This window comes from Procambarus clarkii, chromosome 5, assembly GCF_040958095.1.
Source record: "Procambarus clarkii isolate CNS0578487 chromosome 5, FALCON_Pclarkii_2.0, whole genome shotgun sequence".
Taxonomy (NCBI): Eukaryota; Metazoa; Arthropoda; class Malacostraca; order Decapoda; family Cambaridae; genus Procambarus; species Procambarus clarkii.
In genome coordinates this window covers 31,873,197-31,945,285 of record NC_091154.1, presented here as the reverse complement: position 1 = coordinate 31,945,285, position 72,089 = coordinate 31,873,197, and the positions used below count along the sequence as shown (strand labels likewise).

Sequence of the window (72,089 nt, the reverse complement as noted above, 5' to 3'; positions counted from 1 at the left end):
CATGGGACCTCTATTCCTCCAAGCGTCAGAGGTATACAAAGCCATCATGTGATTTCCACCAGGCTCAGCAGAGGGGATACACTGGAGTAAGACCTCAGCACCTCAAGGAGATGGTAAACCCAGTTCTCGGAGTTGCCGTGACACTACTGTCAGAGGTCACGAAGTTTGTCAACGACTGCCTCTCTGGGCTGATCCCAGATACAATTAAACCCTTCTTCTTCGGGGCATCCCTTTGTGCCCTTAAGAAGAAGGATGGTGGAGTCAGACCCATTGCCGCGGGTAACACACTTTGGCGCCTTGTTGCTAGGGCAGCTGTCAGAAACATCCTCACGGAAGCTGCAACGATGCTTCGACCCCATCAACTAAGTTTCGGATTCCCCCATGGCTGTGAAGCAGCAGCTCATGCAGCGCGAGCCTATATTAATCACCTCCCAGAAAATAAGGCATTAATTAAATTAGACTTTAAACATGTTTTCGACCAGGTAAAAAGGGATGTGGTACTGGAAGCAGTTCGAACAAACTTTTCTTGTCTACTTCCCTTCGTTTCAGCAGGATACAGTAGGGAATCGACGCTGTTGTTTCATTGGTTGATACATCTGGTTCCTGGACGATGGCGCTCTGGCAAGGACACAGGAATCCCTTCTAAAGGATGGTAAAATCTAATTGGATAGGAGTTAGGACTCACCCTAATCCATTAAAGTGCGAAATCATCTCATCTAACCAACCAATCATAGATACAGTAAAAACCGTTTTGCCAGAAGCCCCAGTGATCGCTCCCACCAACAGTGTGGTGCTGCTAGGGGCACCTCTGGGCTCGAGTGCCATTGAGGGTAATCCTCGAAGAAAAGCTGAACGACCTCAGAAGGATGGAGTAAAAAATAGGAGCTTTCGATGCCCACGATACTTTCTACCTCCTCACAAGTGGCCTGGCTCTGCCCAGACTTATATAATTCCTAAGGTGTGCTCTCTCCTTCGACAGTCCAAAATTAACAGAATTAACTCACACCTAAAATCAATAACCATGAAAGTGTTAAACCTCTCCCTAAAAGATGACCAATGGGACCAAGCAATGCTCCCAGTTGGACTTCGGTTCAACTGGGTCGGCGTTTGATCCCCTGATGGTTCAAGCGGTTGGGAACTGTTCTTTCACTCCAGTAATATATTTCGTCCGTGGTAAATAGTCATAGTGACTTAGAGCTTTCTCCTCATAAGAACGTTTATCCTAACATAGAAACGCGGAATCTAACACCTATCACGTCTACATTCGAATTTTATCTCCTCTAAACTTGTCTAAACTACCTTATAATTTCTCTAATGAAAGTGGTGTGTTGCTCAGTCCCCGGAGATACGCCAGGGTTACTGTGTTCAAGGAAGAATGATGTTGACTTCTCTCACTAGGGAAGGCCGGGGTATTACCTCTCGCAGGCATCGAGAATTCTGTCTCAGTTAACCCAACCTATCTCCTTGATTTTAGTCAGTGAAATAAAGATGCTTGTGTGTGTAACCATGTCCCAGACTGACGCTTGCGGCCGTCGTGTGCTGCGTGTATGTACTAACACATGGCACTTTTTGGTCTACTCTATTTTAAAAGTAGACTAGTGGGGGGTTAGAAAAACAGAGATGACAGAGAGAGGGAGATTAGGAGAGAAGGGGACGGGAAGAGGAGAGGGGGAAAAAGGAGAGAGAGAGAGACCCGGACACAGCCGGCTCTCTCGCCCCCCCCCCCTACCCACCTTAGAAAGACTGGGGGGAACATAAACTGGGTTCTATCGCCCACACTACCAGTCTGGACTCAAAGCATATATTGCTTAGCGTCACAGTTATAACTCATTTGCAAAACACAGGTACACATACGCTCACTCAGGCTATCACTCACAGGTTGACAGCCTCACTCAGGCTATCACTCACAGGTTGACAGCCTCACTCAGGCTATCACTCACAGGTTGACAGCCTCACTCATGCTATCACTCACAGGTTGACAGCCTCACTCATGCTATCACTCACAGGTTGACAGCCTCACTCAGGCTATCAACACTGAGGAACCAGACACCCACGAAAAGACAGTTTCCCCGGAATCACTGAAGTGGGAGGACAGAAAGTGCGGGAGGCCAGGAGCTACAACCACCTAAACAACAACAAAATACCTAGACAAAAACATCACAAGACCAGAGTTTGTATAAACATCCTCCAAATGAGAGGATATTTGTCCGTTAAAACGTGCCAAACACTTGGAATTAAGTTCACGGTAATGGGAGACAACAAGCCCTCTCAAACAGACTGGGTGCCTTCAGAACCCTTCCACTGCCGCCCACGGTGCGCGGACTGGGAGGCATGCATGAGTATTGGGAGCACGATAATATATTGCAACAAATGCACAAACAAAAGTATCTAACAAATTTAGCTGACATATTTGAAGATCCGAGTCACAGTTAACACTCGATGAACTTCGTTAGTCTAAGCGGGTGTATCTTAAAAGCGCTACGTCTAACGAGGGGACAATTCTCTGACGGTTTCTGGGGCCTCTGGCGGTGTCTGGGGGTCTCTGGCGGTGTTTGGGGGTCTCTGGCGGTGTCTGGAGGTCTCTGGCGGTGTGTGGGGGCCTCTGGCGGTGTCTGGGGGTCTCTGGCGGTGTTTGGGGGTCTCTGGCGGTGTCTGGAGGTCTCTGGCGGTGTCTGGGGGCCTCTGGCGGTGTCTGGGGGTCTCTGGCGGTGTTTGGGGGTCTCTGGCGGTGTCTGGAGGTCTCTGGCGGTGTTTGGAGGTCTCTGGCGGTGTCTGGGGGTCTCTGGCGGTGTGTGGGGGTCTCTGGTGGTGTGTGGGGGTCTCTGGCGGTGTGTGGGGGTCTCTGGCGGTGTCTGGGGGTCTCTGGCGGTGTCTGGGGGTCTCTGGCGGTGTTTGGGGGTCTCTGGCGGTGTCTGGGGGTCTCTGATGGTGTCTGGGGGTCTCTGGCGGTGTCTGGGGGTCTCTGGCGGTGTTTGGGGGTCTCTGGCGGTGTCTGGGGGTCTCTGATGGTGTCTGGGGGTCTCTGGCGGTGTTTGGGGGTCTCTGGCGGTGTCTGGGGGTCTCTGATGGTGTCTGGGGGTCTCTGGCGGTGTTTGGGGGTCTCTGGCGGTGTCTGGGGGTCTCTGGCGGTGTCTGGGGGTCTCTGGCGGTGTCTGGGGGTCTCTGGCGGTGTTTGGGGGTCTCTGGCGGTGTCTGGGGGTCTCTGATGGTGTCTGGGGGTCTCTGGCGGTGTTTGGGGGTCTCTGGCGGTGTCTGGGGGTCTCTGGTGGTGTCTGGGGGTCTCTGGCGGTGTTTGGGGGTCTCTGGCGGTGTCTGGGGGTCTCTGGCGGTGTCTGGGGGTCTCTGGCGGTGTCTGGGGGAGGGAGGGGGGAAGTCTCAGACCATCACAGACACAACAACCATCATCGGGCCACATCCGATGTGGATCTTCTGACGTGTGAACACACGTCAGAAGAAACTGGCCAGAAACCTGTCCTCCTACACAGAACGTCGCTTTTCGTTCGTAGGCGTTACACAAGGCCAAAAATTGTCGTTCTAGAAAATGGAAGCGGCTGGCGAAAGTGACGTACTGTCCCGTTTTCTGTTTTGGGTCCTCTGGCAGGTTAGGAGAAGACACTTTAAATTGACCGTTTTCTTGACTTTGGAAAACCTTAGGAGGACGGGCTTGTTACAGTGTTTGAATCATTATGAATATATCTATAATTCCTTTTGTCTAAGACAGGAAGCCTGAGTATATATGCACTTCAGGATTTTATCCCCCCCCCCCATGGACGAACTATCTTGAGGTTATCTTGAGATGATTTCGGGGCTTTAGTGTCCCCGCGGCCCGGTCCTCGACCAGGCCTCCACCCCAAGGAAGCAGCCCGTGACAGCTGACTAACACCCAGGTACCTATTTTACTGCTTGGTAACAGGGGCATAGGGTGAAAGAAACTCTGCCCATTGTTTCTCGCCGGCGCCCGGGATCGAACCCGGGACCAAAGGATCACAAGCCCAGTGTGCTGTCCGCTCGGCCGACCGGCTCCCAAACGAAACTACCCCACAACAGCGCCCTAACTCATGGGGGTCAAGATTTACTCCAAGGTGAACGGAGGCATTGGATGAAAGGAAACATGCCTAAACATTTTTGTCCCGCCCGGGAAGCTAACTCGGAATCCCTCCCCCCCGAGTGTGAGGCGAGAACGAAGCCTACTTGTAACACCAGACCCCTAGTATTATCTCTTAGGAGCCCTGTATTGCCGCAGCACCCTACTTGCCCCGCTCTTGTGCCAGGTAAGGTACGGGCTCACCATAGTCCGTGCTACTTGGAACTGTTCCGAGTAGCTGAATCTATAACAACAACAACAAACATTGCCGCAGCACCACAGCCTCGGGGCACAGCGGCGCGGGCAGACGCTGTTGGGCACAGGCAAATCTCAACTCTCAAATCTCAAATCTCAACTCAACAATCCTGCCCGAAACGCTTTGCGTAATAGTGGCTTTAGGCATTGTATGTACTAGCTCTATCTATAAAGCCAACAAACTTTGTAAAATCTCTTTATGTATGTACCTTTGCCTAAATAAAAATTATTATTGCCTAAATAAAAATTATTATTATTATTATAACTCGTTTTAGGTGCGTTTGTTTTGTTTCCGTTTTCCATGAAGTTGTCCGGAGACTGGGTGGCGGGACTCGGCCCACCGCCAGCGACCTTCACCGCTGCTTTCCCCAGTGTGCGCCCACTGGAGCCCCCTCACTCAGGCGTGGTCTGGTCCCCCCTCCTGTTTCCTGCAGGAGGTGCAGGAAACAGGCCGCTGGTGCTGCACCCAGCACAGCTTGTGCAGCTTGTAGACCTTACACAGCTTGTACAACGTCTACAGCTTACTCTCAACTTCCCCATCCATTTGTCAAGTGAATATCGCGCTTTTAAGCAGTATTTTTATTCCATAAAATACAATCGATTTTTTTTTAATGATTTTAATATATAAGAAAGGGAGTATCACCTCTGGCTGGAAGAAGGGGGACCCATAGCCTCGGAGGGTCCCAACGATTTTTCTTTAATATATATTCCTAGTTTGGAATGATGTTAACTTTCAAATATTTCGTAAGGAAGTGCTACGATATCTAGGCAGTAGCTAAGATATCGTAGCTAAGTCCTAACGCTAAGATGATCGTGTGATTCTGAGAGTCGTTCCCGGAATTATCGCTTGCTTCGTTAGTCTCATTGACGTGGCGCTAACTATAGCATGCTATGAGGTATATTGTTACACAATCAAGCCACAATAACGTGACATCAACGGCGCGCGTCTGAGAGGACCCGGGACGCTGGTTCGATGCCCGTCGCTGCTCCACAGACATTACCTCTGCGTTGGTTCCGGGGTTGGAGGTCCCCCGCGGCCCGGTCTCAACCAGTACTTACTAATCATTATTTTCTTTCGTTTCATACTGTTACATATCGTATGGTACAATGTCAGAAAATGTCCTGTAGCCCAGTACTCTACTTAGGGGTGGACGGTAGAGCGACGGTCTCGCTTCATGCAGGTCGGCGTTCAATCCCCGACCGTCCAAGTGGTTGGACACCATTCATTTTCTCTGTCCAATCCCAAATCCTTATCCTGAACCAACTTATCCAAGTGATATATAGTCGTAATGGCTTGGCGCTTTCTCCTGATAATTCCTAATTCCAGCACTCTACATCCTCGGCTCACAACCGAGGGACGCAGTTCGATCCTCAGGCAAGACAGAAACGACTGACAGACGCTTTCTTTCATATGATGCCTCTGTTCACCCATCGCTGTTCAATTGTTGAGGGTTACATCCTGGAGAAGGTCAATAGCTATCTTAGGGCCTTAGGTGGACCTTGATAAGTCTAAATACAGACTTCTTGTCCCTGAAAATAAAAATTAATACCAATAGGTTGAGAGCAACTTTTTTTTTTTTTTGCAGGGATATTCCTGCGCGGGTCCTAAGCCTCTGGCTGGCCCACTAAGTGTTGCTTGTTTCTGTTTTACTTGGGCGGAGTATGAGTATTTATGACTCGTATGGTCGCTGACAGCAACAGTGACTTTGACTGCTGCCACACTGACCTCTCTCCAGCTAATTACCCAAAATAGCACCATTTCGTTCGAGGTAGTTATCTCACGGTGTCAATTTTCACTCAAATTCACCCACAAACTCCTGCGAGAGTGAAATACTTTCACTCAGCGGCATAAACTTGAGTGATATACAGAGCCTCCGCATTCAAGAGCAGATCAAGAGGAATCAAATTATTGTCTCAAGCTGACGAAAACTTTCTTAAAGGTCGCACTCAAGCGTGTAGCGTACAATCCTCAGCTTGATCTCCTGCTTGACGTACGACTAACTGACATGTCTCAGGGCCTTCAACACTGACATGTCTCAGTGCCTTCAACACTGACATGTCTCAGTGCCTTCAACACTGACATGTCTCAGTGCCTTCAACACTGACATGTCTCAGTGCCTTCAACACTGACATGTCTCAGTGCCTTCATTTTGATGACTGTTGCCGCTGGATACCGTTACGAAGGCTTGCTACCATAGTCACGTACTGACACCCTTACTGTGTGTGTGTGGATCAGCTGTGTCCAGTCAGAGGCGCGGGCAAAGGTATATGTTTATTTAGCCCAGTAGGTCTCCAAGTCTCAGACCATGCTGCGCTCCTCTCTTACCAGCGACCCGTATACTTCCCATCATATTTATAGTGGGGGATATCGTCCCCTCACACTTGTTTCCGTACGATGCGTTAATATCGCACTTTTTGTTTTGAAACGCCCCGGGCCTCTGCACAGAGACAAGTTTCTTCTCAAAATTTTGTCAGAAATAAACGCTATTTATTCGTGTTTACTTTATGTCACAGATCTAGAAAGATTTAACAATAATTTACTGCATTATTTCAGGCAACAAAACTACATTAAACTATAAAAAAAAAACATTTCTTTTAACCTGAGAAAGATGTGCAGTCCGCAACAGCCGAAGAATTTAACGGGAATCAATGGTTGGTAACAATTTTACAAACTAGTGATTAATTAGATGTTAACCTAACCTTGTTCCATGTGTGTATGTGTCAAAAACCTCTCTCCCAAGCTCGGAGTAAGAGTATGGGGGACCCGTGACCTGTTGCTCCCCACACACAGACGTCTCCCAAGTGGAGCAACTGGCCAGAAAAGTCCCACCCACCTTAGAAAACACACCAACTTGGCGTCCACACCCACTTTAGAAAACACAAACACCTTAGAAAACGGAATGGGGAAACTGGAGATTGGTGACACCGTTTTCATTGTTACCTGTCATTGGGTTCAGTGCAGCGTACAGTAGTTGCCTAAACCTGTAGTTTATGGCTCTAAAACTTCCATGCTTCCTAAACAGGAACTTTGGGTGTTAAAGTTGCATAGTTCATGGAACTTGGTACGAGTTTGTTAGTACTAATACTCACTAATTGGTGATCGTAACCTAAGCTGCTACGTTCACCGCTAACTTTCTTTACATTCAGAACTAGGTTTGGTTAGGATAGGCTGAAGAATGGTTTGGTTAGGATAGGCTGAAGAATGGTTTGGTTAGGATAGGTTGTATAGACTGGGTCAGAGGGGGTCAGAACAGGTTAAGTTATGTATGGTCAGGAAAGGTTCAGGTATGAAAGATTAATTCAGAATAGGCTAAGTTGGGTCAGGACAAGTTAAACTTGTCCAGAATACACTGACCATGCTATACTGTTGCGTTATCCTGTATCTTGAGAGTCCACCATCCCCATGTTGATCCTCCATCAAATTTAGATGTACTCGGAAAGTACATATACGATATGCTCTTTGGTTTAGACAGTACATCTACGACTTGTCCCCCTGCTTTAGACAGTACATCTACGACCTGTCCCCCTGCTTTAGACAGTACATCTACAACCTGTCCCCCTGCTTTAGACAGTACATCTACAACCTGTCCCCCTGCTTTAGACAGTACATCTACGACCTGTCCCCCTGCTTTAGACAGTACATCTACGACCTGTCCCCCTGCTTTAGACAGTACATCTACGACCTGTCCCCCTGCTTTAGACAGTACATCTACGACCTGTCTCCCTGCTTTAGACAGTACATCTACGACTTATCCCCCTGCTTTAGACAGTACATCTACGACCTGTCCCCTGCTTTAGACAGTACATCTACGACTTGTCCCCCTGCTTTAGACAGTACATCTACGACCTGTCCCCTGCTTTAGACAGTACATCTACGACCTGTCCCCCTGCTTTAGACAGTACATTTACGACTTATCCCCCTGCTTTAGACAGTACATCTACGACCTGTCTCCCTGCTTTAGACAGTACATCTACGACCTGTCCCCCTGCTTTAGACAGTACATCTACAACCTGTCCCCCTGCTTTAGACAGTACATCTACGACCTGTCCCCCTGCTTTAGACAGTACATCTACGACCTGTCTCCCTACTTTGGACAGTACATCTACGACCTGACCCCCCTGCTTTAGACAGTACATCTACAACCTGTCCCCCTGCCTTAGACAGTACATCTACAACCTGTCCCCCTGCCTTAGACAGTACATCTACAACCTGTCCCCTTTTATGAAACGATCCTCACAGGAAATCTCTTGTCCAAAGTGATCTGACGTGAAAACAATTGAGGGCACAATTGATATACAAGAACGGTACACGAGACATAACAAAGCAGACGCCTAATACACACTCTACTCTTGAGCAGCCTAACGCAGCGTGACCGGGGGATCCAGGAACGATATTTGGTTTGGGAAACTGACTGAGAAACTCAAGCGAGCGTAGTGTCGGGGAGACTCAGTTCGTACTAACGTTACTGCTGGAGCGTAGCATATGATTCACAAGTATGTATCCTTGGCGCAGGCGGCAAGGCTGCCGACTTGTAAACCTGTAGTTGATTCAATAAGCAATGTTAACTATATTCGTCGACCTGCAGTTGACGCAATAGGTAAAGTAACTATATTCGTCGACCTGCAGTTGACGCAATAGGTAAAGTTACTAAATTCGTCGACCTGCAGTTGATGCAATAGGTAAAGTAACTAAATTCGTCGACCTGCAGTTGACGCAATGGGTAAAGTTACTAAATTCGTCGACCTGCAGTTGACGCAATGGGTAAAGTAACTAAATTCGTCGACCTGCAGTTGACGCAATGGGTAAAGTAACTAAATTCGTCGACCTGCAGTTGACGCAATAGGTAAAGTAACTATATTCGTCGACCTGCAGTTGACGCAATGGGTAAAGTAACTATATTCGTCGACCTGCAGTTGACGCAATAGGTAAAGTTACTAAATTCGTCGACCTGCAGTTGACGCAATAGGTAAAGTAACTAAATTCGTCGACCTGCAGTTGACGCAATAGGTAAAGTAACTAAATTCGTCGACCTGCAGTTGACGCAATAGGTAAAGTAACTATATTCGTCGACCTGCAGTTGACGCAATGGGTAAAGTTACTAAATTCGTCGACCTGCAGTTGACGCAATGGGTAAAGTTACTAAATTCGTCGACCTGTAGTTGACGCAAGAAACAAGGTTACTACACACGTCAGCCTGTAGTTGACGCAACCTGTAGTTGACGCAAGAGACACGGTTACGACACACGTCGACCTGTAGTTGACGCAAGTTGAATGATTCCTCATTCGAATCACAATGACTCCAAAAAAAAATCTACCACTAACGGGCTATTCATGCCCGTGCCACCTCTTGGGTGGCTTAATCTTCATCTATCAATCAATCACCTCATTCAACCTGTATTTAGTGAAAGAAGCAAGATTACCACACTCGACCTGTAGTTAACGCAATATTACCCAAATAATCGCCTTATGGCTGAATTTGTATTGGCGAAAATGCAAGTATGAGTCAATGAGTCGATAACTGCTGGTTACAACTGTTTGGTAATTTCCCTGCTGCGGGAAGCACACGTATTATTTGTATCTTAGTTTGGGACTTAGCAAAATCACCAGGATGTCATTGGCTATTTCCAGCTCTTTCCAAATTGCCAAATTACAAAAAATGCGCAAATCATGTTAATCTGCTGGTTATATATATATATATATATATATATATATATATATATATATATATATATATATATATATATATATATATATATATATATATATATATATATATATATAACTGAATTTGCATACATGTATCTTGTGGTTCTTCTTATCATTAACTCGAAGAGCGTCTCTAGAATCCGCATTCTACCCTAAAATATAGCTGCAGGTCAGTATTGAAATAGCTCTGGTAGAGTTTCGGTAGAAATCTGTCAATCATAATAGCTTTCTTGATCACGAAGGTGGAAATACCGGTGCTGAGGATCTGCGCTCCGTCTCCTTCACACTCCCAATATTGGCTCCAAGTCGTACTGTCGTTGTTGTTGTTGTTTAAGATTCAGCTACTGGGACCAAAACGTTCCAAGTAGCACGGGCTATGGTGAGCCCGTAGTGGACTTACCTGGCACAGGAGCGGTGCTGTAGGGTCGTACTGTCTCCTCCTCCCGTCTTATTCACGAACATGTGTAACACATCTGAAGGTCGGTGGGTAAGAGGTCGTTCAGCCTTGATTCTAAAATTCGTCTCTATTTGGGGAGGTAGAAGGATGGGATGGATGGAGAGAGGGAGAAAGGCTGGGACGAAGGATAGGTAATGGAGGAAAGGAGGCAGGACAACTTTTCTATAGCTTCCTTTATTTTTCTTTTCTTTATCTCTCCGTCCCTCCATTTACTATCTTCGGTCGTTTCCTTATTTTTCTCTTCTGTTTCCATGAGATGGAACTCAAACGTGGTTCTGTTCCATGACATGAAGCCTCGGAGGCGTTTAATTGCCGTAAGATGAAGCCTCAAAGTGATTCAGTGTTCACGAGAGGAAAACTCAAAGAGTGGTTCTAGTGTAATCTGATTTTTGTTGCATTCACGACCGGTGAGTCTCGGGAGTCGTGAGGTCCCGTCGTGTTATCATGAAGAACGGTTCCCTGTTTTTGTCGCGTGAGGGTGTTGAGGGCGTCTGTCTGCTGGCTGACTCACGCCCTCACAGTTGTATTTGTTCTCTCCTCACCCATCCTCACCGCCACAGGAATAATTAGGCACCTTTTTACGGTTGGGATCGAGCGGTGGATAGGGAAGGGTCGACCGGGCACTGTTCCTTAACTATTCTCCTTTATTCACTAAGGAGTAATTGGATATCTGCTTGTAAATCGCTTGGTAGGTCGTGTTCCAGCGAAAATTAGCAGAGTAACGCTTAATTATCAGTTTCGAGATGAGAAAGTGCTAAGCCTACTAAAAGGAGTCAACTGCTTCGTTGGCGAATTTTGTTCGAACCACAAGCGCTGTAAATGCTTCACCCACGTACTACAAATACAAATAATCGCCAACAGAACCTAAACACCTAACCTAACCAATGCGTAAATATTCCCAGTATGCTAATATGGAACAATATTAATTTATATTTGAAAAAATCCTATTTTGAATGAACAGTATGTTAAAATTGATGAATGCCTACTTGGGGTCGACCGCTGGATGGAATGGACATAGACTGAGACATAGACAGTGACAGCCAAGATATCACAAATCCTCTGAGAAGGAGACAGCAGATAGGGATATCCTTGGAAGTTATACGATTCACATAACAACAATATACTTAACATACTACCTACACTCAACGTTAAGGAACTGACCTTGAATTATCTCCTGTACTCCAAGCTGAAGGTCTGCTTGTTCAAGCTTGGCAAAAGCATTACGCAGCTGGCACGCCCTCCTTGAACTGGAATCATCAATTAGGCTACGTAACAGTGAATATATATATCCAACAGTGCCTATTCAGTTGCCATAAGAAGCTTGTATGTTGAGCCCCCTGGACGGGTAAGAGGACCACTATCAACGGTGTTGCGGTCTCCTGGTAGAATGGTGTTGAGGCTTCCTGGATGAATGTGTTGCGCTGGAACACGACTGAGATGTGCAGGTGGCTGCTGATCCCTTTCTTTACTTTATCCCTATAGAGGACGTGCATCCCTCTCCCTAGACTCCCAATCCCACTCCAGTTCTAACCATTCCTTCCCTCCCACCACAGACGGGAATCCCTTTCCCTCCGCCAGGAGTCGAGGACGACCTCCCTCGCTCCCCTCCCAGCCCAGCGTGGACTAATTTTGTCTTCGTAAAGCAACAAAAACACCCTCCTGGGGACACAAACACCCGCGATCGCGTGACAAAAACAGGTATCCGGGGGACAAGAAGACACCTGGGGCGGGTATCCACGCTCCAGAAACACATATGGCCGCTCTCTGGAGTGATCACTGGGTCCCCCAGGACCCCCTTGCTCTAGGTGTATACAGGCGCCTCAAGAACACTTAGGATCCTGTATATAAGTAATAAGTAAGTCAGGAAATTACTGATTATTATAACCCCAAATATTACTTGATATACACAGCGGAGGCACGAAGGTAGGCTTAGCGGCAGCGTTCAACCACGAGGACACAAGCATCAACCACGAGGACACAAGCATCAACCACGAGGACACAAGCATCAACCACGAGGACACAAGCATCAACCACGAGGACACAAGCATCAACCACGAGGACACAAGCATCAACCACGAGGACACAAGCATCAATTACGAGGACACAAGCATCAACCACGAGGACACAGGCATCAACCACGAGGACACAAGCATCAACCACGAGGACACAAGCATCAACCACGAGGACACAAGCATCAACCACGAGGACACAAGCATCAACCACGAGGACACAAGCATCAACCACGAGGACACAAGCATCAACCACGAGGACACAAGCAACAACCACGAGGACACAAGCATCAACCACGAGGACACAAGCACCAACCACGAGGACACAAGCATCAACCACGAGGACACAAGCATCAACCACGAGGACACAAGCATCAACCACGAGGACACAAGCATCAACCACGAGGACACAAGCATCAACCACGAGGACACAAGCATCAACCACGAGGACACAAGCATCAACCACGAGGACACAAGCATCAACCACGAGGACACAAGCATCAACCACGAGGACACAAGCATCAACCACGAGGACACAAGCATCAACCACGAGGACACAAGCATCAACCACGAGGACACAAGCATCAACCACGAGGACACAAGCATCAACCACGAGGACACAAGCATCAACCACGAGGACACAAGCATCAACCACGAGGACACAAGCATCAACCACGAGGACACAAGCATCAACCACGAGGACACAAGCATCAACCACGAGGACACAAGCATCAACCACGAGGACACAAGCATCAACCACGAGGACACAAGCATCAACCACGAGGACACAGGCATCAACCACGAGGACACAAGCATCAACCACGAGGACACAGGCATCAACCACGAGGACACAAGCATCAACCACGAGGACACAAGCAACAACCACGAGGACACAAGCATCAACCACGAGGACACAAGCATCAACCACGAGGACACAGGCACTAACCACGAGGACACAAGCATCAACCACGAGGACACAAGCATCAACCACGAGGACACAAGCATCAACCACGAGGACACAGGCACTAACCACGAGGACACAAGCATCAACCACGAGGACACAGGCACTAACCACGAGGACACAAGCATCAACCACGAGGACACAAGCATCAACCACGAGGACACAAGCATCAACCACGAGGACACAAGCATCAACCACGAGGACACAAGCATCAACCACGAGGACACAAGCAACAACCACGAGGACACAAGCATCAACCACGAGGACACAAGCATCAACCACGAGGACACAAGCATCAACCACGAGGACACAGGCACCAACCACGAGGACACAAGCATCAACCACGAGGACACAGGCATCAACCACGAGGACACAAGCATCAACCACGAGGACACAGGCATCAACCACGAGGACACAAGCATCAACCACGAGGACACAGGCATCAACCACGAGGACACAAGCAACAACCACGAGGACACAAGCATCAACCACGAGGACACAGGCACCAACCACGAGGACACAGGCACCAACCACGAGGACACAGGCACCAACCACGAGGACACAGGCATCAACCACGAGGACACAAGCAACAACCACGAGGACACAAGCACCAACCACGAGGACACAAGCATCAACCACGAGGACACAGGCACCAACCACGAGGACACAGGCATCAACCACGAGGACACAAGCATCAACCACGAGGACACAAGCATCAACCACGAGGACACAGGCATCAACCACGAGGACACAGGCATCAACCACGAGGACACAAGCATCAACCACGAGGACACAAGCACCAACAAGCAGACACTCTTACCCTTTACTGCATCTCCCTGGCAGTAAGTACATCACGTACCTTACAGTCATCAACTTTAGAGGGGTCTGTGTGTGTACTTTTAGCCTGGCCAATACGACTTTGCAATTAGTGATGACCTTGGGAGTGGGGTCAAGAGGTCAACCCGTCCTCGACTAGTCTGGTCAATACGTTCTCTTCACCTGGCAAATGTTGTCTAGGAGTACAGTAACATGTAGAAGGGAGGCTACCGTAAACACTGTGGAGTAACATGGTTTACTCTTAAATTTAAATTAAATTAATACCAATAGCAATTCCTCCGAGTTTCTGAATGAGACATAATACAATATTTTCATATATACAGGATATCCATTTTAGTACTGGGTGAGTACCGTGACCGTGCCTGTGTATGCAGGAGGTCAGTGTTCACGCTCACCCTAGAATTGGAGCCCTTAATGATCACCTAATGATCTTAACGATCATTTATATTCATGGCATATCTCCTGACATGTGATCTGACACTAATAACAGTTATAAATATTACAATGATGTCATGGACTCGATGCCTCAAAAGACATGATGGTTTCTCATACCTTCAATAATATACAAGATGGCTACCAGGAGGTCACATGTGTCTCACTTATGATAAGTTTTAAGTGAACAAATCCACAAGGGCCGTGACGAGGGTTCGAACCTACGTCTGAGAGCATCCCAGACGCTGCCTTAATCGACTGAGCTACGATAAGGCAGCGTCTGGGATCCTCTCGGACGTAGGTTCGAATCCTCGTCATGGCCCTTGTGGATTTGTTCATTTGATGCATCACGCTATTGTGATTTCTATGTGTAAGTTTTAAGCCTCTGCCTAAGTCCTGACGCCCGACGCCGGCTTAGCCTGCTGCGCTCACGACCTTGCTTCACCAAGAAAATGTTTCCTACGTCACTTGCCTGTGACGGAAATAGAAGAACTGTGACGGCTTCGGTAGACCCGTGTCGAACCCCTGCTCTCTGTCCTCCCCAGGGTTGCCTCTCCTGGTTTGTGTGGCCATGATTGCCTCTCAACTAGCTTCTATGTTGCCATGGTTCTCTGCTGGGCTAATTTGCAGATCACAAGCATGTAGAACAGCAGCTTGTAGATCACCAGCTTGTAGATCACCAGCTAATTGACGCACGAGACTAACAGAGACTACGATGATTTTCACGGTTCGTGCTATTCCCTGAAGCACTTCAATTTGCTCGAGTTTACTGTTTTGTGAATCATTGATTTTAACGTTAATTTTTCTCTCACTTCCTGTCGTCATGTCATTGACCCTTCCTACAGGATGAACTGGAAGGCGTCTCCCGCGAAGAACTCGAACTTGAAGACGTTTCCCGTGAAGAACTCGAACTTGAAGGCGTCTCCCGCGAAGAACTAGAACTTGAAGGCGTCTCCCGCGAAGAACTCAAACTTGAAGGCGTCTCCCGCGAAGAACTGGAACTTGAAGGCGTCTCCCGCGAAGAACTGGAACTTGAAGGCGTCTCCCGCGAAGAACTAGAACTTGAAGGCGTCTCCCGCGAAGAACTAGAACTTGAAGGCGTCTCCCGCGAAAATCTTGCTCATCATTGGAACAATAGTCAGAGATGCTTGGACAAAAATAAAAAATTCAACTATTTCTAAATAATCGAAGACAGTTTTATGATTTTAAAGACTTCTGTTTAAAGATAACACTTTGAAGAGAATTTAAATTGGAAGAAACAACTCAAGTTATACTGGACACTTGTTGAACATTTATAACAGTAGATTATAGATAAATTTAAATTCATCATGATTCCACGAGCGGTGAGAGGCGTTGTGGTCCAAACATCACCTTCGTCCAAGAGTATTATTAAACTTTACATGAATAACTGAAACCTATTAGCAAAAATGTATTAGAGAGATGCTTGGACAATGAGAGATGAATCGACTTGAGAATGGTCCAGGATGGACCGAAACGTCGTCGTCCCTTCACCTTCTAGTGTGTGGTCTGGTCAACATACTTCAGCCACGTTATTGTGACTCATCGCCTGCATGTATTAGAAATTGAAAGTCATTCATTTCTTGGCATGGTTCCACATGGCTTATTGGACATGACCTAGATCTCACTGAGAAGCTGTGGTACTCTTACTATGACTGAAGATGTCTGATACTCTCTCAGTATGAAGCTGTCTGATACTCTCTCAGTATGAAGCTGTCTGATACTCTCTCAGTATGAAGCTGTCAGATACTCTCTCAGTATGAAGCTGTCTGATACTCTTTCAGCATAAAGCTGTCTGATACTGTCTCAGTATAAAGCTGTCTGATACTGTATCAGTATAAAGCTGTCTGATACTCTCTCAGTATGAACCTGTCTGGTACTATATCACTAGAACTGATTAACGTCAATCAAAATCCCCCAAAATAGACCAAATATTATCCATGACATATTATTCCACATAAAAGGCTCAAAAACATACGTCCATCAAAGTGCGGAAATAACAGACGCGAATGACCTATAAGATAAAACTGCAACAGGGAGGCTTCATTCGGAACACTGCACCAATTTGCTTCAGTCAGAACACAAGCTTCCGTATTGCATCTTTCACCGTGTGGTGTGAAGAAGTGGAGGCGGAGGGGAGGGAGTTAGGGGAACGGGTTGTCAGCCAACGCAGTGTAACAACGACTGACTTTTGCTTCCAAGGCCACAGTCGGAGTGCCCGTGACTGCAGTTCCCACTCTAGACGCTCCACATAATGTAATGAGTGGGAGTTTTTCAGGGTGGGCGTTTACCTCGTTAGCGGAAGCGGTGGTGATGTTGGGGTGTGGTTCCCAGGATCACTATAGTTCCTCGTCCTCCACCTGTGTCTTTACCCGTGCCTGCCCTTCCTCATGGTCACGGCACTTGTCCATCTCACACCTGCCTCAGTATGGCTCGCTTAGATTGGTCGGGGCAGCCACGATCTCACTTCTTGCAAGGTCGGAGCTCGATCCTGAGGGTGCATTAAGAGAACTGGCCTGAAGCCATCGACTCACATATGTAATACAACGTGTTATTTGTACCACATTCCTGTCTGACACAGTACTCAGGCTTTCAAAGTCTTCAAGTGCTGAAATTAAGTCTCTGTGTTCTTCTCCATGAATCTGTTTTGTCTGCCCGTCCGTGACATTCATGAGTGTGTGAACTTTGTCCATCAATTTGTAACTTTCGTCTGCAGTGTTGGAGGGTGAATTAGTAATACTTTGGATGTGTTTACACCCGAGTGTCTGCGGTGAGAGCATCCTTGTAGAGGTGGGAAACTCTACCACATCATTACAGGCATTTGCGGTTCTCGTGGTTTTGCAAGTCACAGTATTCCATTTCCTCGTAGTTTTTGGGACACCAATTGACGACCAAACGCTTACACGCAACAAGTGTGTTTGTCTATACTGGCTTGTGTGTGTTGGCGTGGGGGGGATAAATGTGTTCCAGTCCGTCAGTTATTGTGTCTTACAATTACCAGTTATTATTTACATTTACACTTATAATATGTTAGGCTGCGTGTTTATACGTCTTAAGTAAATAAATACTTGGTATATGCGTGCTTGCATATCTTATCAGAAAAGGCGGCAAGATTAGTATTTACGAGGAGCATGTTGACGTGCACGCATACGAATGACGCATGTCCACGCGTGTCCACGGGTACAAGCCACCCAAAAGGTGGCACGGGCATGAATAGCCCCCCATCGATACGTGGTAATGGCCGCGTGTTGTTATAATGTGTCGGTGGGGGATTAGCCGCAGCTCTTGCGCCCCGCCTCGTGTTTCTTGTTTGTTCGTGCGTGTGTACGTGTATAATTATAATTATTTTCGTTATATTCTGATGGGTGCATACGTGTGTACTCACCTAATTGTGCTTGCGGGGGTTGCTGGCTCTTTGGTCTCACCTCTCAACTGTCAATCAATTGATTTTTTTCACACACACACACACACACACACACACACACACACACACACACACACACACACACACACACACACACACACACACACACACACACACACACACACAAGCGGAAAGGCCCTAGTATGGGTGAAGAACTACCTAACAGGAAGGAGCCAGAGGGTAATGGTAAGGGGCGAAAAGTCGGACTGGCGAACAGTAACAAGTGGAGTACCTCAAGGATCGGTGCTGGGACCAATCCTCTTTCTAATTTACGTAAATGATATGTTTACAGGAGTGGAATCATACATGTCAATGTTTGCAGATGACGCAAAATTAATGAGAAGAGTTGTGACAGACGAGGATTGTAGGATCCTCCAGGAGGACTTAAACAGGCTGCAGAGATGGTCAGGGAAATGGCTACTGGAGTTTAACACCAGTAAATGTAAAGTTATGGAAATGGGATCAGGTGACAGGAGACCAAAGGGACAGTACACAATGAAGGGGAACAGCCTACCTGTAACGATTCGAGAAAGAGACCTGGGAGTGGATGTGACACCTAATCTAACTCCTGAGGCACATATAAATAGGATAACGACAGCAGCGTACTCTACACTGGCGAAAATTAGAACTTCATTCAGAAACCTAAATGAGGAAGCTTTTAGGGCGCTTTACACTGCCTACGAGAGACCCGTCTTAGAGTATGCCGCGCCATCATGGAGCCCCCACCTGAAGAAACACATAAAGAAACTGGAGAAGGTTCAGAGGTTTGCGACGAGGCTTGTCCCAGAGCTACGAGGGATGGGATATGAAGAGCGGCTGAAGGAACTGAACCTTACGACACTAGAGAAAAGAAGGGAGAAAGGAGATATGATAGGGACATATAAAATACTCAGGGGAATTGACAAAGTGGAAATAGATGAAATGTTCACACGTAATAATAACAGAACGAGGGGACATGGGTGGAAACTGGAAACTCAGATGAGTCACAGAGATGTTAGGAAGTTTTCTTTTAGCGTGAGAGTAGTAGAGAAATGGAATGCACTTGGGGAACAGGTTGTGGAAGCAAATACTATTCATACTTTTAAAACTAGGTATGATAGGGAAATGGGACAGGAGTCATTGCTGTAAACAACCGATAGCTAGAAAGGCGGGATCCAAGAGTCAATGCTCGATCCTGCAAGCACATATAGGTGAGTATATAGGTGAGTACACACACACACACACACACACACACACACACACACACACACACACACACACACACACACACACACACACACACACACACACACACACACAGGAAGCAGCCCGTAACAGCTGTCTAACTTCCAGGTACCTATTTACTGTTAGGTGAACAGGGGAATCAGGGTGAAAGACACTGCCCATTTGTTCCCCCGCCGCCGGGGATCGAACACGAACCCCTTAGGACTACGAATCCTGAGCGCTGTCCACTCCCAGAGGTGCGTGTGTGTGTGTATGTACTCACCTATTTGTGCTTGCGGGGGCTGAGCTTTGGCTCTTTGGTCCCGCCTCTCAACTGTCAATCAACTGCTGTACAGATTCCTGAGCCTACTGGGCTCTATCATATCTACACTTGAAACTGTGTATGGAGTCAGCCTCCACCACAACACTACTTAATGCATTCCACCTGTTAACTACTATGACACTGAAAAAGTTCCTTCTAACGTTCCTGTGGCTCATGTGGGTACTCAGTTTCCACCTGTGTCCCCTTGTTCGCGTCCCACCAGTGTTGAATAGTTTATCCTTGTTTACCCGGTCGATTCTCCTGAGGATTTTGTAGGTTGTGATCATGTCTCCCCTTACTCTTCTGTCTTCCAGTGTCGTAAGGTCCATTTCTCGCAGCCTTTCCTCGTAACTCATGCCTCTTAGTTCTGGGACTAGTCTAGTGGCATACCTTTGGACCTTTTCCAGCTTCGTCTTGTGCTTGACAAGGTACAAGCTCCATGCTGGGGCCGCATACTCCAGGATTGGTCTTACATATGTGGTGTACAAGATTCTGAATGATTCCTTACACAGGTTCCTGAACGCTGTTCTGATGTTAGCCAGCCTCGCATATGCCGCAGACGTTATTCTCTTTATGTGGGCTTCAGGAGACAGGTTTGGTGTGATATCAACTCCTAGATCTTTCTCTCTGTCTGTTTCATTAAGTACTTCATCTCCTATTCTGTATCCTGTGTCTGGCCTCCTGTTTCCACTGCCTAGTTTCATTACTTTGCATTTACTCGGGTTGAACTTCAACAGCCATTTGTTGGACCATTCACTCAGTCTATCTAGGTCATTTTGTACCCTCCTACTATCATCCTCTGTTTCAATCCTCCTCATAATTTTTGCATCATCGGCAAACATTGTGAGAAACGATTCTATACCCTCTGGGATAGAATCGCATGTGTGTGTGTGTGTGTGTGTGTGTGTGTGTGTGTGTGTGTGTGTGTGTGTGTGTGTGTGTGTGTGTGTGTGTGTGTGTAGCCTTCCCTCACACGAATAAATGAGTACGCAAGCATGTTCACACAGCGTTTTTATTCACACACGATACACATAAGTGCATGCGCCACGCACACGCGCACGCATACGCATACACACCTGAATAGCAGTCGAGTGTATGTGTGTCACTACAGCAGAGAGTCGGAAGGCACATCCACACTCCCGACCTTTCCAAGATATTCGAATCCTCAGTGACCCGGAAAAATGTTCCCCCTTCCCAAAACAAACAAAAATAAAATAAAACAAAACAATAATTTAAATACACAAAATCGTGAGGAGTAGGAGGAGTCCGCTACCAAGCTCGTAGAGCCCAACAAGAGCCCTCTAGAGCAACCAGTCCTCCTAATAGAGCGTGGCATTGTGACACGTGCTCTAAGGCCAAAAATCGTCGTACTAGAACATGGTACATTTTCTAGTACGATGAAAATGCTCGAAAAATTAACATACTGTTCCGTTTTCTGTTTTGGATCCTCGGGTAGGTTAGGATAAGGGCACTTTAGTACGACAGTTTCTTGACGTTGGGGCACCTCAGGAGGACGGGCTGCACAGTAAGGTCAACAGCACCAACAACAGCTTGCTTTGTCACAAACCCGGCTGTACCTCCCGCACCTTTGAGACGACAGCCTTGCTTTGTCACCACGTTCAAAATCCACACAACAATAATTGTACGGACCCAAGCAACCCACCTAACCTATTGAGAGTCCGATGCATAATATATGTAGATACTTGCAAGCCGTTACTCCTTTAAGGGTTATTCATACCCGTGCCACCTTCTAATTGGCTTAATCTTAATCAATCAATCAATCCCTTACTCCTCATAGTAGGTTGCATATGTTATGTTGATTACCATAGCGTACAAAACGCGATGTATTAGTTGAGAGGGCGGGTTGCAGACGATGCATTGATCAACCCACAACCAAATCCACACAACAGTAACACTAACTCACCCAAACCAATAACGTACTGGCCGCTATACTTGTGCTGTCACCCCCTGATTCCCCGTCCCGTCTTCTTCTCACTTATTTGAACTTCAATTTCAATCTCCATCTAAGGATACCTTAATGGTCAGGATCAGGTGAAGCCAGAACACTTATGGCGACCACAGGAGCCCCCCGCCACCTAGTGAGTGCCACGGGTGATTACTATCATGAGATTTATCTGGGAGATGGACGCTGAGGGAACAGCAACTATGTATATCGTAATTTGTTGTGTGTTGTGCCCTGGTACAAGGTAGAAGCAAATACAAAGGACAGAAGTATAGAAGAGAGACAATTAAAGAAGTACCAACTGCTACGAGGCTCATTAATAACTGACTTTCATCAATATCTTCCTGGAGAAGAGGATGGCATTTTCATTTTGACATTTTCGACTGAGAAGACACAGGCGATGGCGGTAATAAGACAGCATGATATTGCAATCCCGACAGCCATACAAATGTGTGTGGCAAAAGCCTAGCATTCAGAGATGGAATTTGACATTTCATCTCTGAATACTAGGTTTTCTAGACGGAATATATCAACTAGAAAAGCACCCATAACACAAGGCGCTCAGCCATCAACAGCCTCATGCTGCTATAATGTCTTTCTCAAGAATATCACTGCATCAGCGATGATTCATTAGGCTGACTCCCATCTGGGACTTTTTCACACAACACGTTGATACTCGGGCAATCAAATCAACCAACCACGGGAAGTTTCCGCAGATACACAGTTGGCTCCTGGCTCATCCTGTTCCTTACATGATAGCTAGTTAACATTAAAGTTTGTGTGTTCTTAATGGGTACAAATAATATTCTCGTAAAATAAATGAATAAATATAGGATAACAGCTCTTGCTTGCCGTTTCACTAGAAGCATCAGTGACCTTGATGGTTACCCAGGTTTACTTTAAGAAAATAGGATGGCAGTGGTTGTCGCACCTCTGGTGGCGAGAGGTGTTTCTATCGCCCGAAGACTTTATTAAGTCTAAGGCTTGCGCGGAAGGTCGTTCAGTAGCAGGGGCCAGATTCACGAAGCAGTTACGCAAGCACTTACGAACCTGAACATCTTTTCTCAATCTTTGGCGGCTTTGTTTACAATTATTAAACAGTTAATGAATTCCGAAGCACCAGGAGGTTGTTTATAACAATAACAACAGTTGATTGGGAAGTTTTAATGCTTGTAAACTGTTTGATATATGTAACCAAAGCCGTCAAAAATTGAGGAAAGATGTACACATTCGTAAGTACTTGTGTAATTGCTTCGTGAATCTGACCCCAGGGGTTCCAGGTCGGGTTTAGTGGACTATAGTTCTTAATGAGATCTTGCCTATTCAATAAACACTCATTTTAAGTTATTCTTACATTCCAATTACAAGCCTATTACTGATGCTTCCGAGACAAAATATGCCTCGTGTAGTGGTACTTACGATTCGTGCCCAACCCCTTCTAATCAACCTAACTTAACCTAACCTAATTTAACGTAACCTAACTAACTTAAGCTAACTAACATAACCTAACTTAACCTAATCCAACCTAACCTAACTTAACCTAACAGAACCAAACCTAGCCTAATCAAACTTAACCTAACCTAATATAATGAAAATAAGATGATAAAATATTGTTTTATATATATGGGTACAAAAGGTGTGTGACGTCATATATGTTGATGTGGGGGGGGGGGGGTTTGGATGGAAGTGGAGATGGCGGCTCAAAACTTCGTTGTGGATGTGATTATCTCTCGTGGGGATGGAAACATTGACCATGAGAGGATTTGTTCACACCAAGAATATTTCCCTCAAGGGTTCTCGCTCCAGCAGCTGCCAAGGACAAGCCAACTAGGCGTGGCTTCCCCGTGCAACCTGCCCAAGGCACAACGTTTGGTGTACAACCACACACAGACACACACACCTTGCGGTACAACCCGGACAAAGATATACGGACCTTGGTGTACAAGCGGACAAAGACAAAATGTTAGATATACAGTCTGATCTTAACTGTTGCCTATCCTCCACCTGGTGGGTGTTAACTGGCATCTATCCTCCACCTGGTGGGTGCTAACTGTCATCTATCCTCCACCTGGTGGGTGTTAACTGTCATCTATCCTCCACCTGGTGGGTGTTAACTGGCATCTATCCTCCACCTGGTGGGTGCTAACTGTCATCTATCCTCCACCTGGTGGGTGTTAACTGTCATCTATCCTCCACCTGGTGGGTGTTAACTGGCATCTATCCTCCACCTGGTGGGTGTTAACTGTCATCTATCCTCCACCTGGTGGGTGTTAACTGGCATCTATCCTCCTGGTGGGTGTTAACTGGCATCTATCCTCCTGGTGGGTGTTAACTGGCATCTATCCACCACCTGGTGGGTGTTAACTGTCACCTATCCTCCACCTGGTGGGTAGTTAATTGTCACCTATCCTCCACCTGGTGGGTGTTAATTGTCACCTATCCTCCACCTGGTGTTAACTGGCATCTATCCTACACCTGTACCTGGTAAAATATCTATACACCTGGTGTGAATCCGCAACATCCCTGTATCAGGCAGCTGATGGGGAATGTGTTAGAGAGAACTGTGCTGGCTAGTAATGATTGTTACAATCCTCCAGTTGCAGCTCTGTAATATAACGGTGCTGGCAAGGTTGTCGACTTTTTTTTCAGTTTCATCGCTGTGTTTTCCTTTATCTCGTTTTTTCCTTAAATTTAATTTCCATAGATTCACGACACGGCCAGAGACCCGGTTGATTATAACACATTGTTCCCAGAGCCCGCATCCTCTCCCACGATCATCGCCCCCCCCCCCACGTAATTTCCCCCTTAAATTAACAGCAATAACCAAGGTTCTGAAAGACTGGTTGGTGTTAGGCTATCAACCTCTGACGGGTGATCACGGCCGTGTCCTTGACTTACTGGCCAACCTGCAAATGTAATTTAGTCCTGATTATAGTTGTTGAGGACTAAAGTAAACTCCGGGGGTTACATCTCTGGGGAAGTGGGAACACTTGTGTTGTGTTGAATGTAACTGTCTGATGCGCTAGGCTTTCTTGGGGCTGTGAACATCTGTTTTAGAGTCGATATTATTATAATTATTATTATTATTATTATTATTATTATTATTATTATTATTATTATTATTATTAACACACAGAAATCGCATTAACGTGATATCAATGAGAAAATATACATAAATTGTCTTATTGATATATATCACGTTAATGTGATTTCTGTGTTTTTCTGAAGTTGGGGCGCAAGGCGTGGGACAACTCTGCCCTTCTACCCGAGTGCTTGTGGTTCATAGACACACACAGCACCGCTCCTGTGCCAGGTAAATCCACTACGGGCTCACCATAGCCCATGCTAATTGCCCCGCTCCTGTGCCAGGTAAGTTACGGGCTCGCCATAGCCCGTGCTACTTGGAACTTGTTTCGAGTAGCTGAATCTATAACAACAACAACTTGTGGTTCATAGGTAAAAACTTGGATTAGCTTCAGTAGAAGCCTCCAGACTTCCTGTGATTTCAGTAGAAATCTGGTTTACTTTTACAAGTCTCGGTGGTCTAGTGGTATAGAGTATGCGGCTTGGTATTGTCTTGGTTGTAGGTTCGCACCCACCTATACCCAGCGCATAGGTTCGAATCCTCATCACGGCTCCTAGTGGATTTTCTTATTATTATTAGTAGTAGTAGTAGTAGTATCAGTACTAGTAAAATAATAATAATAATAAAAACAATACTACTACTACTATTACAACTACTAATTAATAATAATAATAATGAGAAAATCCGTAGGAGCCGTGATGAGGATTCGAACCTATGCGCTGGGTATTCACAGGCACACTCTCCAGACAACCAGGCCACGACATGGTAAAAGCATTACAACCTGGAGTTCTACTGAACTCACGAAGGTTTCTGAGACCTCCACTGAAGCCGAACGCTGAAAACAACCTCGGTTTGTGCTTCGGAGAAGCTGCGGGATCCTCGTGAGGGCAGTAGCACTCCAGGTTGTGATTCTTTTAACCATGTCGTGGCGCAGCCGACTAAGGCGCGTCTGGGATCATCTCGGACGTAGGTTCGAACCCTCATCACGGCCCTTGTGGATTTCTTCGTTTGATATATCACGCTATTGTGATTTCTGTGTGAATATGTAATTATAACAGAAACAAATAATTTTCCTCCGATCATCGTGTGTGAATAATGTCTCTGTTCCTCCTTTCTTCCGGTGACAGGTTCAGTTTCCTCTGTTTCCGTAGCCTAGTTCCCTCAGCTCTGGGACCAGTCTTGTGGGAAAACTTTTGTCCTTTTTTGAAGTAGGGGTTCCATGCTTTTGCTGCACACACTAGCACTGGTCTGACGTATATTGTATATGGCATTCTGAAACGTCCTTGCTAATGCTTCCTGAATAATATGATGTTCACAAACTCTGTAATTCTATGTGTGTATCTCTGGAGATAGGTTCAGTGTTATGTCTACTCTCAGATTAATTGAACTGTCCTTGGTAATTTCATATATTTCATTATGTATTGTTCCTCCCGTGTTCTTACTCATATTTTCATTGCCATGACCTTGCACTTATCTGGGTTGAAGTCCAGTAACCATTTGCCAGACCATGCCTGCCACTTATCTAAGACCTCCTGGAGACTCTTGAAGTCCTCTTTCATCTTGATTATTATCAATATTCGCCGTCAGCAAACAATTCATCAACTGTTAATTATACACACTTGACATAACATAGTTCTACCGTTGATCCTTGCGGAACACATCACTATTTCCAACTTCTTATGTAGATCCCCACCCAATCTAGTTTGTTCCTCAGCTTGTACAGGAACTTCTTATAAAAACATAAGAACAAAGGTAACTGCAGAAGCCTATTGGCCCATACGAGGCAGCTCCTATTTATAACCACCCAATCCCACTCATATTATGTGCGACACTTCCAAATGCTTCCTGACAGTCTGATACCTAGCAGTCCTCCTACCCTTCTATTTCCTATCTTGTTTCAGTCATTTCATCGTAGGGCGCAAATAGGGCTGTCAGACACAAACAATAGGGCTGCTCTCTGCTCTGAACCCGTGTTAAGTGTTTTGACGTGAAGGTAATTCTCTGGAAGTGTTCTCTGAGGCAGCACAAGTGGGTGTGGTTCAGGGGTGGGAGATAGCACAAGTGGGTGTGGTTCAGGGGTGGGAGATAGCACAAGTGGGTGTGGTTCAGGGGTGGGAGATAGCACAAGTGGGTGTGGTTCAGGGGTGGGAGATAGCACAAGTGGGTGTGGTTCAGGGGTGGGAGATAGCACAAGTGGGTGTGGTTCAGGGGTGGGAGATAGCACAAGTGGATGTGGTTCAGGGGTGGGAAGATAGCACAAGTGGGTGTGGTTCAGGGGTGGGAGATAGCACAAGTGGGTGTGGTTCAGGGGTGGGAGATAGCACAAGTGGGTGTGGTTCAGGGGGTGGGAGATAGCACAAGTGGGTGTGGTTCAGGGGTGGAAGATAGCACAAGTGGGTGTGATGGGACGCTCAGGGGTGGGAGAGAGCACAAGTAAGAGTGATGGGCGGAGGGGACAGAAGGGAGTGGGGAGGTTATCCCAGGTGATGAGTGCAGTGGGAGGGACAGAAGGGAGTGGGGAGGTTATCCCAGGTGATGAGTGCAGTGGGAGGAAACAGTTAACACAAACAAGTATCCGGGTAGTCACTACCACGCAAGAAATAACACCCGAAGAAGTACAGTGTACCAGGATCCGCGCGTCTTCCTGGTTGTGCGAGCTCGCGTGTTAATCCTGTCGACGCGGTTTTGCATAATTGGGTGTCACCTAGAGGATATCCCGCCTTATAATTACCCCCAGGACCTTGCCAAGCCTCCGGCGGAGGTGTCCTTGGCTCCTCCGCCGTTCTCACCACTCATCAAATTACTCTACCGCGGCACCACTCACATTTGATACGGAAACCTTCTGGAGTACAATGTCGAGGTTTTAGGAGCAAAGGGGCGAGGCGCAGAGGGCTTGTAGAAGAAAGGGGCGACGGGTTGAGATCTTGTAGAGAAATGGGCAAGGCGTTGATATCTTGTAGAGGAGGAAGGGGCAAGGCGTTGACATCTTGTAGAGGATGAAGGGGCGACGCGTTGAGATCTTGTAGAGGAATGAGCAAGGCGGTGATATCTTGTAGAGGAGGAAGGGGCAAGGCGTTGACATCTTGTAGAGGAGGAAGGGACAAGGCGTCATGGTTTTGTCGAGAAGGAAAGAGGCGTCGACTCACTCCTGAGGGGCGTGGGATGAGACATGGACGTCCTTTACTCATACTGCTTTTGTTTGTATTTCGTGTGTTCCACGCACGACCCGAGGCGTCGATGGCCTCCGCTGGAAAGTCACTGATATGCCAGCTTTACGAACGTGGGATAAATCTCTTTCTAATTAACAAACAAAAATCAAATCTACTGTAGCAAGTTTTTGGCAAGTAAAATTTTATTTCATTAATAGATCAAAACTTGAAGCTATTTGTGTGGCTGATGAAAAGCTTTCGCAGCGCTCCAGTACAAAAACTGTCCAGCTTTAATCACAGCCATAAAATGTAATAAGCTTCTACTGGCTATTGCTTGGTATCGAGTTTCAGGCTGGTAAACTTTACCAACAAGTATACATTAGCCCCCCCAATATACTCCAGGACTACGGTAAACTCTCACTGTATACACACCAAGAAGCGGGGTATATACACTTCTCGGTGTGTATGACTTTTTTGTGCGATACGCAGAAGCCAGGTCAGTATGGCGGCCATGACGATCCTGGACCAACGCAGCACTATTCTCTAAATGACTATTACGAGCGTGTAGGAAGAACACTCTTCCGCTGGAGGATATGGAGTAGCTGTTGGAGGTGCGACCGGCTCCTGTGCCAGGTAAGTCCACTACGGGCTCACCATAGCCCGTGCTACTTGCCCCGCTCCTGTGCCTGGTAAGTTACGGACTCGCCATAGCCCGAGCTACTTGCCCCGCTCCTGTGCCCGGTAAGTTACGGACTCGCCATAGCCCGTGCTACTTGGAACTTGTTCCGAGTAGCTGAATCTATAACAACAACAACAACAGGAGCGCCTTACCTTGATAACACTGTGCTCGTCTCCCTCAATGTCACGCTTGGCTCTCTCGGCTAATTTGCCTGGTTCCCGTTTTCCTCGTAATATCATGACGTTAAATCTCTATTTTTCTATTTTAACGAGAGGCGAAGCCTTCGTTTGACTGATATGGGAAGACGCTAAGCGTTCATTTGACTTTATTTTACAGGACGTTAGGCTTTCATTTAACTTACGGGCTATTCATGCCCGTGCCACCACCTTTTGGGTGGCTTAATCCTCATCAATCAATCATTCATTTAATTGTTTTATAGAAAAATTGGCCTTCATTTGACTATTTTAGCAAGTCCTTAAACCTTCATCTGACTGTTTTACAGGACACTAAACCTTCATATGACTGTTTTATACGACAATAAGCCCTTATTTGACTATTTAATCAAGACGCTATGTCTTCATTTGACTACTAAAAACAAGCAATAACATTACGCCAAATTTGCTCATCATCGCTATTAACCTTAACTATATTCATTTAACAAAAATACAGTTAAGTGTCAAAATCTAGCAAATATAAGTGATAACAAAGTAATTGACCTTCACTTGACTATTAAAACCAGCGGAAGGGGGGGGGGGGGGGATTATAAATTTAAAAAATATATATGCTAACTTTTTTAAGGTGAGATACGACCACGGAAGTGATATCAGTCTGATTCACGACCACAAGTCACAGCCCAGCGGACAAAACTTCCCAGAGTAACGTTGAACCCACGATATCGACGTTGATACAACGTTGAATCAACGTCGTTTTGCCTAGCATGTGCCCACTGAGAGAAAATCAAGATTGGTGCCGAGCTAAACAATGAAACAAGGGCTGGAGGCAGTTATTTAGAGCCGGCGAGCTACATACCACTGCTGAAGAGGAACTTTATGTTGACCAGACCACACACTAGAAATTTAAACATATAATAAAATTTAAACATATTAATATTATATTAACATATAATAACATATAATTATAAACATATAATTAATATAATAAAGTTCCTGTGCAGGCAGGTTCCTGCCTGCACAGGAACTTTATTATATTAAAATTCCAAGAAATGAAATCAAGACTTTTCCCCCGGGGTAATTCGCCACTTGTAATGAACACCTCTGTACCTGTTCCCATTCCAGCGATCTGAAGAACAACAACTGCTCTTCTGACGAACCTGAAGCTGTTGCATTTAAATACTGTTTTAATGCGTCTTCTAGCTGACATAACCAGACACATCTGACTTTTATATTCAAAACTGGTCACTACGACGCTACACAGCTTTTTTTTTTTTGTATAAACAAACCACATAAATATAAACATAAAAGAAAAGGCGCCGGAGCGCTACAACAAAACATAACCACACAGCAAACAGAACAGTAAAAACACAGGAACCCCATAAATACAAACATAAAAACCACACAAATAAACATGAGCAGAAACAGAAATATAATCATCAAAACACGGGGCCAAACCCAGGTAAACCCCTATTGATCCAGAAACACATGCTGAGGATACTTCTCACAATACTCATTTCCACACAGCCCAATCTGCTGCAGTAGGGGGGGGGGGTGTGCGTACTCATGCGACAGGTAAGGGAGGGGACGCAGAAGCTCCTGAACAACCCGCATGGGGTCCTCCCTACAAGCCTCGGCGGGACCCCCGGCAGTGTCCAGTGGCATGGAATCCGCCCGGACGGCGTCCTTTTTCAGCGTGAGAACTAAATCACGGCTCGCACAATCGCTCACAGCAGAGGCAACCACCCTCCATGCTGGGGAACGTGGGCACAGGAGCAGGGACGGAGATCTCCACACCAGCCTCCACCACAGGGACACCCGCCACCACGAGTCTCAGGCACACCACCACTATCAACCTTGGCATTAGACGAATCCGCGTAGTCTCTCTCGTCCGCCCAGGCTACACTACTGAGAGCCCGCCTTGAACGCTTTGGAACCGGACGCAAGTCATCGGAACTGTGGACTTCCCCCATAGGGGCCCCAGCAGACCCACGGGGAGGCCGCTCGCGGGCACGCACCACCTTCGCCACGCCCCCACCGCCAACCAAGGGGGCAGCACACGCACATCTACATTTTTTTTTTTTTTTTTTTTTTTTTTGAGATATATACAAGAGCTGTTACATTCTTGTACAGCCACTAGTACGCGTAGCGTTTCGGGCTAAGTCCTTAATCCTATGGTCCCTGGAATACGATCCCCTGCCGCGAAGAATCGTTTTTTCATCCAAGTACACATTTTACTGTTGCGTTAAACAGAGGCTACAGTTAAGGAATTGCACCCAGTAAATCCTCCCCGGCCAGGATACGAACCCATGACATAGCGCTCGCGGAACGCCAGGCGAGTGTCTTACCACTACACCACGGAGACATAGCTTCTCGGTGGCGGAAACTATTCAGTACTACAAATCACAGAGCCGCTTTGTTCTCTCTTGGTTTCTTTGCGTTTTCAGAGTATTTATCGAAGGTTAATACATGGAAGTTCTAGAGAATTGCTAAGCAAGGAAAGTATATCTTGTTTGATACTTATAAATTTCATGCAAATTTATTTATACAGACTGTATTTATTAAATACAATCTGCAAAATAACTAAAAAATGGAGTAATTATCTCTGAAAATTTGTCACTAAATAATGGGCCCAAACAAGTTACTTATATAGTCATTTATTATTCCGTGTCTACTGATCTACTGTTGAACGAGTTAATTAGACGGTAGAGCTGACTGTCGCAACACTAAGACTAACATTTGTTCTTACTACTGCTGATGGTCTAGTTCTATTAGTACCAACTATAGATACAATGGAAACAATTATCAAAATACGTGAACAATATAAATGCCGAATAAAACCTTACGTTTAAACCTAGCAAATAGTGCTGGTAGTTACTCACTGGAATCGCTTTTATCCAGATCTTAAACTGTAACTACCAGGCAGGAATTTCAGAACAATATTCCATAAGAACAAATCCACAAGGGCCGTGACGAGGGTTCGAACCTACGTCCAAGAGAATCCCAGATGCTGCCTTAATAAAGCATCTGGGTCGTATGTCCTCAGAGCCGGTTAGCGTGAGGGGAGCCGGTCAGGCGAGCAGACAGCACGCTGGACTTGTGATCCTGTGGTCCTGGGTTCGATCCCGGGCGCGCCGGAGAGAAACCATGGGCAGAGTTTCTTTCACCCTATGCCCCTGTTACCTAGCAGTAAAATAGGTACCTGGGTGTTAGTCAGCTGTCACGGGCTGCTTCCTAAGGGTGGAGGCCTGGTCGAGGACCGGGCCGCGGGGACACTAAAGCCCCGAAATCATTTTTTTTTTTTTTTTTTTTTTTTTTTTTTTTGAGATATATACAAGAGTTGTTACATTCTTGTACAGCCACTAGTACGCGTAGCGTTTCGGGCAGGTCCCTGGAATACGATCCCCTGCCGCGAAGAATCGTTGTTACAACCAAGTACACATTTTACTGTTGCGTTAAACAGAGGCTACAGTTAAGGAATTGCGCCCAGTAAATCCTCCCCGGCCAGGATACGAACCCATGACATAGCGCTCGCGGAACGCCAGGCGAGTGTCTTACCACTACACTACGGAGACTTGAGGTTATCTCAAGATAACCTCAAGATAGCCCCTTGGCCCTCCTCTCTGATGATCATCAGACAACTTAATATTAGAACAAATGTTGTATTAAGGTTATTTCTTCATCGTAATTTCTGGAGGAGAGTATAATTATTTACCAGTGAGTCGGTTGGTATAGTTGTGAACTCTGGCAACTGCATGGAGGAAATGTTCCAGATGTATCTTGAGTGTCCATCCCTCAACACTCATTGCAACTTACTGCCTGGCCTCTGTTCGTCTACATCTACACTTGAAGAAATGATTCACAAGCGAAGGATCTTCTTTCGTCTTAAGGAAATCGACTATCCAGTTAATCCCATTACCTCTTCAGATATTCGGTTATTACTTAAACACCAATATTTGCTAGAATCATCAGCATGATTGTAAGAAACAGCACTTAAGAATATTAAGACAATGGTATAGCAAGTCTACAACCAACCAGCCAGCGGAGCTGGCCTCCTTGCTGGATACTTAAGTAAGTAATTAAGTTCATAAAGATGTTTGCTAATAATAAATTTCAATAATGTTGAAATCGGATAAGGTAAGAAGATTACGACGAGAAAGTGCTGCCAGTCCGAATACAGAGCACTGGGAAGAATATTAGGACAAGGACCTGGCATAGGACGGAGGGAAGGAGCAGTGCCCAACCATTTGGATCGTCCGGAATCGAACACCGACCTGCAAGAAGCGAGACCTCCGGTGGACCGATGAGTCCAAGTGGTTGAAATCAGACAGAAGTTTGTCACGTGAGCTGTATGTTCAATGTGTGTGATCTAGGCTAGTCCTTGAATCTGCTGGCGATGGAAAACTCTCTTTCTAGTTCATGTCTTAAAATGAAATTAGTTTTTGCTTTATGTTCCTTGTAATTCATAGGAAATTCCAAATTACTATGAATTCATGAAACATTTCAACACCGCACCCTGTCATCGTTTACATCTGGCAGGGTGTGGGGTGGTGGGCTGCAGGCCGTCACAGGGTCACCTAGGCCCGTCACCTGTTGACACCTATATAGGCAAGAGAACAGTGTTGACACAGTTGGTTCGCAACCGGTTGGACCTGAGACGGTTTGGCCACGTTTCCTTACAGATGATGTCTCTGGTCACTTAGCGATAAATAGGTACCTGGGAGTTAAGCAACTGTTATGTGTTGCATCCTGAGGAAAGTCAATCATTAGAAATCAATGCTTTTCTGGTCAGTCTCTCCTTTCCTCCTTACATCTTCATTTACATCCCTTCCTCGGCCCCTCCCTTCTCCTCCGTTAAAAATAGGTCTTAAAAACCCCACACCCTAGCATCAACAACTCAAAACTCTCAATAATCAAATCAATTTAAAGACCTTAAAATAAACTGTCTCCGATTCCTCACCAATAGATTTCCCAACCGTCATATCACAGCCGGTGTCAGCAGGGCCGCACTCCGGCACCCTTCACTCTGAAACTCAGCGGCGCTCAACAAATTATCATAGGCAATACCTGGTCATTATAGCCAGCTGGCCTGGCGCCCAGGGTTGACGGAGTCTAGCAAAAACGGGCGTGAGGCAATGTTTACTTTGCGGTTCCCGTCCATCAGCAACGGTGCGCGATTTTCTATTTTCTGTGATTGGCTGCAGTACTTGATTACGGGTTTGGGGATCAGCCGAGCTGTGGTTTGTGTTTGGCTTAACACACAGTGAAGGATCTTTCGTCATGTAATAGCAGAGTGGTAGTCAAAGATTTAAGGTATGGTTGTGCAATTTATTTTAGGACAAATAATTTTCCTTTTGTTATCGGTGAATGATATTGGATCGCACTTAAAGTTTTTGGTTTGGTGTTGGGGCTTAAAGCCAATACTTCTGGAGGGATATTAATAATATCCTATTATAATAGCCTACTGACCAGCCAGCAGGCATACTTTAATCCCGAAGATAGTCCAGAACTAAAGTAAACTCCGTGTAGTAAATGGGGGTGATTCGATTACCTTTCCACTGCTACACACTGAATGAGGTGTGGGGTGTGCAGGATAAACATAGCAGTTTGAAACTAGCTCACAACATATTTAAGTTGCTTCGCTTCGGGACTTACTTGTGGTCGGTCTCTATCCCAGTAATTGTTGATATAACACTATACTTTAAATTTTATAACTAGCTTATTATGACTGTAACTTGCTTAGCTAAATGAATTTTGGGGTTCAGTCCCTGAGCCCATTATGTGCCTCTCTAACCTTTCCCCTCCCGCCCACAGGATAGGTATGGGGTGCATAGTAAGTGAATGTTGTTGTTTTAGATTCAGCAACTCGGAACAAAAAGTTCCAAGCAGCACGGACAATGGCGAGCCCGTCATCCTCACCTGGCACAGATGTGCTGGGAGTAAATGAACTAAACTAAACTGTATATACACCGTGAAGCGGGATACACCACTCGGCGTCTATCTCTAGAAGCACAGCTGTTTGTCATCTTTAGTAATATACAAGAACGAGGCCGTAGGTACCGAACTGATCTTGTCAGTTAGCGCTCGAAGTTAACTATATCACACTTACATTATACTAACTAACGTAAAGTATGGACATAAAACTTTGTTTATCACACTATTGATAAACAATGTTTTATCAGCGGAGTGATCAACAATTCCCAAGCCCATCCGCAAGAGAGCTGCAGATGGGCTAGGGAATGTGTACAAGCTAAACCTCATAATTCGTTATGTACACTCGGGCGCTGACTAACGTAGATGAGACAACCCTATCCTCCTAGAATGATAGGCTGTGGTACTCATAGCAACCATTTGCTCATACAGTACATACAAACACGGATTGTTGCAGCCAACACCATTTTACGTTTATATTAATTTTGTAGAGAACACGAACAAAATAAATAAAAACACTAAACGTAAACATTCCTAGGCCTAATATAGCACATATATAATCATAATATGTACTATATTAGACCTAAGATAGCGGCCTAGGATTGCTTTGACAAGCTAGGTTAGGTTAGGCTACCTTCTTTGGTTTGACAGTATGTCCTTCTGGGTAATTCAATAATACAAAACGTAAACTTTTAGGGGTCCAACATTCTATTTTTGTACATTTGACCAAATAGTTTCTATAAATACCGTCATTTTAGGAGGATAGGCTGAGATCAGCGTAGTATAGCTGTCTGTTTAAGCTTGTGATTAATACAAATATATGATGTGAAGATGACGGGGGAGATACGAGGGTCAAGGTGCTTCGTCATGGTGGGCTAGGCTTCCACTACTGCACTGACAACTCTATCATGAGCGCGTCAATCACAACCCATCTCCACTGTACATCATCAGCATCATTGTCATCAGATTTGCACATCATCCTCGCCTCGCATCATTAACATCGCCATCCCTACAATCAGTCTCACCATCAATCAATCATTGATGTCCTCTAGCCTGCTCTTATCATCACCAGCACTCATCACCGTCATGTTCATTACGGTGGAACGACCCCTCACCAAACAACATAATTCACTATCCCCCATCACCAACCAATCAGTGTTGTCTTCTTGTCCGTTACGACCACTAATCTCTCTCTCTCTCTTCCATCTCCTCTCCGGCAGAACGCTCCTGGAGCAGGGAAACAGCTGGGAGACGCCGTTCCCTTGTGCGACTTCGGCAACACGGAGCAGACGACCTGGTGTCAGTGGTCCTCTCCAGGTCCTAACGCTAACTCCAGGCAAGCTGTGTGGTGTCCAATTTGCATGTTTGAGCGTTATGTGTGTTTGTGAGTGAAGTGTGTTTGTGCGGTCGTGTTTTGTACGTTTAAAAAATTTACCCACATTTACCTCACACAACCATATATAGAAAACGTAAACCTTGCAACAGCATTGTTACGGACTCACTATAGCCCGTGCTACATGGACATTTCGTTCTGAGTAGCTACATCTAAAACAACATTGCAACAGCAACAGTAGCGGTCGTTCAACTTTGATGACGACCGAAAGTGTTGTCACCTATCCCGCCTGGGAACCTGCTGGACAACGTGATACGATTTTATCCACTGGATGCAGGCATTCCTTTTCAAAGATCCTGATTCATTCGACAACTGGCGCACTTATCAGTCTGGCATCTCAGGGAAGTTTATAATTATTTTTTCTTCGTTGTTTTTATTTGATCTTCTGGCTAGGCGTCCTGTTTGGAGTTGAGAGGTGTTTCACGGACTCAGTATACCCTCTGGGCGTGGTGACCCCTCTGGCTTCTGCTCCGCCGCAGGTCACTGCAAGACGTTGCTACGTTGCTTGTCCCAATTGAGGTCGAGTTTCAGAGGTACCATCGCGATTCTAGCGTTCGGCTTCGACTTTGTTCGGCTATCCAAAATTCACAGGACTTGACAGCCTCTATCGCTAGAGGCTATAGATAGAGGCGTATAGATAGTCTTCCAGCTGATACGTAGAACCGTTGACTAGGTGTCCGGTTCTCGCTTCCCCAGGGGACACTAGGGTTCATCAAACATAAACGTGGCAGTGTTTCTCTGCCGCAGGACACAGCAGTTGTGCCCAGATCAGCGACGGTTCAACAGTGCCAAGCGTCGTGTCTAACACTTTAGGAAACAACACTGAAGTCTTGCCTAGCCATTAACATTAACGCATCACCGTGACGCGTCTCCCAACATCGGCACTCGTGCAGTAATCTGGAGAAGAAAACCTTCACTCAAACTGCACGTTATAAAGAAGGTATCTGAGTAGTTCTATGATGACATACATTATCGTAACACTGTGCATAATAGCATATTGCAACTGCTAGTTACATTTTCCGCGATGTTAAATAACATAATTAAATAATATAATTATCATATTTACATCAATTTACAAGGGAAAATAATATATATATATATATATATATATATATATATATATATATATATATATATATATATATATATATATATATATATATATATTCGCTTGCATCTATGCCTGCATGGGGCCCATTCAGGCTTGTTCGCATATTATATATATATAAATATATATATATATATATATATATATATATATATATATATATATATATATATATATATATATATATATAAATTATTAAATATGACCGAAAAAGTAAGATTAATAATTCTAACACGAATTTTCTCTCTTTCTTACGTTTCTTTTCACTGTTGATGGTAATTCAAAGATCAATTCTCCAAAATTCATTTTTATTTCTAGTCTGACGCGACACTTGAGCGCGTTTCGTAAAACTTATTACATTTTCAAAGACTTTTGTTTATAAACACACAACTGAAACTGAATAGAGCTTTGCACATCTTCGAGTTTATATCTACATTTGGGTGAGGTGGATGAGGTGAAAACGAACTTTCAACAATGGGTATTAAATTCTAACACAAGACAGAACACGAAACAATGGGTATTGAATGGAAGTAATTGTAGAAAGCCTATTGGTCCATATTTCTTGATGCTTCTATATTCACACAACTATATTCTACCCACTTCAAGACTCCGCTCCAATATAGAAGCATCAAGAAATATGGACCAATAGGCTTTCTACAATTACTTCCATTCAATACCCATTGTTTCGTGTTCTGTCTTGTGTTAGAATTTAATACCCATTGTTGAAAGCTCGTTTTCACCTCATCCACCTCACCCAAATGTAGATATAAACTCGAAGATGTGCAAAGCTCTATTCAGTTTCAGTTGTGTGTTTGTAAACTAAAGTCTTTGAAAATGTAATAAGTTTTACGAAACGCGCTCAAGTGTCGCGTCAGACTAGAAATAAAAATGAATTTTGGAGAATTGATCTTTGAATTACCATCAACAGTGAAAAGAAACGTAAGAAAGATAGAGAAAATTCGTGTTAGAATGATTAATCTTACTTTTTCGGTCATATTTAATGATATATGTCTACAGGAAAGACTGCTACCAAAATATACTAATATATATATATATATATATATATATATATATATATATATATATATATATATATATATATATATATATATATATATATATATATGCAGTCTACACTAAGGAAACGAACATAGGAATGTGCCTAAATGCCAAAAGCGACTGCCCAGATAGGCACTAAAGGAATGTTGTTAACGCATATGTCGACCGTGCTCTCAGCCACAGCTCAGAATGGAAGCAAGTCGACGAAGAACTCTGTAGGGTAAGGCAGGTCCTAGTCAACAACGGCTTCTCCAATGGTTTCGTCGAAGACATCATAAGAAGGAAAGTGAAACGCCATGCAACCTCTGAAGAGACAACCAACACAACACCTATACCCCCTATTAGACTATTTTACAGGAACTTCTTTTCCACAGCTCATAAAACGGAGGAAAGGGTCCTGAAAGATATTGTTAATAGAAACGTTATCCCTACAGACAAAAATCAGAGGATACAACTGACGATTTACTATAAAACCAGAAAAACGGCCAGCCTACTCATGAGAAACTCTCCAGATACAAAACAGAACGCTTTAAGAGAGACTAACGTCGTCTATGCCTTCAAATGCCCTCTTGGGGACTGTAAGCTCCAAAAAAAACCAGTATATAGGTAAGACAACAACATCTCTTTCTAGGCGTTTAACGATGCATAAGCAACAGGGCTCCATTAAGGAACATATAATCTCTTCCCACAACCAAACCATCGCCAGAGAAATCCTAGTAAACAACACAGAAATCATCGATAGATACAGCGATAGCAGGCGGCTTGACGTTTGCGAGGCATTACACATCAAGAAGTCAACACCAGCAATCAACAGCCAATTAATGCACAACTATATTCTACCCACCTCAAGACTCCGCTCCAATATAGAAGCATCAAGAAATATGGACCAATAGGCTTTCTACAATCACTTCTATTCAATACCCATTGTTTCATGTTCTGGCTTGTGTTGATGATGATTGATTGATGAAGATTAAGCCACCCAAAAGGTGGCACGGGCATGAATAGCCCGTAAGTGGTGGCCCTTTTGAGCCATTACCAGTATCAAGAACTGATACTGGAGATCTGTGGAGGTGCGAATGCACCCTGCATGACGGGAGATGTGTCCCTTGTGAATGTGTTAAGATGAAGATGAAGCCACCCAAAAGGTGGCACGGGCATGAATAGCTCGTAAGTGGTGGCCCTTTTGAGCCATCACCAGTATCAATAGATGATACTGGAGATCTGTGGAGGTGCGACTGCACCCTGCGTGACGGGAGATGTCTCCCGTCTGTGTTGATGAAATTAATACCTTATTAAATACCACCTCACCCCATCCACCTCACTCAAATGTAGATATAAACAAAATCGGAGATGTGTAAGTTCTATTCAGTTGTGTATGTGTTAACTAAAGTCTTTGAAAATGTAATAAGTTTTACGAAACGCGCTCAAGTGTCGCGTCAGACTAGAAATAAAAATGAATTTTGGAGAATTGATTTTTTAATTACCTCCAACAGTGAAAAGAAATGTACGAAAGATTGAGAAAATTCGTGTTAGAATTATTAATCTTACTTTTTCGGTCATATTTAATAATATATGTCTACAGGAAAGACTGCTACCAAAATATACTAATATATATATATATATATATATATATATATATATATATATATATATATATATATATATATATATATATATATATATATATATATATATAGATATATATAGATATATAAAATTCTCAGTAAACCAATTTTTTATATCATCACCGAGCAAGAGCCGAAACCCCAAATGTTATACTTGATCCTGCCTCGCAAGAACTTCAATATTTTGTCTACTGAGTAACCTTCCTGCCTGCCTATCCACACACAGTAACCCTTCTGCCTGCCTATCCACACACAGTAATCCTCCTGCCTGCCTATTCACACACAGTAACCCTCCTGCCTGCCTATCCACACACAGTAACCCTCCTGCCTGCCTATCCACACACAGTAACCCTCCTGCCTGCCTATCCACACACAGTAACCCTCCTGCCTGCCTATCCACACACAGTAACCCTCCTGCCTGCCTATCCACACACAGTAACCCTCCTGCCTGCCTATCCACACAAAAAATATAATCAGAAAGTAACATAATTATTGTATTCTTAATTTTTTGCATTTTATATCAATATGAAACATTAAAAAACTCATTAAATCCACTCTAGTGCTTGGTCCGCATAAAGCTTCAAAAGTGTCTGTAATCCAGTTTACAAAGAACAACTTTCTGCTTACAGAAATAAAATATATATGCATATTATTTTCAATTTCAGTACATTGGTCACACCTATTGTTGTCCTTAATGCCCAACATCAACAATCTATCATTAGTAGGGAGGGTCTCATGAATATAGCGATACAATAGTTCACGTTGTTTTGGGGCAATAAATTTAACATGAAGATTTGCCCATATTACTCGCCAGTTAAAAAGTGGATATGCCTCCTCTACTCTAGGAACTATATTTGGGAGCAGAACACGTGTTTACTGTTCATCATTAAAAAACCTTTAACATTACAAATCTGCCTGAGTACATCAATTGCACAAGAAGTGAGGTTAAATAAAGGCAAGGTCAATTGATTGGGTGATAAAGATTAAGCCACCCTAAAGGTGGCTTAATCAAATGGTTTACTCAAGACTACCATTGATACACACGCTGCTCCGACACTGTTTATAAAGCATACGGATCCAGTCAATAAATTCTTGTGCTACTCCTGCCCTCTCCAATATTTCTAATACAAACTGAACATCAATACGGTCAAAAACTTTCGATCAGTCGAGGTTTATCATGGAGGAAGGAACATTATTCTCAGACACATAATACACAACATCCCTAATTACAGCATTACAATTGATTACGAATCCTATATCCAGGCACACCACAGAACTGTTCCTTGGATATAATTTTATCCCTTACAAACTTAAGTCTATTCTCCAACAATTTCGAAATTATTTTGTAATCCTGGCTGAGCAAGGAAAGTGACCACCAGTTCGTTAGCATATGCAAATCACCTGTTTTTGGTAGCAGCTAAATAATCCCATGAGATTGTGACATGCTAAGCTTCCTAATACTGTAAGCTATACTGCACCACGTGTACAAAGTCTTTACCAATGACATCCCCGTAGATAGAAATAAAATTCCACCGGGAACCCATCACAACCAGGCGATTTATCCTTCTTTAAACTCTTGACCACACTCCACACTTCCTGCTTATCTACATCTACCAACAATGACATGCCGTCACCCTGGGTTAAAACCCGTGTACATTTTCCAATGAAATACTCCTGCATACCTTGGTCTACGTCCATTTTTTTGTACAAAATGTACTTCACCTCGAACATAACAACATACAGTCCCACCCGTATTTGTCATATCCGTCCCATCACCTGCTTTTATACTAGTCACAAGCGCTGTACCCTTGTTATTCTTGATTTTACTTAACAAATATGTAGAGAGTTTTTCATGGGAGTCGCGTCCTAGACTTGGTGGTGGGCGGATCTGTCTGTTGTTGCTCTCGGCTGGTGACTTGGCCTGATGAGCCTGTAGCCTCACGTGTGAGGTCAATGTTGAAGTGGTATTTGTGCCATCATGGGCTCCTACACACTTCCACTTAAGTGGAAGGAGTCTGTTGGACTCAAGTTCAGTTGTAACACTGATTATGACCTTATCTGCACAACGATCTTCGATATGCAAGAGATAAAGATTGAGGAATTGCTCGGTTTCCACCCACTTCCAGGAAACAGTGGTGGTGAAATTTGAAAACCGCGTGACGTTTTCTAGAGTTTCTAAAGAATTATGATAATGACCTTATCAGTCTGCTTAATGGAAAAGAATGCAATTGATTAATTTGAGCAAGACGTTTACATGTGTTTCTGAGAGGGATGCGCCCTTTGAAATGTCGAATGGAACTATTACTCACATATTGCAGTGTTGTAGCATTAGGCTACTGCAGCGCCGTAGTAGTAGGCCATTGCCCCATTGTAGACGTGTGAATTGATGTATATTCTGGAAATGTTTCACGATGCTAAAGTTTGTTAGTAAAGTTGTCAATTTTGGTGATACGAAAGGTAATTTGGCTTGTCATAAGAATGCCTGAGCTTTAAATGCTTTAATGTTATTTGTATAATTGAGTATATATATATATATATATACTCAATTATATATATATATATATATATAATAAAATGGGTTTATGAGAAGCAATAAGATGAACTGGTCACACGAACCACGACCAATAATAACGTATCATGCATCAGCAGAGAAGGATCCGGGAAATCGTTAGCATCATGGACCCTCTCCACGGGAACGAACGCTCTTTGGGTGGGCGGTCCTCTCAACGACACCACTGGTGACAACAGAGGTAGGTAAAGGTGGCTGGGTGATCCTCTCAACGACACCACCGGTGACAACAGAGGTAGGTAAAGATGGCTGGGTGATCCTCTCAACGACACCACTGGTGACAACAGAGGTAGGTAAAGGTGGCTGGGTGATCCTCTCAACGACGCCACTGGTGACAACAGAGGTAGGTAAAGATGGCTGGGTGATCCTCTCAACGACACCACTGGCGGCAACAGAGGTAGGTAAAGATGGCTGGGTGATCCTCTCAACGACACCACCGGTGACAACAGAGGTAGGTAAAGATGGCTGGGTGATCCTCTCAACGACACCACTGGTGACAACAGAGGTAGGTAAAGGTGGCTGGGTGATCCTCTCAACGACACCACTGGCGACAACAGAGGTAGGTAAAGATGGCTGGGTGATCCTCTCAACGACACCACTGGTGACAACAGAGGTAGGTAAAGGTGACTGGGTGATCCTCTCAACGACACCACTGGTGACAACAGAGCCAGATATGGTGGGTGACTTACCAACAAGGGTGTGAAAATTGTGCCCCTTACCCACATTGTATCCTTATTTGGGACCCCCAACCACTTGGACTTAACGGTAGAGCGACGGTCTCGTTTCATGCAGGTCTGAGTTCAATCCTCGACCGTCCAAGTGGTTGGGCACCATTCCTTCCCTCCCCCCTTTCCATCCCAAATCCTTATCCTAATCCCTTCCAAGTACTATATAGTCGTAACGGCTCGGCGCTTTCTCCTGATAGTTCCCATCCCTTCATCATTTTGGAATTTCATGTATACCCAAGGGGTTCTTGTTTTATCCAGTGAGATCTAAAAATCCGCCTTAAAAACTTTATCTTATTTTGAATACATTATTAAATGTTAACTTGTTTCACTTTGCTTGTTTTAGTAGATAGCCACAACTACTGTAAGGAATGTGCTTCTAATGTTTCATCTTTGAGAATAAATGCTTATGATCCTGTGTCACTGGGAATAAATGCTTTTGATCCTCCATTATTGGATATCAATGCTTCTGACACATCATCTTTGAAAATCAAACACCAATTTCTGCTGTATATATTAATGTACCTCACATTTCCTGACTGCTAGTCCTAGTGTTAATGTCCTTTTGCAGGAGGTTACGCCTTCCACGAGACGTCCAGCACCCCGGGGCGTCAGGCTCAGCCGGCTGTGATGGAGTCCAACGTGCAGTCGCCCACAGGAGCAGATGGTACGTACTTGCCTTACGCTGTGAACATTGTTCGCTGGTAGGAATATGTTCCCTAGGCACTTGTAATTTTAGCTCCCCAATCTAATGTTTCTTGATCAAACTACAGTATTTTTCTTTGAAATTATTTCATTTGGCACTATTGTTTTCTCCTGGCAATAGTACATTCTCCTGGCACCACTATGTTCTGGCACCAGTATTCTAATACTACCTTCCAGTCTGCTGTTCAGTCCACGCTTCCTCGTACATTCTCTCTCCATATCTGTCCATCTTTTATATTGGCCTTTCCCTATCCTGAAATTCTTTAGAGTACTCTTCACCATTACTTTCACTTACGCATGCACTCCACTAGTCATGCTTCTACAATTCTGTATGATCTTCAGAATGTCCTGCAGTTTACCATCCCCAGCACGTCCAACACGAACCCCCATGGCTCCAGATGTCCTCCCACGCCCTGAAGACACCCATTGATATTATTATACCTCCAGTGTGCATCCCATTACCCCACCCCAATCTGCCTCCCTATTACTTCCACCCCAACATGCCTTCCATTACCCCTCCCCAACCTACCTCCCATAACTGCACCCCAACCTGCGCCTCCGGGTCCACTAACATTCTTCGCCCACCAGGGAAATGCCTCAAGTTCTGGTACTCGGTGAATGGGTTGAGTGCCAACCAGCTGCGGGTTAAAGTACGAGGTGTGGGAGCCACAGAGATGACCACCATCTGGGAGACCAGAGACCAGACCCGAGGAGACTGGAAGGAGGCCCAGGCGCTCTACACCTTCAACGGCAACCATACGGTACGCTGGGTTACCAACATGTTTTCGGTTTTCACCTTTAAAGATCTACATTTAATTTCCGGATTTGTTAGAAAATAAAATAACTTTACGTTATTTAAGAATTAAATAACTTTAATTCTGTAACATTATTTTGTTTTTGTATTTTGTATTTTCTGTCGATAAGGTGCACTCTTGTAACATGGATTAGAGAGGTGGTGGTGTATCCTATTCTTAATACGAAAAGTGGCTATGCAGTTCTAAATTAGATGGACTAATCGCTAGGCGTTTGAGTAAACTGCATTAAATATTAAACATCCATAGCACGGCCTCAGGTCAGGTCACACACATGCTCATTCATAAGAATGTACCCATATACCAGCAGACACCACAACACGGTAGAATCACCTGTGGTCCTAACACAAATACATTTATATTACGGAATGCTCACAGTGTAAGATCTGTTCCAGCCTAGTTTAAGTTATCAAAGAGGGGTAATTGTACTTCAAAAACTATATATATGATGTACAGGATCCCTTAACCACTCGACTGTAATGCATGTATCCTGTACATCAGATGCACTGCTTCTGGCAGTATGGGTTCGAGTCACTTCTGGGGTGTGAGTTTTCAGTTGCATATATGCCTGGAAACCGTTCAGACTTGTTCGCATTTGTGTTCCTCACGTGTGCCCCAAAGAATGAGGTGATTTGATAAAATACTATGCCCAAGATTACCAACAGAGTGCCGGCGAGGGGATGGGATTTAGCCTTGGCTACCATCCTCTTTTGACTATATAAGTGTCTGCTAGCACTGAAAATACCACCCTTACCAGACTAATACTCAGCCTAGCTCAAAGATATCATATGCATATCAAAACACTACTCACCTTGACAGTCTGGTATACATGAAGACACCACAACACGCTACAAAGATAGCACTACAAAGATAGCACCGATAGGCTCTCGCATCGATCACCAAATGTTCCGCAATTAAGATAGAGAAGTGCTATACATATTATTAATTGGTTATTCTGGGAGATTATGACTATAGGGCAGAGTTAGCTGTACATAATTGAGAAAAAAGCCAACCTGGTTCAGAAGCCTTCATGTTAAGGGTTACTGTTAGACAACAAGAAGGCAAGTCGGTGATATACTGAACAATTGTTAATGAATTTCTTCACAATTGGCTGTCAAAGGTGAGGTTTCATTGATCGCCCAATCACTCTCTTTGCGAAATCGCCTTGCAATATAATGCATTGTATAACTATTTAAATTTGATAGCATTATTAAGAGAGGGTATTAGTAAACCCTGGCCTTTATAAAAGTAATGCTTGTCAACTTAAAACAATCGTAATATATGCACATCTACACTTATATTTATTTTTTGGTCTGGTCTAAGTAGAGCGCTGTACTTCCTGTAAGTTTTGTGGTAGCCTTAATAAATGGCCCGTCCCGCGGTTGATAGGCTGTGAAAATCTTTCCACGACTGATAGGCGTTAGACCGAACACTAAACCAAATACACCAGCTCAGGCGACTATCAGGCTTGCTACAAGAGTGGCTGGATAGGCTGCTGCTTGTAAATCGCGAAAAAAATACGAATTCGTGTTTGATAACAACACATTTCAAATAGGCTTGTTTTAAAATATGAAAAGGATTTGGCAGAAAAAGTATCATTAAAGTAATTCAAATAAATTGCAATATATTTTGCGGAGGCGCCTCATCAATGTAAATACATTTTTTTCGATGTGCTGAGAATCTTCTATAAAACAATTTTAACAAATTTCTGCAAACATATTTATATGTTTTAAAATTTTGAAAATATTCATGACTGGAGGTGCAGGTATGTTCTTTCATTACACCTGCAATGAAGTGTTAAGTACATTTTAAATCTCGATTCCTCAGGTTTCTAGATTAAAGGTAACTCAACTCATTTATTCTAATACAAAAAAATTGCGTAAATATGATGCGTTATTATTTAATCACAAGAAATTCAACTTTAATTATTTTTAATTTCGACTGATTTATTGTTTTCCAGCAAATGAGTTTGTGGTTTTACAACAACTCGTCCTTAAATAAACTAACATTCTTTCTCTCCTGTGACAGCTGGTGGTGGAGGCAGTTCCTGCGTCAGGAGTGGACCCATTCCACATCTTCCGTGGACACGTGGCCGTAGACGACCTCGGGGTGCGGCCAGGGTTGGAGTGTATTGGTCCTGTGTTCCTTCGAGGGAGGCATGTGTGACTGGAACAACGCTCGCACTGACGATTTTGACTGGAAACTTGTGAGTGGTGTTGGGAGGGTGTGAGAGATATTGGAATGAATTAAGTTAAATCTTAATTAATATGTGACAATTGTGTGATTGTGTGTAGTTTTAAAATTTACGTGTGAATATTGATCAAGCTTTTGCAAAAAAATTACATGGCATTTTGATACAGCTTCGACCGTGCCTTACATATTCAATAGTATGAATACAGTGGATAGTGAAATATTTACATGAATATAAGTGTTAGAAGTACGCATAATTTTTGTAAAGCCGCTAGCTAGTACGTTCTGCATTTCTCGCTAGTTCAATTTTTTTCTTTTGGGTAGAGGGGGGGGGGGAGGATGGAATGCAGTTATAGTCTTGGCTCATCGCAGCAAGGTGTCCTCTGCAATGAAGTGTTGCTTCCACAGGGCCGCGGGACCCAGAACCCCATCACAGGGCCTCCGAGGGACCATAGCAGCTCGCAAGGGGACTCGCTAGGAGGCGCCTACGTCTACACCGACTCTGGCTTTCCCCGCAGACCCGACGACATCGCTAGGCTGGAGAGTATAGAGTTCCAGGAAACAGGTGGGTGTCAAGGGAATTATATACTGATTTATGTTAGTTGTGGCTGATATGAACAATCTAAAGTTGCAGAATGTCGTTAAAGAATTAATGTTTAAGAAAATGTATGAAATAAGAACTCAGAAACAACCAATAACAATTCAGTGTGATAAGAAGAGCAAAATGAGATTTTGGTGTATTTAGAACTTTTGTGCTTTTCTGAGTGTAGGCAGATGTAAAGAACTTTCGTACACATTTAAATTGTTAGACTTGTAATAACACGCCACAATATTTACCCCATCAACAGTTCCAATAATTTATCTCTACCACAATCTTTACCCATCATCAGTACCAGTAAATTTACCTCTACCACAATGTATCAACATCCAGAGCTAACCATTACCTCCACCACCCTGTGCTAGGAGGCGTTCAATGTAAGATACCCGCGGGCCAAGTTCCCGGGCAAGTATGTGCTCTGATTTCTTGTGTATTTGCTCTATGACATGCTGTGTGCCCTTCTGGCTGTTTGTTTGCCCTGTTCTATTCTGTGCTTCTGCCTCTCCCTTTGTGCGTAGCTTTGCCGTGTGGCATATTAGTTTCTAGTGCTTGGCGTCACTCGTTTCGCGTTTTGGCTTAGCATTTCGCCTTTCCTGGCTTTGCGATTCGCCCTTCACGGGTACGCCGGGGCGCATCCGATCCCACGATCGTCGTCGCCCCTAACTCAACAACAACAACACCCTGTGCTAACCATTACCTCCACCGCAATGTTTCTTCCCCCACCACCAGACCCCAACAACCCGCCGTGTATGCGCTTCTACACCTTCATGTCCGGGAGAGGTGTGGGATCCCTGCGTGTGATTCTTCAGGATGTTGTCTCCAGAAGGGAGCGGGTCCTGTGGGCTCTGGCTGGCAATCAGGGCTCCCAGTGGATCATGGCGCAGCTTCCCCTTTCTTCAAACACTCCCTTTAAAGTAAGTCTCCTCATCACACACAAATATAAATTGTTAAAGTATATTTAACTTGATTATTCGGTATGCAACTTTGGGCTATTCTGTTGTAATTGCTTGAATTCTGAGATTTTCAAAATTGTCTTCCTACCTTCAGTACAATTAAAATTCTTTCTTCTGTTTTCCACTTCAAAAATTAATGCTTTCTGCAGTAAATGTTACTAGCTTATCGATGCTGTACCTTAACTAAACGAACTCATAATAATTTAACTAAACTACAAAATTAAGTTAGCTCATAAGTTTCGAAGATTAGGTCGTTTACAGAGTTCTTTTTCTGTAGGTGGTGTTTGAGGCCAGCATCGGGAAGCCTCGGCTGGGGGACATTGCTTTGGACGACATCACCATCATCTCGGGGCCCTGTGCTAGTCAGTCTCCTCTCTTGGTTAATTGTCACAATGTTTTATGTAGCCTCCCATGTACTAAATGTATAGCCTGTAGTCTCCCACGTACTTAATGTGTATAGCCTGTAGCCTCCCACGTACTCAATGTGAAGCCTCGCTTGTACTAAATATGTAGCTTATAGCCTTGCACTTACTAAATGTACGGCTTGTTACCTCGAACGACCTAAATTTGTATCTTGTTGCCTCGGATGAGCTAAATGTGTAGCTTATAGACTTGTAGTAAGTACATTTCTTGTATGATCTTTTGTAACTTTCAAATTATCACGAATTTCTTACAAGTTTCTTACGAATTTCTGTATTTCTTACAAGCTTGTATGACTATATGTTTCACTTTAAGCTCGTGGGAATTATATATATATATATATATATATATATATATATATATATATATATATATATATATATATATATATATGTATATATATATATATATATATATATATATATATATATATATATATATATATATACATACATACATACATACATACATACATACATACATACACACACACACACACACACACACACACACACACACACACACACACACACACACATAGCTAACCAGGAACCACTGGAAGAGTTTGAGATTACCAGTGGGGAAGTAAGGAAGTGTTTACTAGAGTTGGACGTGACGAAGGCTATAGGCCCAGATGGAATCTCCCCTTGGGTTCTAAAGGAAGGAGCAAGAGAACTGAGCCTACCACTCTCCATAGTGTATAACAAATCACTGGCAACAGGGGAACTGCCAGATACTTGGAAAGCAGCTAACGTAGTCCCGATATACAAGAAAGGGGATAGACAGGAGGCACTGAACTACAGGCCAGTGTCCCTAACCTGCATACCATGCAAGCTGATGGAGAAGATTGTGCGAAAAAAACTAGTGGAGCATCTGGAGCGAAGGAACTTTGTAACACAGCATCAACATGGGTTCAGGGATGGCAGGTCCTGCCTCACAGGGTTACTTGAATTCTACGACCAGGCAACAAAAATAAGGCAAGAAAGAGAAGGGTGGGCAGACTGTATATTTTTGGATTGTCAGAAAGCCTTTGATACAGTGCCACACAAGAGGCTAGTGCGAAAGTTGGAGATGCAGGCTGGAGTGAGAGGGAAGGTACTCCGGTGGATAGAGGAATACCTAAGCAACAGGAGACAACGAGTCTGTGTGAGGGGTGAGGTCTCAGATTGGCGAGACGTCACAAGTGGAGTCCCGCAGGGGTCAGTCCTTGGACCTATACTGTTTCTGGTATATGTAAATGATCTCCCAGAGGGTATAGATTCGTTCCTCTCAATGTTTGCCGACGATGCAAAAATTATGAGGAGGATTGAAACAGAGGATGATAGTAGGAGGCTACAAGATGACCTGGATAGACTGAGTGAATGGTCCAACAAATGGCTGTTGAAGTTCAACCCGAGTAAATGCAAAGTAATGAAACTAGGCAGTGGAAACAGGAGGCCAGGCACAGGATACAGAATAGGAGATGAAGTACTTAATGAAACAGACAGAGAGAAAGATCTAGGAGTTGATATCACACCAAACCTGTCTCCTGAAGCCCACATAAAGAGAATAACGTCTGCGGCATATGCGAGGCTGGCTAACATCAGAACGGCGTTCAGGAACCTGTGTAAGGAATCATTCAGAATCTTGTACACCACATATGTAAGACCAATCCTGGAGTATGCGGCCCCAGCATGGAGCCCGTACCTTGTCAAGCACAAGACGAAGCTGGAAAAAGTCCAAAGGTATGCTACTAGACTAGTCCCAGAACTAAGAGGCATGAGTTATGAGGAAAGGCTGCGGGAAATGCACCTCACGACACTGGAAGACAGAAGAGTAAGGGGGGACATGATCACAACCTACAAAATCCTCAGGGGAATCGACCGGGTAAACAAGGATGAACTTTTCAACACTGGTGGGACGCGAACAAGGGGACACAGGTGGAAGCTGAGTACCCAAATGAGCCACAGAGACGTTAGAAAGAACTTTTTCAGTGTCAGAGTAGTTAGCAAATGGAATGCATTAGGAAGTGATGTGGTGGAGGCTGACTCCATTCACAGTTTCAAATGTAGATATGATAGAGCCCAATAGGCTCAGGAATCTGTACACCAGTTGATTGACGGTTGAGAGGCGGGACCAAAGAGCCAGAGCTCAACCCCCGCAAGCACAATTAGGTGAGTACAATTAGGTGAGTACACACACACACACACACACACAGTATATGACACCCTTCTGAGATCCATGCTGGAGAAAGTCCTGAACCTCCCGTTGGGCGACTCAATGTGAGCAAGCAACCCTCCCTGTAAGATTTTTTTTTTTTTTTTTTTTTTTTTTTTTTGAGATATATACAAGAGTTGTTACATTCTTGTACAGCCACTAGTACGCGTAGCGTTTCGGGCAAGTCCTTAATCCTATGGTCCCTGGAATACGATCCCCTGCCGCGAAGAATCGTTTTTTCATCCAAGTACACATTTTACTGTTGCGTTAAACAGAGGCTACAGTTAAGGAATTGCGCCCAGTAAATCCTCCCCGGCCAGGATACGAACCCATGACATAGCGCTCGCGGAACGCCAGGCGAGTGTCTTACCACTACACCACGGAGACTGCTAATCCTGCTAATTTGCTACGGAGACTGCTAATTTGGTGGCCTTGGTGTCCGCACAGCTTCCCAGATAACTCTGCTAGCCTTCCTTTTATCCTCACATGCACTGTACGACCTTGTAAGATATATCCTACCAGAACCTCTGAGTGATTAAGCAGGGATACACGATCCTGCTGTCATTTAATGTTCAAATCAGTGGGATGCTCTTGCAGCCCCAGCAGCCAACATAGATCCAACACAAAAAACACAAACAGTCCAGCTAGAACCACTCACTAGTGGAAAAATAGCTGATGCCATACTCAGTGCTGCAACATCAGATAAGGAGAAAGCCCGCCTCAGAGCAGTGCTTTCCCCCCATGCAGGGGACTTCCTTCTGGCAGTACCCATGTCGCCAACCGGCAAGTGTCTAGATCCAGAATTCCTTTGTGTAGCAGTGGCCCTCTAACTTGATGCCCCAATTCACACTGAATACAAGTGTATTTGCAACAGGGTGGAAGCAGATCAATACGGACTGCATGGGTTGCACTGTGGAAGCTCCAAGGGCTGGCATGCAAGACAACGAGGTTACTGACATCATCAAGTCTTGCCTCAACTCAGTGTCTAGCGGAGAGAGAACCTCGCATCCTAGTGGACCAAAACCTAGATGACATCGCACTTCGCCCAGATGACATCACAATATACCCCTGGAAGAGGGGCAGATAGCTGGTGTGGGGCTACACATGTGTATCCACCCTCGCTGACACCTACATACACTTCGGTGCTGATCAAGCAAGAGGGGCGGCCAACCACAGGGAAATAGCAAAATCAGTCATAGCCTAATTGAAAGATCAATACATTTTGTTTCCGTAAGTGTCTGAGACGTTCGGTCCCTGGGGAAGGAGTGCCTTGGGATTTCTCAAAGAATTGGGTTCCAGGCTCGTTGACATCACCAGAGATCCAAAGGCTGCCAGTTTCATATTTCAGTGCCTCAGTGTGGCGATCCAGAGGGGAAACGCCTGCTGCGTCCTCGGTTCCTATCCGGAGGCAGAGGAGCTTCAAGAGATCCACAACCTTTAAATACTCATTGTATTAACCAATGTACATCTTGTAACCTTTAAATATCTAATAAGACACAGGAAAACACAAAAGGAAAGGGGTGGTATATATATATATATATATATATGTATATATATATATATATATATATATATATATATATATATATATATATATATATATATATATATATATATATATATAGTTGCCTAATTCCATAATAACTGCTACCATACAGTTGTAAGTCAACTTCGCTTCGGCACATCTTCAGATTTTGTTTTGGGAATATTATTTTAAATATACTGGGGCACAATAACAATTATTTACTGATGGTTTTTGTTTAAATATTTGCCTAATAAGTGGAGTACTGATAGATTAGTTCTTGTACGTGTATTCATCCTACATCACCCTTAGCGTTGCCGACGGTGGCGTCTCCGCCCACCTCCGGAGACTGTACGTTTGAGGAGGACATGTGTGGCTGGGTCAACCCGAACGTCAGGCAACGCTTAGATGATGTCGACTTCTTGAGAGTGAAGGCTTCTGAATTCGTCTTCCCCACTACCGACCACACCACTGGCAACCAACAAGGTAGGCAACCATTACCACTAACATCCAACAAGGTAGGGTATCACCACCACTAACATCCAGCGAGATTGGCTACCACAACCATCCAGCAAGTTAGGCTACCACCATCACTAGCATCCAGCTTCAACCACCATTAAGTTAAGGGACACCACCACAGGCAACCAACAAGCAAGGTACTGGCTTTAAATTTGTACAAAACAGTATGTAATATTCACGGATGGTATAAATAGCTAATATACATCCTATATTCAGTTCGTCTCCTAAATATAATCCCCCGTCTCTTACTTGGCCAGGTTACTACATGGCGCTGGAGAGCCCAGACAGAAAGTACGAGGGAGATCGCGCCTGGCTCCTCTCCCCAGTGATGAAGGGCCAACGCCAGATTAAATGTCTCTCCTTTTGGTGAGTAGCTGTGACACTAAGCTGTTAAAGCTGTGTCTGTTAACTGTGTGTTTGTATATTTTGAGTTGGGTAGTGTTCTCAATCTAGTCAGCACCACGACCCATTGCCACCATTGCCACCTTAGTCATCACCATCGCTGCAACTTTACTTCTTATAACATACGTGTTTTCCCTCAGGTACTTGATGTTTGAGCCGCTGACCGAGGCGGAGCCCAACCTTGGTTCACTGAGCGCTTTCTTGATGCGTGAAGATGAGCAGAGCTCCATCGTCCTCACCCCCATCTGGTCCCTTCAGAACTTCCAGGGGCTCACATGGTACTTTGGACAAGCTCCCCTCAGAGCTGATGGAGACTTCAAGGTACACTTACAAGAAACATACAAATACAACTTAATTGTTTTGAGAACAAAACCAAGTTTTTTAAGATTGTAATGAATACCCGTTTCTCAGTAGACATGGGGATAACATGGCTCTCTGGTTTCTATAATAATAATAATAATAATAATAATAATAATAATAATAATAATAATAATAATAATAATCAGCCCAAAAAAAGCACTAACGATGCACTTATTAGTATGCTTAACTCGATTCATACAGCTCTTGATAAAAATGAGTTCCCTGTTGGGTTATTTGTGGACCTGCGTAAAGCTTTTGATACTGTCAACCACCATAACCTTCTTCTTAAATTACATCATTATGGAGTCAGAGGACACTCCCTACAATACCTCGAGTCCTACCTTACTGACAGGCTCCAATATGTTTCTGTGAATAATACAATTTCTCCCACCCTACCCATCAACATTGGTGTTCCTCAGGGCAGCATACTTGGCCCTCTCCTCTTTCTCATCTACATTAATGACCTTCCAAATGCCTCCCAACACCTCAAACCAATTCTATTTGCTGACGACTCAACCTTCATTTACTCCAGTCCTGACCCTCTTGCTCTAAATGCCACAGTAAATACTGAGCTAAATAAAGTCCATCTTTGGCTAACTGCCAACAAACTCACCCTTAACATTGACAAAAATTTCTATATTCTGTTTGGCAATAAATCCTCTAGTCAAATAAATCTCAAAATAAACAATACCCAAATTTGTAACAAATTAGATGGCAAATTCCTTGGCATTCTCATTGACCACAAGCTGAATTTCCAGGGACACATTCTAAATATATCAAAAAAAGTTTCAAAAACTGTGGGCATTCTTTCTAAGATCAGATATTATGTACCACGCCCTGCTCTGGTGACTCTCTATTACTCCCTTATCTATCCTTATCTCAACTATGGTATTTGTGCTTGGGGTTCTATTACCCAAAATCACTTACGTCCTCTAATTACCCAACACAAAGCTGCTATTAGAACAATATCCAACTCTGGCCCCAGACATCACTCGGTACCCCTACTCAAATCTCTGAATATGTTAGATATTAAGTCACTGCACATTCTCTCATGTGTATTATACATATATAAAACGCTAAACTATAATGCCAATCCTGATCTCAAAAGCTTCATAGAAGGTTGTAACAGAACCCATGAGCACCACACCAGAAATAAATACAGTTTTGATATTCCTAGAGTACGACTTAATCAAACTAGAAATGCTCTGCAAATCAAGGGGCCCAGAATGTGGAATGACCTTCCCAACCATGTTAAAGACTGTACCTCTCTCAACCAGTTTAAGATAAAAACTAAACACTACCTAATAAATTCCCTGTAATCTACCTCACTCCTCTATTGTCAACCCATGTCTGTTATTTTCTTTTTTTTAATCAACACTGTTTGTCAACTTATTGTATTTGTGCTGCTTTTTCAGTCATGTTCCCCCCTTTTTTTTTTTTTTTTTTTATCTTTATTTGTATTTGTTCTCAACACTTTTTATTCTTTATGCTCAATTAGTATTAAGTTCTAGATATTAATGTTTTCTTGCCCGAAACGCATTGCGTAATAGTGGCTTTAGGCATTGTATGTACTAGCTCTATCTATATATCAATCCATTAATGTAACATCACTTGTATGTATATACCTTACCTGAATAAACATCTAAATCTAATTTATGGGTTGGTGAGATTACATAAGACTGGTATTTTTACATTCATGCAAAGTCACTAACCCGCATAGCGTTTCGGGCAGGTCCTTAATCTAACATATCAGGTAAGGTGAAACGGTACATTGTAGCAAGGTTTTATATCAACAAATAATTACAATATAAGTTGACAGAGGTGATTACATTGGTAAGGATATATGTCTAAAGTACTAATATTGGGGAAGTGGGTAGTACAAGATACAGTGTGAGTTTGAAGTACTGTACAAGGTAGGAAACTATGAGGATGAAATTAGGTACTTTTTGGTTTTACTTTTGAACAGGGCAGGGGTTGGACAATTTTTAATTTATCAGGGAGTGAGTTCCAAAGACTGGGCCCTTTTATTTGCATGGAGTGTTTGCGCAGATTTAGTCTGAGTCTGGGGATATCAGAGAGATATTTATTTAAGGTGTGGTGCTCATGGGTTCTATTACACCTATCAAGGAAAATTTTCAGATCAAGATTAGCATTTAGGAACAAGGTGTGCTATACATGGAGATAGCACACGAGAATGTGTGGAGTGAGTGTATGTTTAGCATGTTAAGGGACTTAAAACAGAGGGGCTGTGTGTTGCTTAAAGGCAGAGTTTGTTATAGTTCTGATAGCAGATTTTTGCTGACTGATGATGGGCTTTTAGGTGGTTTATATTTTAAGGAGTGGTAATATTTGTCTTTCCTTAACTAGAAACTGAGTTATTGTCTCATTATTGAATAGAGAATTTATCGGAGAATGAAAGGTTGAAGACTAATAATAAACCTTTGTGCTTATTATTTAATAATTGAAAGAAACATTCTACCTAGAGATAATCCCTCAGGCAGTCAAGGGATGTTCTGTAGAGGAAATTGGAACAGGCGCTCACCTCTCACCACGACAACACTTCCGTCGTCAACCATCCACTTCTCACCGTTCTTCTTTTTTCCATACTCCTTCCTGACTAGCGCGGCTGCTTCTTCCTCCACCCTCCCCCCCTTCACGTCGGGGTCAGTGAGAACAATACACACAGAAATCACAATAGCGTGATTCATCAAATATCGTAGCTCAGTCGATTAAGGCAGCGTCTGGGATCCTCTCAGACGTAGTTTCGAACCCTCGTCACGGCCCTTGTGGATTTGTTCAGTGAGAGCACTGTCACACGGGACAGGAACCCACCTGCGTTCGCTTCTGCTCATCAGCTTCTGTGCGCTTGACTATTTTCCTTCAGTATTTCCTGGTCACTTTTTCGTTTTCATTATTCACCTGTTCAAGAGTTCACAAGTGTTTATTTCAGGTCCTGTTCAACACGCTACACACGTGTTCAACATGTTACGGGTTGTAAGTAATGTCTTGAACAGAGACGGGAATGGATACTAACGTGTTGAACAGATCCTGTGAGAGGTGAATGTCTGTCAAAATTTAGTTGCGAGTACTAATTTCCTCTACAGAACAGCCCGTGATTGCCTGTTGGATTATCTCTAGGTAGGATATTTCTTTCAATTACTAAATAATAAGCACAAAGGTTTATTATTATTAGTCTTTAACCTTTCATTCTCCGATAAATCCTTTTTATTCAATAATACGACAATAAATAAATTTCCGACCAAGGAAAGACATATATTACCCGGCCTTCATAAACATTACTGGGTGTTAAAGAGGTCGGTATAACGGGAGTTACAAGGAGAAAGGAAACGAGCGCAACATTTTCCTTCCTGTCCGGGAATCGAACCCGGGACCTTTCAGTTGTGAACCGCTTGTGCTATCTTTTATAAAAGGATAACTGTTAAGTTTTTCTGTTTTACTCAGAAAGTATCAGTTTAATTTTTTGTTTAGCGTCGTGGAATGTGAAATTTACCGTAGTCTAATTTTGTCAGTGCTCAAAGAAACGCAGTTGAAAAGAAAAGGACATTAGTAACTGTTGTGACTTGTAAAGTTACAAGGATTGAGTGGGGGTTAGGTGGTTATAAAGTTTGAGTGGGATTGGGTGGTTATAAATAGGAGCTGCCTCATATGGGCCAATAGGCCTTCTGAAGTTACCTTTGTTCTTATGTTCTTATGTAAATATGGAGGTTATAATTTGATCAGTAAATAATAAATAATCACTAATTTGATCACTAACTTAAATGAAAACAATTATGATTACATATTAGAGCAATATTTTGACAAATATTATCTTGCTTTAAGCTAAATAAATTTTCATCTTATGGTTTTTATTTATTCAAATAATTTGTGGTGTGCTTTCGTGATCTTTTAGGTTGTGTTTGAAGGCGTGTGGGGCGCCGCCAACAGCTCAGGAACCATCGCTATCGATGACATCAGTATATTTGAAGGAAACTGTCCCAGTAAGTTGTTGCGATTTAAGAATTCTCAAACCTTTAGTTTTATCAATAAAAGTGTTTGTCTGACTGGAGGACATATGCGCCTGGGGATGGAAAGGAAACTATCAGAAGAAAGCACCAAGCCATTACGACTATATAGCACTTGGAATGGGTCAGGATAAGGATTTGGAATGGGACTGAAAGTTTATAAATATAGTAATATTTATAAAGGGTTATATACTTGGTTTAGCTTTAAGTAACGGCTTATAATTGTATATTAATAATTATAATTAATTATCACATACGTATGGCATAATTACACAAAAAAACCTTAGTATAGTATAATTACTAGTTGCCTCATGATTATGCTGCAATTACTTAGGCTTTCTATAAACCATAAGTACTATTGAATTGTATGTGTGCCATAACTACCTCTTGTGAATACTATATTAATAATTACCCCTTATGTACGTCCTAAAGACTTATTAATTACTCGTATTTACCAATAATTAGTAATTAATCGGCCCGTGTACGTTGCACAATAGGCATCCCAGACGCAGCGGTGGTGCGTGCAGGAGACTGTACCTTCACCAGGGGCTCCTGTGGCTGGAGGAACCTCACCTCTGATTCAGACTTCAACTGGAGTAACGCCTCACCCATTCGTCGACCCATCAATATGAGAGACCATACTTATGGGTCTCCAGGTCGGGTTCATGTCTTCACTTTCATGTGGATTTTCATCCATTGTAATAAGATTTTGGCAGAATAATTTAATTTTGTTTTTATATTGTTATTATTTGTTTTGGGAAATAAAAAAAATGCATGGTGTTTTTCATGTACGTTTCGTGAAATGCGTTGTCTATTCAGAAGACAAATTTTAAGAAAATACTAAGAATAAATTAATCTGCAGAAGGCTTATTGGCCCATACGAAGCGGCTGCTATTCATATCAACCCAAACTAATTTATATACAGTATATATATCTATCCTACGCTGAAGCAATACATTTATTTTGTGTCAAACCATTAATTATATTATGTTTTCCCTCACACAGTTGGGTATATCTACTTCGACGTCTTCAACCTCAACTCACGATCTCAGCGGCTGCAGTTGGTCTCCCCAGTGATGGAGCCCGCGGCTGACCGCTCCCCCTTCTGCTTCACCTTCTGGTTCGCAGGTTTTGGATGCCGACAACAACACTACCCTCAAGCTCTACCAGCGACCCGCGCAGAGCGATCCTCACCCGGCTTATAAACGACCTCACAGATGATATTTTAGTAAGTCGTTGTTACAGGGGGAAAGTGTTCCAGCCCCGCTCCTGTGCCAGGTAAGTCCACTACGGGCTCACCATAGCCCGTGCTACCTGGAACTTTTTGTTCCCAGTATAGTAGCTGAATCTATAACAACAAGTTACAGGGGGGGGGAGGGTAAGAATGCAGACGATGAGTCACAATAACCTAGCTGAAGATATGATCAAACCACTCACCATGAAAACAAAAAATTAAATCTTCATCCTCTGGTGTGTGGTTTGGTAATCAAGGGGAGGAATAATTTGATGATTTAAAAACTTACATTATGTAGATAATGGAATTAATGTGTGCTGTATCATGGCTAAGAAGTTATGGAAGTGTCGCTAAGTGTTTGACGTGTCGTGTGCTGCTTAAGGAAATACGTTGTGTACTTTTCATTATAAACAAATTGTCCTCACACTTAATACACCGCATTTTGACGCTATCGATACACAGCGGCAAAATTCTGGAGAGTTAGTGAAAGTTAAGGACCGTAATATTGACACTTCTTCGAACTAATGAGCATCGAGGAGTTCGCCTAGGTTTGTATACTTATGGCTAGGAAAAAAAAGTTTAATGCCTTTTTTTAACATCCAGCTTAGACGGCAGACGTGTCATTATATTCCATTCTAGCGGGGTAGGCAAGGCTGTGTACGAGGCAGAATGTATTTTCCATAATTAATCTAGATCTCATAGATTAATTCATTATCCTATAACCGGTTTAAGTTAGTCGGATCACAAGCAAAGGTCCCGGGTTCCACTCCCTGGACCACTTATAATGAGAATCAATCTGCCATTATTATTGCATACAAATAATAGATCAACACAGCACAGGTCCACAATCGAATATATCAACAAGTACATTCTTCTTCCTGAACAATATGTTGCATCTTAGTTCATAATATCAGGGCAAGTCAGGCCAGAGTTCGCGATTTAATCTTATTATAAGTCTTAAATAGAAGTAGTTAGGACGCAGGAAAACATCACAGCCTCGCCTAAGTTACCAGTGTTTACTCCTGATCTGCTATAAGAAACGGTAATCATCTACAAGCATTCCAAATTCATATCAATATAATCTAAGCAATATAACAAATGTTGCTTTATACAGGTCACATAATGTCTTCGTGGTCCTGTCTTGAACCACACCATCTTTCCCTAATCTAAGGAACGTAGTTTGGTTGCAGACTAGTTGAAATGAGATGTTCTACAACAAATATATTTTGTTTACCTCTGAGCTGCGTGCCACTGTAAATTTGTTTCAATTGAATGAATGTATTATCAAGGTTAATGGCTACCAAATATAGCCATGTGTCTAGAAATGAATCTGTGCTCAAGAGTTTGGACCAAATGAATTTCCCGAACGTATTATCAACTCGTGCCATTATTTCACTGTCTCCAGGTCTGGAACTTCATGCTACAGAGTACCCAGAGGACCGTTGGATGGCAGTTTGCTCAGGTAGCCCTTTTGTCCGGAACCCGCTTTCAGATAGTCATAGAAGGGAGCTCTTACAATGGTGGCTACACACTGGATGACTTCAAGGTGTACAGTGGAGCTTGTGCCAGTAAGTTACACTTTATATATATTCAATGACTGTCTATAGTAATGATTTAATATTAAAGCTTAGAGTGCTATATATCAAACCTTTGATAAACACACACACGAAACAAGGGAAATGAGGTCGTAATAAGATATTTTTTTCACTAAACTACGAGGAACAGTAGCTATAGATATTCTTGATAATTACATACAGTTGAATTGTTAGTCCTGACATATTTATCAATACACAGCTGCCAGACTACTAAATAAAATCTTGATCTAAACTTCCCAATGATAAATCCACTTGTAATTCATAATCAGTATGAAAATTACCTCGGCTGAAGACATTGAAAAACTTCAAGCTGATATTAATCAAGTTTTCGACTGGGCATCAGAAAATAACATGATGTTTAATAGTGATAAATACTAGGTACTCAGGTACTGTAAAAATGAGGACCTTAAACATAATACAGGGTACAAAACACAATCGAATCTGCCCATAGTAGGAAAACAGCATGTCAAGGATTTGGGAATATTGATGTCTGACGACCTAACGTTTAGGGAGCATAACCAAGCAAATACTGCATCAGCCAGAAAAATGATCGGATGGATTACGAGAACTTTCAAATCCAGAGATCCCATCACAATAGTTGTACTCTTCAAGTCACTTGTGTTGTCCCGTCTTGAGTACTGCTCAGTACTCACTTCCCCCTTCAGAGCAGGAGAGATTGCTGAAATAGAGGGAATACAGAGAACATATACGGCACGCATAGACGCGATAAAGCACCTAAATTATTGGGATCGTCTCAAAGCCCTCCAAATGTACGCACTAGAAAGGAGACGAGAGAGATATATAATATACACATGGAAGATACTGGAGGGCCAAGTACCAAATCTCCGCAGTAAAATAACAACGTACTGGAGTGAACGACATGGAAGAAAATGCAGAATAGAACCAGTGAAGAGCAGAGGTGCCATAGGCACAATCAGAGAACACTGTATAAACATCAGAGGACCGCGGTTGTTCAACACCCTCCCAACGAGCATAAGAAATATTGCCGGAACAACCGTGGACATCTTCAAGAGGAAACTAGATTGTTTCCTGCAAGGAGTACCGGACCAACCGGGCTGTGATGGATATGTGGGTCTGCGGGCCGCTGCAAGCAACAGCCTGGTGGACCAAACTCTCACAAGTCGAGCCTGACCTCAGGCCGGGCTTGGGGAGTAGAAGAACTCCCAGAACCCCATCAACCAGGTATCAGTCAACCAGGTAATTACCTCAATCGTATAATTAACTCAGATTACCAATGTGGCTATTTCCTTGTGAGGTCTCGAGCAAGGACAAGGTTACTCACCCTTTCTTAGTTTAGTAAGAAACTAATGTGTTTACACCTGAACACGGATCTGATCGTTACCATGTGCTGCAACTCTCTAAACTTACTCTTTTTACATTTTACTCTTCTTTTTTTCCAGGAAGGCCGAGAGAAGTGACAGCTATTGAACGAACATAGAAACTGAGCCTACTTAAGGTGGTTATAAATCAAATTTACATGCTAAACTGTAGATACAATAGTTGATATCAAAACAAGCATGTGTTATACAACTCACAAGTATCTCCTGTATTTTACCAGTTTATCGCACTCGTGCTGTAATATATTCACAGTTTATGATTAACTAAACATTTTGGAATTCATGTCTTGGAAGAAAGATGTTTAAACCAGTTTAAACACATGATAGTTCAGTAAATACCAACAAGATAGTTTTAAATTGATAGTGAATCATATATGTAAAAGTAAATTATGAACGTTAAGCGTAAATAATACCATGGGAATGGACTGAACATCAAAATACCAGCTGGCCGGGTGTGATCTCTTGGGGAAGGAATCCATGACAAGGTTTTGTGGCATATGTTAGAGCAGAAGACTTGAAATAACATATGCAGTTATTTGTATATTTAGCAAGATGTTAGCTATGTACGTGTATACAGACGTTGATGTATTGAGCTGTACTCAATAGTGTACTCACCCTGTAGTGTACTCACCAAATTGTACTTGCGAGGGTTGAGCTTTGGCTCTTTGGTCCCAGCTCTCAACCGTCATTCAACTGGTGTACAGATTCCGGAGCCTACTGGGCTCTACCATATCTACATTTCAAACTATATATGTAATCTGCCTCCACCACATCACTGCCTAGTGCATTTCATTTGTTAACTACTTTGACACTAAAAAAGTTCTTTCTAATGTCTCTGTGGCTCATTTGGGTACTCAATTTCCATCTGTGTCCCCTAGTGCATGTACCACTCGTGACAAATAATCTGTCTATCTACCCTATTAATTTCTCTTAGAACCATGTATGTGGTGTATATTTCTTGTATAATCTTGAATATGTCTCTCCTAGCTCTTCTGTCTCCCTGCGACATGAGGTTAAATTCCCAGTCTTTCCTCGTAACTCATACCCCTCAGTTTGGGCACTAGAAGATAGAAGAAAAAAGATGATATGATCACCACTTACAAAATACTAACAGGAATCGACCAAATTGACAGAGGAATTCCTGAAGCTAGCAACTTCACGAACAAGAGAACACAGATTCAAGCTAAAGATACAAAGGTGCCGAAAAAATATTAAAAAATTCCTTTTGCAAACAGTGGTAGACCGTTGGAACAAGCTAAGTGAGGTGGTGGAAGCTAAAACCGTCAGTAGTTTCAAAGCGTTATACGAGAATACTGGGAAGATGGGACACCACGAGCGTAGCTCTCATCCTGTAACTACACTTAGGGAATTACTAGTCTGGTGGCATACCTTTAAACCTTCTCCAATTTAGTCTTGTGCTTGACTAGATACGGACTCCACACTGGAGCTGCATATTCCAGGATTGGTCTGATGTATGTGGTATATAAGGTTCTAAATGATTCTTTACACAAGTTTCTACAGGCAGTTATTATGATTGCCAACTTAGCACATGCTGCTGCTGATATCCTCTTGATGTGGATTTCAGGGCACACGTCTGGTGTGATATCAAGCCCCAGATTTTTCCTTTTCCCTGATTCTTGAATGATTTCATCTTCCAAATGGTACCTTGTATCTGGCCTTCTGCTCCCTATACCTATCTTCATAACATTACACTTGCTTGAGTTAAACTCTATTAGCCATTTGTTGGGCCATTCCTTCAGTTTGTCCAGGTCATCTTGTAGCCTTATGCTGACCTCTTGTCTTAATCCTTCTCATAATTTTAGCATTGTCAGCAAATATTTAGAGGAATGCGTCTATACCCTCTGGAAGATCATTTACGTATATCAGAGATAAGATAGGTCCGAGTACAGACCCTGTGGGACTCTGCTGTAGACAGCACACCATTCTGAGGTCTCATCCCTCACAGTAACTCTCCACTTCCTATTGCTTAGGTGCTCCCTTAACCACTGGAGCACTTTACATGTTACTCTTGCCTATTTCTCCAACTTATGCACCAGCCTTTAATGGGGTACTGTCAATGGATTTCTGATAATCCAAGAAAATGGAGTTTGCCCCCCCCCCTTTCTCTTTCTTGCTTAATCTTTGTCACCTGGTCATAGAAGTCTTTTAAATGTAGAGGCAAGATTTGCCATCCCTGAACCCATGTAGGTGGTGTCATGAAGTCCCTTCTCTCCAGATGTGCTACTAAGTTTTCTCTCACGATCTTCTCAATCACCCTGCATGGTATACAAGTTAGGGACACTTGCGTGTAGTTCAGTGCCTTTTGCCTGTCACCCTTTTTGTATACATCCTGTATTGGGACCATATTAGTGGTGTTTCATATTTATGGTAGGGCTCCTGTTTCCAGTGACAGTATACACCATGGAGAGTGACAAGCATAGAGCTTCAACACACTCCTTTAGTATCCATGGTGAGATTCTGTTTGGTCCAACAGCATTTCTCACATCCAGATTCAACAGATACCCCTAACCTCATCTCTGGTAATTTCCAAGTCTTCCAAAACTGCCTGGTTTATTGCCATCTCTCATAATGCAGGAACTTCTGTAAAAACTGTATTGTAAAAACTGGAATCTCTTGTTGAGTTCTTCACACACCACCTTGTCATTTTCTGTATACCTGTCCTCAGTTTCATTACCTGTTCTTTCAGTTGTTTTCCTCCTGATGTGACTGTGGAGCAGTTTTGGTTCACTCTTGGCTTTATTTGCTGTCATTTTCATACAGTCTCTCTGCTTCTCTTCTAACACTGAGGCACTCATTCCTGGCCCTCTGGTATCTATCTCCCTCTGCTCTCTGGCGTTCTCTTCTCTCTGTAGTCCTGCCAGGTCCTTGTATTTTCTGGCCGTTTAACGCTATGTGTGTTAGTGGCTTTGCAAGAATGTAAAAATACCAATAAAATGTAATCTCACAAACCCATTGTACCTTCTTGTAAATAAATCATTATTATTATTTTTATTATTTAACTGTCTTGCTTCCTTGCATGCACGATTTAACCATGGATTCTATTTTTGCTTTTAATTTTTTTAATTTTGTTCCAGGATAAACTTGTTTACTACCTCCTGACACTCTTCGGTAATATAATTCATCATATTTTGTACAGACTTTACTCCGAGTTCTGTTTCTCATGGTATTTCTATTAGAAATTTTCTCTTCATCCTCATCCATAATATTACCTTTCAGTATTACCTGCCAGCCAGGTAGTTAGATATGCCAGCCCTTTGATGACTGTCAAAACATTGGGAAAGCAAGATTTTTTATCATCCTCCCCTCATGGGTTTTGTCTTGTCATCATTTACACCCCCTTATAGTACTCAAAATCTCCACTCTTTCAAACTAATAGCTGATAACAAGTCATATTGGCATGAAAAATTGTTTTTCATCCTGCTGATGGAGGTGCTCCCAGCTGGCTCCATGGCTCTTGCTGCATTTGGGCCTTGACCCAGCTTTGCCTTTAGCTCTTCCTTCTTCCTAGGGACATCTCTAATGTCCTCTGTGGTTACTGATTTGTCGCTTGGTGGGCCCACCTTCCAAGTTTATGACAGTACCTTCATAGTATTTGTCCTTTCGAACAGTACATTGCATTTTAACATAAATCTCCAACAGTAAAAATATAATGTACAATACTATAAATCAGTGTGGCTTGCAAAATTGATGAACTGTTATGTTTTCTATTCGTGGGTCCTCAGTTAAGTTAGGTTCGGGGCAATTTAGTACATCATTTTTGTGATGTGACAACTTATTAATATCTTTAGGCTTGTTGACAGTGTTTTAGTAGTAGCTTATCATTGGTCCACAATTCTTTTTTTTTCACTCTTAGAGCCCATATTAGTGATACCTTCTTCTCAGAGAGGATGGCCTGCTTATGCTCCCTTTGATCACTTCTGGTGGAGCGCAACATCATAATTACTTTGCTTCACCCCATATCCTTGCATTCACCAACATTTCAGGATTTGTCTGATCCACTTATATGGACAAAATACTTTCACCTTGTCTTCTAATGTCCCCTTATGGTTTTCACCAACATCATCTTCAGCTGACTGATTTGACTTGTTACCTTCTATCCAAATTGGTCTGATGTATGCACAGTTGATGCTCCCACAAGAGATTCATGTAGCAGACTGTCTAGCTGCCCTCTCATGCAGCTAAACTGTTGGGTCTCGAAGAATATAAATTTGAATGCCAGTTTTGGTACTAGCATGCTCTCATCTCATTTGTAACTAGGGCAGAGGTCCTTGTGATTGCCACAGAGACATCAAGGCCATATTAAGTTCCAGAGCCATTCAATCTATAGATTGATACATTCACACAGCCCCTAGCAGTCTCCCTTCATATTGTAAAGATCACTTTCAATTGTCTTGATAGTCATGTCCTCCCTTAATTAGTAATCCTTGGATGTGCCAGCTGGTGTACCATGCAGCAATACATACCTTCTCCATGCCTGTGCAATATATTCTGGAACGTTGAACATGGAGCTTCAACTTGTAACGGAGTGTTCTTTCGCTCTTTATGTGGAGAATCTGGCTATACTAATTCTAAATGTTTTTCCCTGTTCACTATATTCATTGTGGTGATGCCCATCCCCCCTTTTCTTGGTCATATATTCACTTAAATTCGAACAAGCCATCATCAACCTGAGTATAGGGACCATGTATCCTCTCCTGAGGTGTGATATCAGATATAACATTGATGTTTTAGCCTTTTCTCCAACATGAGTTATGCTTGTGCAGCATGTCAGGACCCTCTGTCACACTCCCCTTATTGATACCTACACTTCAAGAACAGTTTTGAGATACTGGATCCTGAAGCCTCCACTAGTATGTCTTCCTCTCATGCCCCCATTGCAGTTCGATTCCAGGAATATTCCTCTTTTCTCATTCCCATGCTCCTGTCCTTTCTTCCCAGCCTTTTTCTGTCCTCCCTCCTTGTGTGATTTTGCCTTGTGATTCCCAGCCTCTTCACTCTTCTGTAGCTAATGCACACCCCCTCATGCCTCGTTCTCCTACTTCCAGCCAACCCTCTGTCTTTTGGCCCTCCTTATACAATGATCATTCAAGCCTATGTCCATCCTCATGCTTCCTCTTTGCCTATGACTGGTAGAAATCATACTGTACATAGTGTCTACTGCTCCCTACTTTGCTAGGCTTCCATTTTCCAACCAAAACCAAAAGCCTAAAAACTCCCCCTCTTTCTACCACCCAAAGAGTAAGATGGCCTGAGTCTTGATGTTCATCTCCCTGACTTCATATCGTGTCTCCTCCTGTCCCATGTGCTGGAGACAACTGCTGATGTTCATATTTCTCCAAGTAGTGCCACCCTTTCTCCAGAGTCCCCTACCATTTCTGTTCATAGCCCAGCTTGCTATAATGTTCTAAGCTGCTGCCACCTTCCTCTTATACCCTATCTGTCTACCTGTGCACTCTACCTTGCCCCTTTGAACCTGTTTTTCTTTAATCAATGTGGCTCCCCCCCCCCCACCCCCACACCCCCCAATTCCTGATCTTGTTTTTGAAACACTTCAGGATTGTGTATGTCTACCTTGCATCTGACTTTGCTTTCCAACAAATGGTGTATATTTTAGGTACTGTAACAGTAAATGCTGTGCTAGAAAACATGTACTTGCATAAATTAATTATTGTATTGATAAACATGGATATTTGGGGATTATATTTTCCAGGAATTATAAATTAAAAACAAATATTTCATAATTTCATTATAAAATGTTAGTACTGTACAATACATTATTTATATATATATATATATATTATATATATATATATATATATATATATATATATATATATATATATATATATATATATATATATATATATATATATATATATATATATATATATATATATATATATATATATATATATATATATATATATATATATATATATATATATATATATATATATATATATATATATATATATATATATATATATATATATATATATATATATATATATATATATATATATATATATATATATATATATATATATATATATATATATATATATATATATATATATATATATATATGTCGTACCTAGTAGCCAGAACGCACTTCTCTGCCTACTATGCAAGGCCCGATTTGCCTAATAAGCCTAGTTTTCATGAATTAATTGTTTTTCGACTACCTAACCTAACCTAACCTAACCTAACCTCTTCGGCCACCTAACCTAACCTAACCTATTAAGATAGGTTAGGTTAGGTAGGGTTGGTTAGGTTCGGTCATATATCTACGTTAATTTTAACTCCAATAAAAAAAAAATGATCTCATACATAATGAAATGGGTAGCTTTATCATTTCATAAGAAAAAAATTTGAGAAATTATATTAATTCATGAAAACTTGGCTTATTAGGCAAATCGGGCCTTGCATTGTAGGCTGAGAAGTGCGTTCTGGCTACTAGGTACGACATATATATATATATATATATATATATATATATATATATATATATATATATATATATATATATATATATATATATATATATATATATATATATATATATATATATATATATATATATATATATATATTTATATATATTATTTATATATATATATTTATTATATATATATTTATTTATATATATATATTATATATATATATATATATATATATATATATATATATATATATATATATATATATATATATATATATATATATATATTATATATATATATTTATATATATATATTTATATATATATATTTATATATATATATATATATATATATATATATATATATATATATATATATATATATATATATATATATATATATAATATATATTTATATATACACACACACACACACACACTGAATATGGAAAGAAGATCCGCTCATTAGCCCAAAATGTAAACAGAAATTCTGTATAGATATACTGTACAGTACTATATTTCACTTCATCAGCTTCCCCACTCAGTTAAAGAGATACGTCAAGAAGACAATTACCAAGCCATGAACTCACTTAAAACTTTAAAGTGAATGTAAATAAATAAACAAATTGAACCCATCATAATCTTATACACTTATGATCAAATAAATTTTGTCCTTGACAGAATGGAAGGAAACAAAATAATTTTGACTCCACCTAGAAATGCACTGCAAATTTTCTAAAACAAAAGAAAACAAAAATACACCAAACATTACTTGACCATTATAGGAAAAAACACAATAAACAAAATGGGACAAGTAGTACCATGGCACAATACCACCCTCAGTTGGTTTTTTCATTACATCTTACTAGTCCCTCAATATGTAAATGCACCCCATGTACCCATGTACCTTCCTCATATAACTGCTTATTCATCCTTCTCAGCTGAAAGAGTTATTCTTTAATTAATTTGGAAGACTGAATATAATCATAGAAAACAGAACAATGATAATGATTTAACAGGTAGAATTTTCTCGTGATGCAGCAGTTTAGTCATGGAAGCTTTAGAATGATAGACAAATTTTGGGAAGCTTTCCTGTTCATGCAAGTTTGCAAATGTATATAAAATTTTCTCTCAGTTGCTAAATTTGAGGTGGAGTGTTCTTTTAATCTTGAGTAGAGAAATGGTTGATGGTACAACTATTCCAGTACTGTAGTCATATATCCACTTGATCAGTCAACCATATGTACTATATATGGTTGACCATTTAAGTGGATTAATAGTTACAGCAGTAGACAAGTATTGACAAGAAAAAACATGATTAAACATTGCAACGCCATATCATTGAAGCTGTTAAGTTTACACTAAATATCAATTAATATAAAATCCACGGCAAAAGACAAATTGCCAAGTACTGGTAAATTATAATTTTACCTTTCAAGCAACTGCCTACGTTTAAATTGAACTAAAATTCACCTCCGTTTTGCTTGGACATCTCATTGGCTAATTTCACATAATAATCTGCCCTTTTACATGCACTTATCAAACAATTAGTACTTCATATGAAGCTGCAAGAACAATCTTAGCACTGCATATATTAAAAGAAAAAACAAAAAATACTATATATGTACACACACACACACACACACTACATAATAATGAAAAAAAAACTATACAAATCTTACAAATTTACCTCATCTTAAAATACACACACACACACCAAATAAAAGTACAATATCAGCATTTTGACGTTCCAGGATGCTATTTCCGTCTATTTATACTATACCTATTCCACAATCACTTCAGTCAATAAAATGAGCATTAACATCACAGCTCTGGTTCCTGGTTAAGCAAGAGTACAATCACTTGGTGAGCGTTTACACTGCATACCTTGCGGTGACCTTATGGTGCATGTTTCACTATCTTCTAGTCAAAAATTTTGAAAATTTGAATATTTGCAACTAGTATTTGTAAAAGAAAATTACAAAAACCATTATATACTTAATGAAGAACAGTTACTGGGAAAAAAAGAAAAGGACATGAAGCTTGCTATTATGACAAGCATCTGCATGCTTTACTTACTTTAAGCAAGCTTGGTTTTACTATATATAAATAATATGTTGCCGATTTCAATACTGTCTAAATTTGTAAATTTTAAACTTTTTATAACATTGTAATAAGTATAACAATTAAGTTTCATGTTTATAAGACTCAAAACACTAATATCATGCCATAATCCCAAGCAACTCTTTTTTTTTTTATGTTTAATATAAGAATAGAAAGGCAAAAACAATAGTTTTAACAATGGAACAAGAAATTATAAAAGGAAGATTTGTCAACATTTGACGAGTCAAGGTCACTATCAATTAATAAAATAATCATACAAGAGAAATTAGTGAAGCTAATAATATTTAAAGGTAAGAAATTATTATACTGTTTACACAATCCTATTAGTCCTGATAATGTCTAAACTTAGTTAGCATTGATGATGTTCCAAAGATTTATTACAATGTTAAAGATCTTTTTTTTATAAAGTCAGGTTCTATAGATATATTAAATAAAATATAGAATATAAGTTAACAATACCAATATAATAACCAAGAATCCATATTATAAGCACCATAACATCCTGCAAAAACAAGGGGAAATCTTTATAAAAATATAGTATGACAATACACATAAAATTATTGAGCACTCAATGGGTTCCCTGTAAACACACAACTTAAAATTGTCAGAAGGGGTTAAACCTTCTTCGAACGTTGTAGCAACGCCGTAGTTTCGTCGTGTGCTTGGCGGGTTATGAAATTAAATTGAAACCAAATTTGTATTTTCTACAAACGTATTCAAGTGGCTACATCATAATACAGACCAGCTTCCTAGAGTACATCCTCAAGCAAATAATTTTTTTTTAACTTAACCTGTGAGAACATCTCAATTACCATGAAAATGTAACAAATCAAACAACCTTTTCAACACACATATTCGTTATAAGCCTTGGATCATCCTTTAAACAAGATGTTTTCTCTATATACAACTGACTAAACACTGACTTCTAAGACTTTAAACATCAAATTGAGGAAAATGCATGGAAGAATTAGCAAGAGTAATTATATACAGTATACAGTACTGTAATATATAAAATGCAGCAGCACCTCGGTACTCTAATTTAATTGGTTCCAGAAGGTCATTCAAGTGCCAATCTGTTCGAGTACGAAAACATTTTTTCTCATAAGAAATGATGTAAAGTAGATTAATCCATTCCAGACCACAAAAAATACACATACAAATACAATAAATAAATGAAATACTGTAAATGCAAATTTATTCTCACTTTACCTGCACTTTGAAGAGTTGATGGCATATGTGGAAGGTGGTTAGGAAGAGGAAGAAAGATGTTATTGTTTGGCAGGGGAATTCACTAACATAAAAACTTCAGGTAATTTTGCTTCTGGGGTTCTTTCTCTTTTCTGTCTTTTTCAACCTCCTTCTTGAGACTCACTGGATGCTTTTCTTACAAAAAATACAAGCATATCGAACTCAGGTAGCAAGAACAGGCATGCAGGCACTACTTTCATATT

General features: G+C 42.5%; 2 protein-coding genes across 2 annotated transcripts; both read left to right on the top strand.

Annotated features, from left to right (window-relative positions):
• Window positions 1-10,506: 10,506 nt before the first annotated feature.
• Window positions 10,507-14,319, top strand: LOC123747848 (uncharacterized protein DDB_G0290685-like). The gene is made up of 2 exons (XM_045730052.2): window positions 10,507-10,529; window positions 12,414-14,319. The coding sequence occupies exons 1-2, from the start codon at window positions 10,507-10,509 to the stop codon at window positions 14,317-14,319; spliced, it is 1,929 nt and encodes a 642-aa protein (XP_045586008.2).
• A 21,515-nt stretch (window positions 14,320-35,834) lies between these two features.
• On the top strand, window positions 35,835-65,057 carry LOC123747847 (MAM and LDL-receptor class A domain-containing protein 1; the record flags this gene model as incomplete). Its single annotated transcript, XM_069300573.1, is given in 19 exon segments — window positions 35,835-36,022; window positions 42,521-42,621; window positions 43,737-43,832; window positions 44,459-44,631; window positions 46,711-46,818; window positions 46,820-46,888; window positions 47,281-47,437; window positions 48,200-48,384; window positions 48,701-48,785; window positions 52,874-53,047; window positions 53,338-53,446; window positions 53,623-53,803; window positions 57,753-57,840; window positions 58,362-58,520; window positions 58,870-59,000; window positions 59,002-59,058; window positions 59,060-59,092; window positions 60,504-60,666; window positions 62,115-65,057. Coding segments are annotated over 19 exon segments (2,295 nt in total), but the record flags the coding sequence as incomplete, so codon positions are not given.
• Between the last annotated feature and the right edge of the window lie 7,032 nt (window positions 65,058-72,089).

Bases quoted from the DNA above. Each gene is read 5' to 3' on its own strand.
- LOC123747848 (XM_045730052.2), top strand. From the start codon at position 10,507: ATGTGTAACACATCTGAAGGTCG. The intron at 10,530-12,413 runs GTGGGTAAGAGG...TGATATACACAG, and splicing joins TGTAACACATCTGAAGGTCG to CGGAGGCACGAAGGTAGGCT.